Source organism: Triturus cristatus, chromosome 3_1, assembly GCF_964204655.1.
Source record: "Triturus cristatus chromosome 3_1, aTriCri1.1, whole genome shotgun sequence".
Taxonomy (NCBI): Eukaryota; Metazoa; Chordata; class Amphibia; order Caudata; family Salamandridae; genus Triturus; species Triturus cristatus.
In genome coordinates, this window is record NC_140583.1 from 766188297 (window position 1) to 766260385 (window position 72089).

A 72089-nucleotide genomic window follows, 5' to 3' on the forward strand; every position below is an offset into this window, starting at 1 on the left:
AACTACTCCAGTGGTAAGTGAGGTATTGATCAGGCTTATTATGTGTGGGGCTATGATGGGAGTGACTAGCTTCAGTACGTTCACAGGTGCTGGATCAGCAGGAGAACCGCTTTTAAGCGTGGTCCATAGGGAGTTAAAAATTTCCTGAGTTAGCAAAGGGAGGTCTTTCAGAATAGGATCTGTTTGAGGATCCAGGTGAGTATGAGGGAGGGAGTCTTCCTCTGTCTTAATAGGAAGAGATTCCACAATAAGCTGAACTTTATTGCTAAGGTATTCGGCTAGTTTGTCACATTGTTCGCCTGAAATATCGGGGGCTGCTCTGGGGGTAGGAGCTTTAAGAAGATTCTTTATAATCTTAAAGGTTTCTCTAGAAGAGTTGGGTGCTGTTAAGATTTTATTTTCGTAGTATAAGGCTTGGGCTTTCCTTAGTTCTCTTTTATAGGTACAAATAGCTAGTCTGTATTCCTGTTTCTTTAATGGTAGGAAGTCTTTCCTCCATTGTCTTTCTTTAACTTTACATTGCTGTTTAAGGACACGTAGTTCTGGTGTGAACCATGGTGTGTCTCGTGTCCCTGCTGGCTTCTTTATCCTAGTTTTAGGAAGGACCGTGTTAAGAGAGTTCTCTATCCAACAGATAAAGTCCTCATTAGCCTGAGGAGGACATAGGGACATGGTAGGCTTTTCCCTTTCTAATTCCTGAGACCATTTGTCCATGGAAAGCTTGTTCCAGCGGCGTCCATATGTTCAGGCTGATTGTGTCTTGGGCCTGACTGTCTGAGGAGACCAAAAAATTTTATAAGGAAGTGGTCTGTCCAAGGTAGCGGGGTCACTTCATTTGCCTTCAGATCAGGTAGGTTAGAGAACACTTGATCAATCAAGTGTCCTCCTATGTGTGTCGGATTATTGATTATGGGGAATAGTTTAAGGGAGGAAAGGTCGTTTGTGAGCTCAGCGGCATTGGAGGCCTGAGGCGCATCGAAACGGAGGTTAAGGTCTCCTAAAATAGTAAAATTGCTTGAGGCACTCGCTAATTTTATAGTAGCCTCAAGCAAGGAGCTGTTGAATGCTCCTATTGGTCCTGGGGGTCGGTAGATTAAAATGCCAGTAAATGCAAGAAGTGGTGAAAAATCTATCGAGAAGAAGACGTTCTCACAGTCTTTAATCGAATTGTCCAATAGGCGACAGACATACTGGGTTTTATGGGCAATAGCTATTCCACCTCCTCGGCCATTGGGCCGGTCGACTCTTTGTAACATGTAGCCCGGGGGAAGAGTTTGCGTAACGTCAGGCTCTGAGTTAGGTGAGAGCCATGTTTCTGTAAGACACAACACATCGGGTCTAAATCTCCAAGGAGTATCCCTATCTCAGCAGTATGTTTGGGAAGGGATCTACAATTAAGAAGAAATATTTTAAACTCAGTTCTTTCCTGGAGGTTGACTGGCCCATATGGGGTGATGTTTTGGCTACATAAAGGGCATTTGTTGGGGATATTCTCCTGTGGGCAAACATACTCACTGTTGATTCCAGAGTGTGAGTTTAGTTTGTGAAGGTCTGTACTGGTATATGTGCGACGGGCTGATATAAACGGTACAGGGGTTCTGGCCCCTGCGCGCCAGCGGCGCGTCCGCTGCCCGCGTCCGCTGCGCGGTCGCATCAGCGAGTGTTTTTAAAGGATGCCCCCGCCCGGGTTCAGCCACTAGACTGCTGACCCGGCGCTTTGAAATGCGGAAGTGAGTAATCCGCCTCCTAGAGCACTGAACACGGCTCTATTCACTTAAACACTTTCGCACAGAGAATTCACATCAGTTTAAGAGAACACAATTTCTTAAAACACAGTGAGGTTAAAAAGATAAAATTTCTAAATTTCTAATGCGTGCAAATTGTCAAGGTTTAACGTTTGTTTTGCGCACTGACCTGCAGCCACACTCCTATGATATGATGTTCATGCCGTGGGTCCTGGCCAGAGGGGCCATGTATTTGTTGACGACCCTTGGGGAACCCCGCAGATGATGTTCTTTTGGCCCGAGGTGTAGGGTGGGAGGCGGATGCTCTGGGTTCTTCAGGTGAGGAAAGATGCGATACATTAGAGGGCATCTTCTTGGATTCCCATCTGGTGGAGTCTTTTTAAGAGGGTGTAGTGGGACACGGTGTCAAAGGCTGCTGAGAGTTCGAGGAGGATTAGGGCTGCAGTTTCTACCTGGTCTAGAAGAGACTTGATGCCGTCAGTGGCTGCGAGTAGGGTGGTTTCTGTGCTGTGATTTGAGTGAAACCCTGATTAGTTGCAGAGCTTCTGTGAGAGGGTGCCTTTGTTCCCAGATGCTAGGGGGTGGGAGAACTCTTTGATTAAGCTGAAGAGTTCCTTGATGTGGTTGGAGCTAGCTTCGAGGCCGGTGGTCAGGGAGGCCTTTTCCGCTTTCTCCAGGAGATGATAGTATTTGTTAAGAACCTGTATGAAGTTGGCTCAGTCGTTAGGCTTCTTGCTTGTGCGCCAGATCCTTTCCAGTCATTTGCTAATGCATTTGGTAGACTTAAGTTCTGGGGTGAACTAGCTGGTGTGTTTGGTGGGTCTGTCAGGTCTGCCAGGTTTGAGGGGGGGGCGACTTTGTTGGTGCATTTGTTGATACATGAGTTGAAGTTTTTGACAGCTACCTCTAGAGTGGAGGAGGCGTCAGTAGCAGAGGCAATAAGGGTGTTGATCCAAAGATTTTTGGTTACAATGTTATAGCTCATGTGGGAGGTGCAGATCTGATTGGAGGGGGTGTTGAGGGTGGATGTGATGGAGAAGTGGACGATCCAGGGGTCGGACCATGTGATTTCGGAGGCATGTTTGTACCTGATTCTGTTGCTGGCTGTGAAGATGGTGTCCAGTGTGTACCCGGCAATGTGTGTGAGGTCGTTGACTCGTTGTGTGAGGCCTTGGTTGTTCATGCTCTCGATTAGGTTGGCAGTGTGGGCGTCATTGATGTGGAAGTTTAGATCCCCGAGAAAGATGAAGTTCTTCAAGTTGATATCCAGAGGGACAGTGAAGTCAGAGATGGCCTCGCAGAAGGTGGGCCATGGTTCTGCTGGTCTGTAAGCCAGAATGGCTCTAATGGTGGGCTTGCCATCTGTGTTGAGCTGCAAATGCAGGTGTTCCTTGATAGGGGGTGATGTCATCTGTAAAGGCTGAGCAGTGGAGGAATTCATTGTGGATGATGGCTATTCCACCCCCATGTTTGTTGCTGCGGTCCCGGATTATGATTTTGTATACGTTTGGTGTGGCGGTGGCAATGTCCAGTGCTGATGCGGGGTTGAGTCAGGTCTCAGTCCGTAAGATCGCGCATAGGTGATGCCACTCAGATCTCTTTGGCGTGTTTGTGGAGCGAGCAGGAGTAGATCAGGAGGCATTGGATTTCTCCTGGTTCAGTGGTAGTAGGTGGGGACCCGTGCTCTGACGTTGCAGGAGAAGTGGCAAAGTTGCCAAGAAAATGGTCCTGCCCTTGACCGTGGGGGTGTGTGGCTGCAGAGGTAGCTGTGGGCCTGGGGTTCAGAACAGTTATCTAGATGCAGGTATAGCTTTGGGTAGATGGAGATCCAAGGGTCCTGATGCTTGGCACGGTCCAGGTGTGGACAGAAGCGCATCGGTTGCCCTTTGGCGCATCGCTTCCGTGCTTTGACCTGCGTAAGTAGGTTCCTGGGAGGGGCAGCCCACTGGGTGGGGTCACGTGAAGGCAGGAAGCGAGAGGGAGAACGAGTGGAGAGAGGGTGGGAGAAAAGCGGTTTTGTGGTGAAAAAGAGCCACGGTTAAGGTTCGAAACAAGTTACTGTTAGACTGGCAAAAGTTAAGGTTAATGTTGGAAAAAAGGATGCAAAGGTTAGGTTAAAATTAGGTTCGTAAAAGGATGCAAAGGGTAAAGTGTAAGTTGAAAAAAGGAGGCAAAAATTAAGGTTAATGTTGGAAAAAAGGAGACACAATCAGTGCACGTCTCCAGTCGGGAAAAGTAAAGTGAAACTGGCGTTAGCGTTCTTACTGTTTCTTTATTACATTGCAGCTCGTAGTGACGGTTAGGAGAACTAGAATTGGATATATTTTCATGTGGAGCTGTTATTGATTTAAATTATTCTTTTCCTAGACAAAAGCAGACTTGTACCCAATTAATTATCATAAACAAAAATGGTTTTATGTTTTTTTATTTCCTTCATTTGAAAAATAACAGGCTGTATAAGGTTTATTTTGCTTTATGATTTTTTTGGTACAAAGCATTTGAGAAAAGTTTTTTTTGCTTTCTTCTTAAAAAGTAAAAACAAAATATAAAAAATGACATCTGCTCGGACACAGCATTTCCCCTCCCCTTAATGCCCTCACAGATTATCTCACACAATAAATAAGGCTGATTTTCTTTTTATTTTATTCTCATATTGCAGTGCCGTTTCTTTTTTTAAAAAAAGGCATTATGGCTCAACATTGCATGAAAACATTAATAATAACATATAAAAACGGATTACACAATAAAAAGTTCCCAAATCCCCCCATCTTCTTCACAATAGCAAATATTTATACAATTCAAGTAGTCGTTTCCCCCTCCCCCATTGTTATGAAGATATAGTGGCGTAAGCAGAAACAGCTGTGTAACAGAACGACAGGGCTCCAGATGTGGAATGAAAAGTGTTTATAGAGCAAATATTAGGGGGTGTCAGGTTTCCCCCTTTGCATTTCTAACCAGGTCTGTCTCCCCTCCTCATCAGTCACTCGGAGGGCCCCCTCTCGCCTTTTCCTTCAGAAAAGAACTTCCACTTTTAAGGTAATACTGCCATCGAGTATAACTGCATTCTTTAATGTTTGCTGTTTCCATGATCGCAGATGGTGTGTGCATTGCGCCCTGCGTGCCTGGCTAACAAATGACTCGCAGTGCCTAGAAGCACGGACTCTTCCCACAATGACACGTTGTACACGGTGCTGAAATATCAATAGTCTTTCGTAGATGTTCTGTGCGGCTTTGCTGTTGGCAAAGCCATGATGTGAAAGAGACAGTTCTTTAGGAGAATGGGTTCCTCTTCGCTAGGATATTTGCTTCTGAATTAGAGCTGGGATGAAACCTGTGCATTGAGAATTGAAATTATGTCCCCAGATTGTTGGCTGGTGGGAATTCATGAAAGTAGTGGTTGGTGGTAGTTAGTGGTGGTGGTATGTCAAAATATCGAGTTTTCCACAGCGACTTACAAAAGTGTTGAATCTAGAACCTCAGCTACCACTATATCGTAAAGGCTAACCGATAGATAGATAGATAGATAGATAGATAGATAGATAGATAGATAGATAGATAGATAGATAGATAGATAGATAGATAGATAGATAGATAGATAGATAGATAGATAGATAGATAGATAGATAGATAGATAGATAGATAGATAGATAGATAGATTATTCTCAACTGCACACCTATGTACCATAACAAGATATATGTGGAGTTAAGAATAGTAAATGTATACTTAATATATACTTATCTTGATGATCTAGTGAAAGTCCATAGTCTGGAATCAATATTTTTGTATTTCAGTATAGAAAACTCGATAATGTGGCAGAACACCCTTGGACAGAGTTTTTTCAGTGTCATAAGCCCACCTCTATCTCACACATTCACTCTTAGCAGGATACATAGATGGCAAGAAAGGGTAAATTAACCGGTGGGAAGCAATATATAATACTGTTCCCATACATGACGTCTCTTTTAGCTAAACAATAATACCTAAAATGTCACAATTCGACCAATGCCTGTGGATTTGCTGCCTCTGCCATCTCCTCCCGGTGTACATGTATGACACTGGACACTGGGGCTTATGTGGGGTATTGTGGCTGGGTCAACCATCTTGTTTCTGTTCACCCCATTTGCCAACATCTTAGATCCTAGGTGTCCTTAAATGTGTTGGTAAAAGTAATATCCTTTTAATATTCCTTCACTCATGAGAAACTGATGTACTCTAATGGACAAGCTCCCTGAAAGAGAGAAGGAAGTGTTCTAATCTACATCTCAGAGTGGCATGTTATGCTCAGAAAAGAGCCAGGTTGAAGAACTCAACAGCTCCTCAGTGAACCCCAGTTCCCCTTCCCTGAATACTCCTATCTATGTGGCCAGTTCATAATGAATGGACTACAGGATTAACCACTTCTGGATTGTGTGTTCGTTGGAACATTGAGCAACCAAACAGGGTTATATGGGGATATCAGTCAAAATCCAGTAACAGCCTTATGGCTGCTGGAAAGCTTCAGTCTTTGACCTGCCTGGCACAAGCCTTTGTGTTCCCGATTCCTGGAAAGGCCAGATCTTTGCCATACTGGACACCATGATGAATCTGCGGTTGTGGGGTCCAAGTCACGGGCACCCCCAGAATGATTTGGAAAAACAGGTACTGCGTCTCAAAGGAGCAGACAGTAATGGAACACAAGTGACTCAACATTACAAGCTTCTTCGCATGCACTTAATAACTGCATTGTCTTACTTGTGACACTTGAACTTGATTTTCAAGCCCAATATCCAAGTCACCATCAGTATACTGCTCACTACCTCAGAGTGGAGGACATCATAGAAGAGCCTTGTAAGCAGAAGTTCCACTTGCGAAGCCTGTCAGCCCTTAAATGAAACTGAACTGTGAACCCTGGTTCCACAATACTCAACCTGTTGCAGGAAGATGATTATGTTAAAAGCATCTTCCGTCCTCAAACCCACAATCCACAGCTGAGTGTCAGACACTAGAAGATATCATAAAAATAGCACCCCAAGTCCCATTCCTAGAATGCAGAACCTATCCTCACACATCCGCTGACATCATAACATGGCATCTTCAAACCCAGTCCCCCAGTGAGGCGTCTGCCTTCGCTTAACAGGTGCCATCATAAAGCAGTACCTTCTATTTCCTGGCCCATTTCCTTTCCCCTGTGTGCTGACTGCCATTACAGTTCACTCCATTTTTTTCAGCTAGGAGGATTTAACTCTGCATTTCATAAGTTCTCACCTAAATACAACACGTCACAAAGGGAAGGAAGGAAGGTGAACTGTGTGATTTATTTTAAATAAAACTGTTGAAAGGTTCTTAGTTTGTCAGATAGGTAGGTAGGTGAGCAACCAAACCACACAGGTATACTGCTAGTGTATGTACGACACAAATTATTGCTTATCTTTCAAAATGTAGCCAGATTCTTTAAGAAGTAGTCACTACCATTGAGATACAGGGAGTATATGTGTATTTCTGTGGGGTCGGGGGACCTTGCTCCACAACTATCTTGTGAGGCCCGCCACGATTGAAAAAACAACATTTATTCAAACTTTTCCTAAAACGAAAAGTTGGCATTTTCAAGTTAGAAATCATCCCATGCTCCCAGGTCTCTTGATCTTGAGACTGGTCTCCCTCCACAATGCTTTAGCACCATAGCACATTATACAATTCAAACAATCCTTCTTTTGTTGCTACACAAAATTTGTTCCATAAAAATAGTGCTTTTTGCCCAAAAAAAACAAACATCCCTCAAAATAAACACATTCGATGACAAGTGTGCAATGCAGACCGTGAAGCGAGAATGCTTCCGGGTGCTCTCCTTCCCCCTCTCTCTCTCCTCGATCTCCTTTTGCTAATTAAAAGGTGCAAATTTATTTGGATTTCTCTCATTAGGTACAAGAAAATAAAAACTTTTTAAAACCTTTATGGAATTCCTTGAAGTTAAGGAAAAAGGTGCAGATTTTAAAAGAACAACAAAACAATTGCAACGGTTAAAACATGAACCATAAAAACAAAAGCTCCCCTTTTTACATTCCCCATCTACCCACTCACTCATCCCTCCCTCTGGCAAAGCCTCAAGGTGAAGACTGTAATGCAATGCTGGTGACAAAAGCTGTCTGCCTTGCCTCGGCCTTCAGGGTTCCTTTGTGTTTTGGGAGGGGTTAATTGTTGTGTGCACTTGGTCGGCACCACTAAGGCTCCCACGCCGTGCAGTGCTATAATTGCACACTGGTCCCAGGACAGGGAGAACACAGATCCACATGTACAAAATAGTGCAGCTTGAAGAAAAAAAAAGTGTGTGCGGGGAGTACAAGGAGACTGAAAGATCCAACAACACCACCAAAAAGTGAAATGAAAGGACACAATGCCACAGAAATATTGCCGCAAATAAACAGGAAATGTTGAGTTCTTTGTTCCTTACACAAGTTTCTCGGTGGGCTTGTAAAGTCTCCTCTCACTTGTCCGTGAGGATGTAAATGAGGAGCATGGTGTCAGACCCCTCCTTACTCTGTCGCTGTGATAAAAGGAGCAGGAGTGAGCGCAGTCTCCTCTTCTCTTGGTAGTCCCCAGGAGATAAAATAGAAAGGAAGTTAAACGTCCTGTAGTCAGGCAGCTGGTTCATTTCCGCCTGTCCGATGTCTCTGACAGAGCCCGTACGAGCAAGGTATGCTGGGTACGCGTGGCTGTCAGGGGATTGGAAAGCCTGACTTCTTTGGAATTCTCCAGGGCCTCAGCTTGCCACCTGTAGTGCCGGGCACGCAAGATGGCGGGCACGCCCCTCCGCAGGCGCTGCGTTGTCTTTCTCTGCCACACGTCATACTTGGAATACTTGGCATGGGATGGCTTCCGGAAGATGTCCTGTCGAGAGAAGTAAGTGTCAGAGTTGAACTTTTAAATGGAGAGGAGAAGATACAGAACCTGAACTACATGTAGACATAGACGTAGGACTAGTATCTAATAAAGCACTTGCGAGAATAATGTGAGAAAACTAAGCGCCCACTACCGTTCGTTCTCACCAACGTTGCATACACTGATTCTGTCTGAAAATGTCTCGAAATATAAAGGAGCTTAAACCATTCTCCATTTCAAGACCTGATTAAAGTATCTTTGGGGCATCAAGTGTATAGGTGAATGAATGGCACTTTAGTCATACCATCCTTTCTCCATGGTATGTCTGATGCCAAATGCTGGATCATTCTACCCTGAACACAAGAACTGAGAAATTACCGTTTTGCATAACCAATTTTCCAACACTGCCAAAGAAAGGAAGCGAAGTCCTGCAACATGTATGGAGAATTATTGGAGAGCCTGTGAGTGCCACCTTGTTGTATGCACAATGCATCGACATCCTGTTTTTTGCTAAAATCACACTACCTTGTACCAAGAGAATTCTAAAAAGACGTCTGGACAAGTAAGGACTGTTTGTGCGGATAAAAATATACCAGTACACGGTTTGCACTTGGTGAATTTTATATTATCTGACTCTTTTGATTCATGGAGTCAGTACAAGAGAGACAGCCAACATGTGTTTCGCCCCATAAACATGGCTATCCGGCCTGGGTCTTCCTCATGGCGTGAAAAAAGTATTAGTGCAGGACTGGGCGGTCCTGAATTTCAATCTTGTGGTCAAGCTCAAATTTCACGAGCTAGATTCCCAGTTTCGGTCAATCTGTTCAGTCGGCAACAGCTAGTAGCTAATATAAAATTCACCAAGTGCAAACTGTGTATGGGTATATTTTTATCCGCACAAACAACAATCCTTACTTGTCCAGACGTCTTTTCAGAATTCTCTTGCTTATAGGGGGATAGGGGTCTCCCCCTTTGTCATGGACAAGTGCACCCAGTATATTGTGCTCAACTATAACGGTGAGTAAGGGATTGGGACCATTCACCCCTACATATACAAAAAACTTGTACCAAGAGAACACTGATCTGTTCCTTTGGCATTTTTTACTGTGATTGTGGCATAGATTAAACTAAAGTACATTTTTGATAACTAGTAACAGAGCTTGCATCGTTCCTGTGGTCTCAAAGCATTGCGTACAGAATGAAAAACGTATGCCTGGCAAAGAATCCCTACTGCTCTCACTGGCACACTCATCGCTTAACCCCATGCTCCTGTCTCGTGTGGATATTGTGTAATAGTGATCTTCCTTGCCCCTCCAAAGTCAGCTGCATTCTTACAAGCGATTGCAACTATTCCACCTGACACCTGTATGAGTCGGTTGTTGGGTTGCCTTCAGTAACATACCTTGCTTAGTGGTGGCAGGGATGTGAATGACGTAGAAGAGATATCGCGCTCGTTCTTGGCAGGCTTGGCACAGTAGGTTTCCAAAAGTGCAAGGTCGCAACTACGAAAGCAACACTCCTCCACGATACCACGGCTGAACCTGCGATGCAGCCTCCCTGTGGGCCGACCTACACGCGTGAAGAAGAAAAAGTAGGAGATGTTTGTGATCAAGAGTGATTGATTATTTTTAGAAATAAAATTATGGCAACACACCCACAATGGACTGCTACTGAAATGCCCTCTGAGACATGAAAACAAACATAAGCTGTGCCTTTGTCTAGAACAAGAGCTCTTACAAAATACCTTGATGAGAGATCTGAACATCAATGGCTAGTCTGCTCACATTTAAATGTTTAGTCAGAAATCTTTAAACGTGTTACTTGTTATACCGAGCACTAACTACATACAGCACAGCTGGTCTGTGAGATGACACTTTAGGTACATAAATGGATGTTCAAAGGCTAAGAAATAAAAAAAAAGAGCAGCAGAATGTGAGTAAGGGGTGGTAAGAATAGTGTGGAAAAAAGGATGAAGGAATTCATATCTTGCCTCTAATAACCTTGTTGACAGAAGCGCCCCTTGCCCCATGCATTTTGTGGCATCATACTCACCTATTGCGGGTAACCGCATTGGCTGCCAAGAACACTTTGCCCACTAGTTAGAGAAAAGCAAGAAGAAGGGAAGACAGTAGTCTTGGTACAACTGGAAAGTAAAGAGAAGGGAGAGCAGAGTGTAAGGAAGGCAGAGCTGGACAAGTGCCAGAAAGCAGGCCGAAAATTGTCACAATCTGACATGCTCGATCTGAGCAGCCCTCTTCCCTTGAATCACACTATTTAGTTCTCATAGGGGCTTGTGCTGACTCAAACATCCAGGCTATCTCGTGGAACAGATTCAACACGAATTTCCTAACAACATTTGCCAAACAGGAACTTGCAGTCAGCAAACTTTGAAGGTTAAAGAAGACGTTTCCTTTCCCTTTCTGCCATGGAGAGGAACGTAGCTAAAGGACAAAATTGATATCACCCATCTTTTGGGGACTTTTTCGAAGGCCAAATGAGGAATGACAATTATGAGAGGTGAACATGGTTGATGGCAAATTTAGATATTTATTTATTGTGACACGGTTGAATGCTGAGAAGACAACAACTCTGTACAAAAGAGGACGAAGATGAATGTCATATCATATTTCAGCTCTTTGAGGGGAGTGGTGGGGGCAAAGGAAACCCTGGTAGGCCTACCTACAGTGGGATGCAGGCGAAGACCAAACGAGAAATCAGGGCAAGGGCACCAAGAGACGGTCAAGAAAGAGTTCTTCCTGCTACTGTCAGGAAAGGATAAGAACTGGGGCCTTAATAGACAAAAGTCTTTTTATATGGGGTGCTTGAGTAAAGGTGGTAATGGTCTGAGTAGAATGGGGTTCAGAAGCTCGGGCTTATCTTTGTTTATCCATTTGCAACCGTTTTTCCCTCAAGGAATGGTTTGCAAGTTTATTGGTAATATTTTAAACAAAACATTGCTATCGGCCCATCAACCTGTTGCCTTTCGAAAGACAGGAGCACACTCTTATTCTCAGCTATCTTCATTCTTCTGTTTGTAATTCATACCTACTTAATTGCGGACAAGTTATTTCCTACTGATTAGGCCAAAATATGACTTTTCAGACAGTGAAGCTGTAACTTGTCATACTACATGGTTATTTTTAGTTTATCCATTACAATCAATTTGGAGCCATGTCAAAAGGGACAATTATATAAGTACCATTATTTGAATTATTTAACCTCCCTCATAAATATCTCTCTAGTGCTGTTATAACATAACCGCAATATGAACTAAATGAGGCCGAATGTGGGAGGTGTAAGCATCAGAATCTGGTGTGCTCAACGGTGCCATATCTGCTTGGATTGGGCGTGTGCTAGTAAGAGAGTTTGTGAGGTGCCATTCTCTGATTGAATGATCTTCTTTTAGTGAATCTGTATCTAGCTCATAGTAACCATAGGCAAACATCTTCTCAGTATAGGTGAACAAAAAGTTAGCACAGTGGATTGAAATCTGCTGCAGAGTGCTGTATCAGGGGCATTTGTGCAGTACACAAATAAAGTAAGCCCAGCCACGTAGTGCTGAATGAAGGCAGGTAAGACAAAGGATGCTATTTCTTTATTTTAAAAGTGGCACCCTCCATGGCGATGTGTGCAAGAAACAATCTATGAGGTGATTCTCGATAATTCGTTTTGCAGTAGATGATAATAGCTTGGTGGACAATTGAAGCCTTTCCCCATTATTTTTTATTAACTTTTGCTACCTGTAGAAACACATAGGTATAAGGATATGTGGATGTGCAAATAGGAGTCAAGGAACTTGCATATGAAGTACTATCTTGACCAATCAAAAAGCTGCCTTATGATGGATGAGTTCAGTGGGCATCCACATGTTGCTTATTTTCCTATCTCCATCTGCCAGAGCCCATTTAAACGACTTTTATCTTGTGCCCGTCAATGTGTGCATTTGTACCCATTCACAAACATGCTTTCCTGCCCAACAGTCAACTCTGAGAAAGTAAACTGCAGAAAATTCCAGGAATCTTGTAGCAAACCAAGTGGAAGGACCAGTCTAAAGAATTCCCCCAGCTCTTCAGTGAGGAATGTGAGAAGGCACAAAGAGCCTTTGTCATGCCTGGCGTGCCAGCTCTGCCACTGTCCCTCGCTCACTCCTCCCCAGTAGGGTGTCTTGTCACTCGCTGCCAGTTTTATTCAGAGAGATACAGGAGAAAATGTGCCCCGTCAGCATTAAGGGATGAAAGGAGAGGAGAAGCTAGCTGCATCAGCTGTGCAGAGGGACACAAGACTGTGCTAAGCGCCAAGAAGCCCTTGTACACAGCATCTCCTAGCGCTGTTATTCAGATACCAAGTTAAAGTGGACCTCGTGCTGTCAAATAGTGTAAAACAAAGATGCCTCCAGTTTTCTTGTAAGGGACAAAACACTTGTGAAACTAAAAGAATATGCAATTAGGGTAAACTGCTAAAGTTGTAGCTGTTCCTCCCCAGCTCACAGGGGCATCCGAAAAGGCTGTTGTTAATGGTCTTCTTCAATAGATCTGCCTGGATTCCAAACAAGACCATTCCTGCAGGAATGAGGGTCCCCTCTCTATTAGGAGAACAGGGTCACTTTGTTGCCACGTTGGGTCAATGGTAAGCATAGTGAAATTAAAACATTTATATCAAAACAATGTTTTTGTAAGTGTGTGCTTATGTCTACAAAACCCTTCCTTTCAATTCTATTTTGATGCAGAATCTCAAAGGAAACTTAATACTTGAGTATAACATTGTTTTAGGGTCTGTGACATACCTTGAAAAACATGCTTTGTTCCCACAGGAACACTGACCATGGTTGGCTATACCTAAGAAAGCAGTCAGGAATATTGTAGCCTTTGCTTTGGGTTCCTTGCTTGGGACTGGATTCGATCTTGGCGGACGGGATTCTCAGTCACAAAGGTGACAGATATTCCGTCTGCCGAAATCTAAATTCCATAGGATAAAATGGTATTTATATTTGGGTAGACAGGATATCGGTCACCGCTGTGACAGAGTAACCCGTCCACCAAGTTCTAATTCAGTCAGCTGGAAGGTACTTTGGGTGACTGACTTACATTGACGTCAATTAGGTCTTGCAATGGTTAGCAGCAGCTGTTCCATTTTGGTACCCCTGCTAATACTCTTGCCACCTCTGGCTTCAGGAATCGAAAATAAACAGGGCTCAGAGACCCCAGCTTCTTTTTTGTAGTTTCCACACCTTATTTCTTATAGCCCTTTGGCAGTAAAATGAAGGGAATGGCAATGATTTAAACCTGCAATGTCATGGGGGAGCCTGATAATGTGTGAAGTCACTTTCACTACCCATGGCATTGTTGCAAGTACACATCAATGCTGACTTAAGCAGTGTCGTACAGTGTGCCCATGCCTAATAAGGCTACAGTGTATGCCTAATTACAGAAAGCACTAACGTGAGAGCTGAGGTGTTCAATAACTCTATGCATGGCGAAAACAACGTTGAGATATCTGCAAATGCAAGCGAAAGAAGTCTGGATTTAAAATCATTGGTTTTGTCAAGCCTATACATAAAAAACACTGGTGTCCCAAGTCGACCTCAACTCCTATTAACTTTGTATTTAATTTGTTCCACCTGTTCTTTAGATCACCGAGTCACCCGTTTGAAAAAGAAATGAAAAGAAAATCGAAAATGGAAGAGGAGCAAAGGGGTGCGTTTTGTAATACTAGAGATTGTAGACATCTTTTAGATGTTCTCGAAATGCGCAATTATTGTTGAATTTGAAGTATGTGCCTACGTGGGCTACCACAGTGGCCTCGTCCTCAAACTGTTGCTCTGCGTTCTCCTCTCTGTGGTTGTGATGGAGGGAGCAAGTATATCTCTCTGGTTTACATCGTTTGCAGGTGTGAATGAACAATGGAATCCCAGGACAGGCAAAAGTCTCCCAAAGTTAAAAAATAAAAGCTTGTTATTCACTAGTTCAGCTAAATTGCAGATTACAATTTTAAGCATGCTACAGGCAAAATGGAGAAGTACCCTAAACCTCCACTCATTCTAGTAAAAGGAAATGTAAGCACGCGGTCACCATGGTGATGTTGGTTTGGTAATATGTACATCTTAATTGAAACACTACCGATTGGTCACTTAACCACCAACTGTGACTTAATATTTTGCATTGCTGAACCTTGCTGATGAGGACATGTAGAGTGAACTCATCTATCTATGTATCTATCTATCTATCTATCTATCTATCTATCTATCTATCTGTCTGTCTGTCTGTCTGTCTGTCTGTCTGTCTGTCTGTCTGTCTGTCACTGCCTTTCCCAGTGACAGAATATGCATACTTTAGTGTTGTCATGCGTTGATGCTTTTGCCAAGCCACACAATTTACTGAGTGTCTGTCTTTAGTTATAATACTGCACAGAGCTTTTAGTGCATTAACTCATTTAAGCATAGAGCACAGGATGCAGCAAAACAAACAAATGGTATCAAGGGTAGGGGGCTACTTACTGAAATAGAAGCCTCGGTCCCCACAGACGAATTGCAGTGTGTCCACAAGTTCTCCCCCGCACAAGGTCTCGGTTACAGGCCCTTGTGCGATTACACAGTCCAATGCATACACCATGAAAGAGAATAATAACAGGAGCAGCTGGCATGTCACAGTCATCTTGGGCACCTGAGGAAAACAATAATATATAGTCACAGCCTGTTGATTACGACTCCCACCGCATGTTTATACATTTTGCTTGCCCAAGCCCCATTGCAGCAGTGCTTGACTTGTACTGGTGATTGCAGGTAGTGGGCACATCAGACTTTGACCCAGTTCAAGAGAGAGAAAGACAAAAAAGGGAAAAGGAAGGATTAAGAGACAGGAAGTGTAGGGTGGGGAAAGAAGGAGGTAAATGGTTGAATCAAAACCAAACAGCCATAGTATTTGAAATCCCCAGCATCTGACTGTCTCGGTTGTGAGCTTCTAATTTCTTTACAAACGCTGCGTCCCAAACCTCTAGCAGCATTTTAGCATGTCACCTCTCCCATTAAACCTGGCCGATCTGAGACAGAGTGAACTTAACTGAAATCGCCCATGGATACTGCTGGTTGCCTGGCAACAGTCGATGCTTACGGTTTCGGACAACACATGGGCACAAAACATTCCACTCATCCAGTTTTCAGCTCCAATGTCTCACTTTCTGGCACATGGATTAGACCTGGGACGAAAGCAGTTGGTCTGATTTGTTAGCATATGGGACACTAGTTAAGCAGGGCTCCGACCCCGCTACTCATATTGTTTGCCTATCTCCTGCAGCAAGGTAGGGGCATGATAACACTTTCAGTTCATTTCACCTCTTTTTTTAATTATAACTGGTGCATATCCAAGGTCAGTCCTTGGCACTCTAGTCTAAACCTTACACTCCATTCACCTAATATACAAATGATGGTGTAGGAAAAAAGAATGTAAACCTTAGCAGAAAAGTGGAGTCTCACAAATTTCCTGTCATTCCTATATTGTCTGGTACTACAATCTTCCACCACATAGGAGATGCTTTATCAGTGCTTCCTAATTCTATGTATAACTTTGGATTTCTTACCTCTAATATATTGTTTTAATGATCTTTTATGGGCAGTAGGTCTGTGCCCCGCCCGCACAATAAACAGTGGCGTAACGAAACTTGAGCGGGCCTCACCTGCAAGGTACGTGGAGGGATCCCCTCCGGACTCAATCAGGACTCAAGCTTTCCTGAGCTTGAGGGCCCCCGCATCGCAGGGGCCTATGTTACACCTCAGATGATAGACCAGCCATCTAAGTCTGCTCTTGCAACTTGGGTCAGGGAGAAACTGATCCTTGTTGGTGTGAACTCTGTAGCACAAGGTGAGAGGAACCAGAGATTTAAGGAGACCTTTAGTGACTATTTCCAGAGGCCTGTGATTAAGTGGCTTCTGCAACACCTCCCTCAAAAGGACAACGCCAAGGTGCCACAAAGAATAAATTGTTATACTAATGAAGAGATTTCAGTATAACAGGGGTGCAAAGGCCAAACTCATATTGATGGGTTGTTATGCTAAAGTCTGTACTCGCCTTGCCATTTCCCTATGTCGGTTAGTCCCAATACCGTGGAGCACTGCAGAACCCGGACTGGCACCCTCCCCCTGTATAAGCTTACGAGTCCCAGTGGAAAGGCATTTTTGGGCTTTGTTTTAGAGACATATGAATGCCATGAGAGGCTCAGGCAAGCAATTATGTAACCTTCTCATTTTTATTTGAAGCTATTCTGCCATTCTGTGTACGGCAACCAGACAAATCAATAATATAGGGGGTAAAAGTTGTCACATCTCGATAACACAAACACCCAGTGCCTGTGTCTCCACAAACCCAGATTTGCATCCCCTGAGAAGCGCCGATGGTTGTAATCTCTGTGACCAGGCCATACTGGTAGTTTGTCCTACAGCTATCCAATTGAAAACGTCCTGGCCTGCAGTAATATCAGTTAATCTGTTCAAAATAGTATAACTTGCACAAGTGCATTATCCCTTGCGCTGCAATTCGTTCAGGTAAGAGGATTTCACCACACCTCGCTGGCTCCCAGATGAATTTTATCTAGGTGTCCTGGAGTTCTTTCTTTCATGGTGGAGAAAGTAAAGTTTCTACACAGTGAACAGGGACCAGTCTAGAAACAAATTCTAGCTGCAATTAGGTTTGATTAGATAAACGTGCAAGAGATGAGTGTGCCTTCATTGTTAAATTATCAAATTCTCTTGCCACTCACTGACCCTCTCACTCACACTACTTTCTTCAGTTGATAGTCTCTATTTGCACAGTGAGTTTTGAGAAAGACTGCAATCTGACCTGATATACTGCATCCACCCTAGTTCTACAACTCATTTGGGGGGCATCAGCCAGTAGTTAAATTGCCAGTTTTCCACACCAGCAGGCCCACCGCAGATGAAGGACCAAAGTCCAGCCATAGAACTACTAAGTCCAAAATGACACATGCTTCTCTACAGGCAGTGGCTAGAACTAAACAACGGTCACATAAAAAAAAAAAAACACAAATCACTAAATTGAGAAGCATTCCCACAGTACAATCTCTAAACACTGCTCAAAACAGGTCATGGGCCTTCACCTGGTGACAGTACCATCAAATCTGAAGTTGACTTTGCACAAGTATAAAGTCACTTATATCACGAATAAAAAGATAAAATGAAGGAAAACAAGCAGTCATATCGAATCCATGTGAGCAGGAGCAATTTTAGCTGCTGAATGATGATACCAGTGTGTGCAAAATAGTGAGGGTAGTCCAACAGTGTGCGACTTCTAATTTGATTGCTAACAGCCAGTATAAAGTAAAAGCCAACCAACCCTAATTCTGCCTAGCAGCCCATAGTGCCAGTGCATTCGTATAAGTTTGACAAAGGCCTATGCAGTGGGCAAAATGACGCATAAAGTGCAACAGTGCTAACAGTTGGTCAGACGAGATGTACAGGAGCTTGGGCAAATATCCAACCTGACAGGATAGGGAACCAGCAAACACAGGTTATTCCTAGCTGCCTGCCGTCCTGTGACGAGGTTACTGGGATTCTTGACAGAGCCTTTCTTAGCCATCTGCTTTGACCTATGCCTAGGTCTAAGTGTTCACGTTAGCAAGGGATTTCAAAATGTCCAAGAATTGTACCAATCAAATATTGAGAATTGCATTTCTTGGATCTAAGGATTCAATTAGTGCTGATGTACAAGACCTTTTCCTTAAATGTGTTAAATTCCTCCTTCAACAAACTTCTTCTCTGATGACCTAGAGCAGTGCAAATGCAGATGACGTGCTGCAGGGTTTCATCTGCCTGATGGCATAATCGGCATTCCGGGTCCCTCCTTTTGGCCTTCTACCCTCCACTCTGGTAAAAAAAAAATCTAGAGTAGGAGTGTCACCAAGTTTCAGAGCCAATAATTTCTGCTTGATCTTCAAGGAGTAAGTGGCCTCCAAAAGGGGGAGCTCTTTCTGGACATCATAGGATTTTATCACTAGCCACCCATGGGACTGCTTAGTCACTATATCTTTATCATCCAACCAACTTTGCAACTTGTTCGTTTATTTACTGCTCTTCTAAAAATTTGATCGGATGTATTTAATTTCCATAGGTCACCCAATTCAAGCTTTTCAATGCTTCTTTCAAGTTATTTTTTTACATTCACCATTCCCCCTTTGAAGATTTATTTCAGACCAGACTAAGTTAGCCAATGAGCCCTCAGCAGCTAACAGCAGTTGGTGGCAGCATTTTAACATTGCCTAGTGAGGGATGGCTTCATCAGCAAAAACTCCAGCTTAATTTGGGTAGGCGATGCTGATCTCAATAGCTGAAAATTTCACAAATTTGTCCATGAGATTGGCCTCTGCATCCATCATTATATGAGAGCGCAGGTATCAATTTAGCCTTCGTTACATCGGCCAGTGGCTGGAGATTGAGCCCACGGTTGGATTTTGCTAGCGTTGTAAAGACAGTTCAGCACTCGCGCTTTTGCTTTTATCGCCTCCCTTTGGGGGGCAAACATAGCCCTAGAGTCTATCTTGACACCAAGATGTACATATGTAGAGGTTTCAGTAATTCTATCTCCTTTGAGATGGCATTTACGTTGATTAAAAATACGGCGATTATGCAAGAGAACTTTTGTTTTTTGCTGTTTATTTCCAGCATATTGTCCTCTGCATTTGATCCTAAGCAATCCAGTAATCTCTACAAGCCAATTGTGGTGTTACTAAGCAATAACAGTCATCCGCACACAAGATGTTTTACAATGGCTGGCCTCAGAGGCTTGGGCCTGCGAGACCTGCCCATCTAATGCCCAGGAGAGATCTGCAATATATAGATTACAAAGAAGGAGCGCTAAAACGCAACCTTGCTTTAGTTCGGACAAGTTGACCCTGCACAAGACCGAATGCACAGTCGTTGTCAGCGGCAGCCAAAGGACACCGCTTTCAGACCTCAGTGGCGTGCCACCATCACATTCAGGAGAGCACAAAGCGTTCCTGAATGCGAGTGCCCTCTTTGATTGTTCTTTTGATTTTTATGGGGAAAGTAGAACAGTCTCTTTTTACCACATAGAATCCAAAAAGTAAATTAATGTAATGTAAGCCAGACATTTATTTGAAAGTGAAGATTTATTTCTGAAAAGAATATGAGCATGAAAGCCTATGAGATCCTTAAAAGTATATAAAAGTATTCATATTTGGTACAAACGTTAACGCAGATAAGAAGCCAGGTTTGAGAAGTTATTTCTATAGACCTTACTTGAAAAGAACGCATTTTCATTGCCTTTTACTTAGTGCTGCAGTTTCAGTTTTATTTTGAACATGGTTCTTCAAATAGCCTGTAACATACTGGAGGCAGAAGAGCCTTTTACAAAACTGCAGTTTTCAACATTCTAGTATTTATAATTTAAATTGTCTTATCAAGTTATTTCATGTTCATTTAATGTAACAGATACAGTAACACTGGAAGCCAGGCAATCAGGCCATTTTTTAATCCATTACAGTATATGAGGAGCATAATTCTTGCCAACAGTAGGGCGCTCCTTTCAATGTTCAATCAGGCCCGTATATTACACAACGTTGAATGTTAATTTTAACATTTTGAAATAGCCTTCATTGTAAAGCGTATTTGATTAAGTGACTCAAGTGAAATATTTTCTTCTAAGAGCCCTGCGCAGTTATTAGTGGTAATCTATTTTATCATAGTAGAGAATCACACTAGCTTGAAGAGGTGAGCAGCTAAACCTGGGAAGTGAGCGGCTGATGGAATATACTTAAAACAAATTAAATTAAAATAAGTGGAAAAAACAAGAGTAATAATCCAAAAGGACAGTTTGGTTAGCTATGGATAGTGCTATCAAATCCCCTCCGGTAAGCCAGCGAAACCCTACTGCAAGCTCAAGTAAGACAGAGCTTTTGAGGCACTCTTTTTTACATAATCCTCATTAGTCGCACAAGCTAACTAGAGTGGTTGCTTCAGTCAATTAGGAATTAACAGGGTTGGCCTGAGGGCAAAACATATATTGACAATCTACACAGAAATCACAGCTTGAGTCCCTGGATGGTGATATGCCGGTCAAAATAAATACATTAATATTAAGGGCAGACAGCAGTTGCTAGGCCCAGTCTGTCCATTTTCCAGGTCCTTTTTTTCATCAAGTCTTTGTGCCATAAGAGACAACCTCAACCATAAGATTTTTATGGAATGTGCCAGGAAAATACAGTTATGACACTCATTACTGGTACAGGGCTAACTTGTTCTGATGAGGAGAATGGGCTAAAGTTCCCAAACTACCACCAACCAGGCTTTCAAAATGAGTCCAAACCAGAGAGACTACCTCTGGTTCTTTCTGCAGACGGTGAAAGTGTCTTTTCCGGGCTCACTAGATTGCAGTATTGGCTATGGCCTCTTGTAGCAGACTGACAGGATGAGGGATTGTAGTAACCCGAAGGCTCATAACTAAACAGGCCTTGACCGAAGGAGCTCGGTTCTTGGCAGCAGGAGAACTTGGACCTCAATAGAGGCATAAACATGATACGTAGTATCAGGAATCCGCTGTAGCAGGGTTCAGCCCTACACAGTAGTCCCTACGCCTAAACTGCAGAAAGGTTAAGGCATACACAGCAGGAAGGCTCATGCCTAGATAGCTAACGTCCCAGCAATCCACACTGCAGGCAGTCACATTTGACTAGACATTGGGGGCTTTTACATCAGGTACAGTGTAAATTCATGCATGCAGTGTGTGAGCTTTTTCAGCTAGCACCCATGGTAAACCCTAGAATCTTTTGCTAAGCTGCACTTTACGAATAATAGTTGGCCATTTGAAACTAGCCACCAACAGCAGGAACAGAGTGAGGGGAAAACAAATAAAGCCACAAGAGCGCAAATAGTGAGGTAAAAGCAGATTTTGACTGTACCACATTACACTACTCGGGAGTCTCGGAGCTCAGCATTATTGAAAGAATTGACGTCCGCTGCCGCGTGCCTTGCAGCACCGCAATCCTACTACAGTGGCCTGATTAAGCACCTCAGCCCAGAGACGTATTAACTTTGCGGTGGCCACACCCGGCCTGCTCTTAAAATGAAATCACATTAAACCATGTGTACGACTAGATGCCCGTCCTCTCTCCAGTCCCCGCCCCCCACTGATCCTCCTCTCCCTTACAAATGCCGACACTGCATTGCAGCCCCTGCTGCTTGGCATCTTGCTGTAGGCAGTGCTAACATACTTTGGCAGCGAGGAAGCCCTTAGAAGGCGGCTGGTTATCTTTTCCACTACTTAGCTATCATAAAGATCTGAAAAAATAGATTTGACTTAAATGTATATGTTGCATTTGTGCTATTTAGTGAGGAGACCCTGGAACAAGGCAGTTCTGGCCTATTATGTATACATTTATATATTACGTATATGGTATTTCTATAGCACGATTCTAGTCAAGTGGCAGCAGAGTGCTTTCCATAGTCAACAAGCATAAAGTCAACGTGTAATAGAAGAGGAAGCTGGGCTGCAGACGGTTAATGCATTGAGATGCAGTGTTCCTTAAAGAAGTGAGTCTTCAACACTAGCCTAAGTTGAAGCAGTACTGGTGCAATTCTGATGGCTACCAGGATGTTATTCCAGCTCCTGGGTGCATAGGTTGAGACGGCCTGCTGCCTTGTATTTCATTTCACTCTTCTCACTCTGTAATCTGATAGTACCTGGCTGTGGGTGTACTGAGAACCACCAGAAATGGTGAGCTTGCCTGTAAAATAAGTCATCTGCAGTAGGAGGGCATCGCATTGAGTAGTAAACACTGCTTTATAGTCAGGGAAAGAGTGTGACCCAATATGACCTTAGTTAGCTGTCGAAAAGTATTTGTGCCCCTCTAGGGGTGCACAGGAAACGTTCCTCCAGCAGGCAAACCAGGGCTGTTGTGCCTTCTGGAGTAGACAAGGAGACCAGGCTATTAACAGTAGCAAGTCAGATGTGTAATTTGACAAATTTACATGCAAGGGTGTAGAAGGGACATGGATTTTAGATCGTTTTTCTCTCTATGGATGAACATTCATGGAACTGCCATTCTTCGTTTTGTATTAGAATGCTGTGTGTTCATACTGGAATGCTAACCTGCAGCAAAGAAAACTCTGCTTTTAGTAACTGCAGCGCCTCTTGTGTCACAGCAGAAAACCAACCCTTGCACAGCCTCGGTGGCGGCTTGTTAGATGCCTCTAATCCCTCCCAATTAACCTTTGACTCGCCGGGCTTTGAGATCACACCCCCTACACATTACAGTGGCGCTGCGGATATTGATTGCTTCATGGCAGGTCTTCCCCAAAGCGCCTTAGCCTCGCGCACAGGGGGCTGGCGAACGTCAATTTATCTGCTGGAGCCCACACAGGTCCCACGGAAGAAAGAGAGAGAAGCCCTCTTTATGAGCGCTTCATTATCACGGGTTCGGAGAGATTGCATCTTTTACAAGCTTCTGTCTGCCCTTTGTAGACAACCACACACCTCGTAATTGAGATGTTAGCATTCCTCTGAGACAGAAAGTGCAGCGGAAAAACCCTGCCCGAGCCGTTTCCACAGGCCCTTCAGATGGTTGTTGCAAACTGCAAGCCACTTAGCCTCGTGTAAGCACCATGATCAGTTTAAGGCGGTGCTAAGAAGCGGCGTTTGGGGCCACGTGCACACTTGCGCGCTACGAAAGCGAGAAAGCCACGCCGGCCATCTGCCAATTACGTCTTCGAGGGAAGAATTACTAGAAAGCAATGGTGAAAATTAGACACCAGGAAGCAGATGCGGGAGCGCTGGTCTCTAGCAGTGCTGTACGATGACGGTAAATAATGTAGAGGATATAAGCAGTTCCTGGTACCAGCCCTCATTGGCAGCAAGTGCCATGGACGGCTGCAGGGTCTCAGTCTGCCCTGCCAAGTTTGTTTCCTAATCTTCTTTATCATGGATTGTCCTATAAGCTTCCTGGACCATCAAGCATCTATCCTCATTCTGTCTATAGCTTCCGAGAGTGCATGATCTGTCAAGTCAGTGTGTGGGTCGTTTTTTTTCTTTTAAGATACTGTTTGATGCCGCAAACAGTTCCTGCTCTATGCTTCCCTTTCCCAGGATCCATTCCATAGGGCCAACAGTCCCTTCCCTATGCTACCCTTTCAGAGGTGCTGCTCCATATACTCCAGCTTACTATCTTCTGCCTAATGGGCCACCAAGCCCTTCTCTTTGGGTCTCTTTCCCAGGCTTCGATCCATGGATACCAGGCTACCTCTATTCTTCCCTTTCCCAAACTTCATTCCATGGGGCGAACAGGTCCTTCTCTTTGCCCCCTGTTCCAGATTGCTCAGACTGCTGTAACACAGCTCTCATTGTGTAGAGACACCTCATTATTCTGTGCCAAACCCTGCAGAGGCTCATTCTTGGAGACATGTTATATACAGCTTGTGCTTTCACAGCCTCTCTACGCCAGGACAGATTTCTGGCCTATTTCTCTAATCCTAGATGTGTGGGGGGCCACAAGTGCTGGCCAAGTCCTGTAAACGAGTTCTGAAAACCAGGGACTAGTCCATAAAACAAACCCTGTATGCAGATAACTATTCTGTGCTTTCATTGCCAGCATAAAAAACACAAAGCTACTTGGCTTCAGCTTGTTCTATGACATATAGGAGCTGAACTATCAGTGTCCCTTTAATTACAGTATGGCGGTCTTCTACGGTTTGTTATCACTCTTCGGGCACCAAGGGGCTGTCCCTGTACCCGTCAGCTCCTATGCATTGCTCCACCTCCTTTTAACACACAAAGGCTTCACCAGCACCTCTTAGGAAAAGAGAAACAGAAAGAGAGAGAGTGTGTGCATGGTTTTCCACAGGATGAAGAGATCACCATCTGTACATTTTTTTTAATGATTTTGTCTACTCTAGATCGTATTGCAGCCTTACTCTCAGACACACGACAGATCTCATGTAGCAGCCTATAGGGTCATCTTCTTTAACCCATTTATATAGGGAGACAAGCCACAGTCTTGCGTTCAAACGACTATGCTCCAGGGCATTTGGGACCCCTTACTTTCCACATGCAGTCATTACCATAGTTCTATCTTCCTATTCCTCACTCTTTTGCTGTCTCATTCTCCTTTTCGTGGCTCTTTGAGAAGTCATTACCAAATCTCTGCAATCATTCTAAGACCGAATCTTCAGAGCTCCTCGGATCGAGGGTTACTGGTAGGCTCATTACCTAGGAGAAGTGCCAAAGCTCAGCAGAAGCTCATTTTGTACGTTCCTAAAACAGATGATATTAGGGTGTTCAACAACCCTGTTAACAAGGAGACCAGTATGGAAAAGGTCTCATGAACTTGCCAACATGGGTCATTTCCCATGTGTTCCTGTCTGCAAATCAAAACATTTCTTTAATATATGGGCACCTCCAAAGGAAATGATACCCAACCGGCTTTAGAACAAAGCCTCCAATGGAAGCAGTATAGATTTGAACACGGCAAGAACATGGTAAGGAATCTGGGCCTTTCATTGCAGAGCATCAGCAACACCAAGCTCGCCCATTGCTTTTAGGAGGCCTGCTGGGTACTGCCAAGCATGCTCTCTGGCACTTTGTGCAGGCCTCGGTTTGATGCTAGCCGTAAAATGGGTGTATTTACAGGTCTCCATAGAGCTGCTGCATTTTTGAGAGAATATCTGAGACAAGGAGGATAAAGGATATAGCTCCATGCCCGTTGGATCACAGACCTGAGTTTGATAGAACTTTTCCCCATAAATCAGCTCCAGCAGTTGCCTGGAAACAAGGCCTTGTGAGTTCTCTCAGTTGTAGAACTCCTTACCTGAGGTGCCTCGTGCACAATAACATGCACTGAGGTCACGTTAAGCAGGACAAAAACAACTTTACAATTCCCCAAACTGCATAAGAACAGAGGTGCTCTCTGGATGTTATTTTAGCAGTGGAATGTGTCTGGCTGCTTCTCTTTTGGAAACATTACTTGCTCTTGTGAAGAAAGAAGCTTCAGTGCCACAGAGGAGAGAGGTGGAGGGCATGGGTCCATGACCACAATAACAGGTCTTGAACCAAGAATATTTTCATTAGTTTACAGATTATGGCAATTAGGAAAAAACACTTTAAGTGTGTCTGTCAGGCCAATTGTGACATCACTGTTGTTGAGCTATAATTTGAGAGCTGCAGGGCTGATGTCGATGACTGGCTGTAGCCTGGCCTGGCCCTGCCTCCCGTGTCAGCTTCCAGCTCTTGTGTTTCTGCTCTCATGAGGTGAGTGTCCCGCACAGAGAACCATTTCGCATGGATGTGATCAGGGAGGGGGCGGGGGAAGGAGGGAGGCCGGGGCGACTGAGGCTGACTTCACTGGAGATCTGTGTTTGATCAAAATTGTTTGCTTGGGGAACTTTAGCCTTTGCACAACCTGCCAGAGGGGTTAATGGAATCAACTTGTTACTTGCAAATGTACACAGATTTTATTTTAACTCTTTCTTCTCTGTTTGGAAAGTATCAAGACTGCCGCAAAAAAGGAACAGCGAAGAGGGTCATAGACTTCTTTTGACAAACTCACCACTGTTTCTGTCAGTTATATCCTGCACTACCTATTGGTGCAACAGGCTGTTCAAAAACACAAATCCTCGACTGCTTTGGGAGGGGGCGAGATTTTACCCATCTCACCCATGGCTCTTTCTACTCCAAATACATGAAGCTTACTACCTACTTTCACCCTGCACAGCGTGTATCATTTGACTGTAGTCAATAAGTCCCAGTAGATCAATAGTCATGCTCTTTCCACAAACCTTCATTGTACTGACAGAGAGCAGTCTATATATTCCGTAGTCATCCTTTGACTCTTAGGGAGTTTAATGACAATTCATCGAGCCATTGCTTAAGAAACTTTACTATCTCCAGTCCCCCAGAACCCCTGCTGCATCACTCAGAAGTCTCCATACCCTGTTGCTTGGAAATCCCTCACCCTCCCCTCATCCTCCTGCCCGTCACTTGGAGAGTTTGGGTGTTCCAAGACCCCATAACAGTGACAGAGTGTCAAACACTGCTTTTTTTTTATCCTGACAGGTTCTGTGCCTAAGCTCGAGGGTTTGGGTTTTCCAGATGGACTCTCCCCAACACGTACAGTGGGTCAAACTCTAAAAAATGCTTAGCATCTATTCTTGAGTGTTTCAATCTTCACCTGTTGTGTCATTAGTAGTTTTAAATTCAAAATAAAGAAGAAAAAACAATCTACTCCATATCCTCCTCCGCGTTACCCCCATATGTGTTCTGTACCAGTATGAAGCCACTTCCCTACCTTATTTCTCCAGAGTCTTGGGCTGACCTGCTCCTTGTGGATGGCTTTTATTCTGCTTTCCCCCTCATCTCCCTCTGACCAGCTGCGGCTGCTGTTCCCACATGGGTACCCCATAGTTTCCCCCGTTCAGGGCAATCTCAGTACATCTATGCCCTAGTGTTCCCTCTGTCCCATGCCATGGGAGGGGGTGGGGTGGTCCCTTTAAAATGTAACAACCTCCCTTGCAGCCAGAGTCCCAGGCATATGGACCTCACAATGGATTTGGCTGACTGCTCATTATCATCAAGGATATGAATTTCAGAAATAAATCACACCCTGGACTTTCACAGCCATGATCTTTGGGGTATTAATGTGTTTTAGTTCAATTTTGTGTAAACTAACATTTGTGGCTTAGCTTCATTTTTTTCCTGGTGTAACACATTTGTCAGAGCTTACTCTACAAGACCCCCTGTATCTCAGGCACACCACAAAGATCTGCTTTAGAGTCGCCAATGGTGTGGCCTTTAAACATTTTTGATCATCTATCACTTCAGAAAGAAGGCACCTTGTGTATCTCCCAACTGTGATGTCAGCCAGAGCAGGCTAGCGAGCGCTACCTGCTCACTGCTCCTCTTAAAGAAGAACTTCAAGCGTACAGCAGTGATAGATCAGGGTCTCTTCCTCTAGAGTCTAGACTACCCGTCTACAGCCACATCAACAACAACCTTTCACAAAGTAGTCTCGGATTACGTGAAAAATGTTGGCACAAAGCATGGCCTCATTAAAGGAATACATTAGCCCACTATGTGTGCATTGTTGGGGGATTGGGGAATCTAAGCAAAGGTTAGAGTATGTTTTTGCGGATGGACGCTTTAGAGGACAGGTTTCAGTAGTGGTGTTTTAGGTCAACATTTTACTTGTGGGTGTGTGTACTAAGAGAAAGTAATGTCACATTAGATAACACAGTTGGGTTGTTGTGATTTAGCTTGTGTTTGAACTTTAGTGCTGGGACATACGTATTTGGGCAGAGATTCTTAAGAAAGGGTTGGTTTAACTCTAAATATGTATTTAGCGAGGGGTGTTTTAGTAGGGGCACTATAAGTCATGAGTGGGGCCAATTAGAGTATATGTGTGAGAGACTGTCCAGTGGATATATTTTTTCTTCCAGTACACTGTGTTTGAATAGAGCTGTCTTATATATTTACGGATTGGATACATTACAAATTGTGTTCTGGTAAGGGTGTTTGAGACCAGCATTGGGTTTATTGCTGTATATACTGCTATATGGTGAAATTGTGATATAGTTCTGGAGTGAGAGCCCTTGCATCAGGTGTGTTTACAGTTACAGAAGGCATGAACTTTTTATTGTTCCCATCTAACAGTCAGTAGTGTTTGTCCTGGTCCACATTTCCACTCCGTCTGTACTTGTATTCGCTTTATGGTGGTCATGGTTCAACAGTCAGAAGGGAACGTCCTCACCCTTGAGCAGTTAAGGTTTTTCCTACTTTTTGCTGTGCTCACATACTGCTGCCATCTTTGTCCGGGGTCACATAGCTCTTCACTCTATATAGTAAATAATAGAAAGTATTCCGAACCACAGTGCAGTTTGTGGTTGTATTGAAAGGACCCAGGGCAGAACCTGGATGTATTCTACATCATAGGCATATTGATTGAAATATTCAAAAGACTGCCCCTATGAAATGACTTTTACTTCAGAATTACAAAATACAGAGTGTAAGACCTGTGTATGTTTCAACGTAGTTTATCATCATGGCGAAGGAGGATGTTTATGTAATTTTTCTAGGACTGTTTACTGTTCAGCTTGCCTGGGTAGTGTAGAAAGATGCTGGGGTGTCCAAGGAGAAACTTGTCAATCAAGCGGTCAGCATATCTTGAGTGGAGTGATTGGATGATCTCCAAATACTTGGTTGGGTGTTAACTGATTTGCCCAAGTACTTAAAGAAAAGGACCCTGAATCAAAAAGCACCTTACAACATAAGTATTTAGATCCTACGTAACAAAGTACCTTGGAGCCAGGTAATAAGTAGATTCCCAGATGCCTCTTTTCTCTCCACTATTTCTGTGCATTGTGTACTAACTTAATATCCATTTTTTTCCAAATCTCATTGCTACAGGGCTGCGGCCCAAGTCGGACATAGGTAGTGATCACCCACTTCTGATTATTCCAAGAACACGAATGTTCGTGAATGCTGACATCAACCCCTCATCTCGTAATTGGAGCCTGGCCAAATGCAAACAAACTCTGGTGATAGAATACGAGGAAAATGTTGCAACTGTGTGCTTCAAACGTAATCATTCCATTGGGATGGTCCTGCTAGAGGGAGTGACAGGTCGGGCTGTGGAGAGAGAGAGATGTACGTATGAAACGGAGGTTCTTGCAACACTCGTTTCTTCCATGGGGGTGTGGGTCAGTGGAGAGATGTTAATAACACAAACTTGAGCGGTGGAGAGATGCCCATGGAGCAGACTGATGCTGTGGGGGCGTTCACTGGGTAAAGCTGTTTGTGGGATATACTATGGATGTGGTTCAGGATGGGCTTTAGAGAGATGCTCAGGTGGCACAGGGCCGTTTAAGACTTGCCCATGGGGTGTTAGGCGTAGGGGAGTTAGGGCAATGCAAGTGGTCGTGGGATATTAACAGGACAAGTTTAGCCTGGAGATATGGTCACAGTAGGAAGAGATGTTCAAGCACCATATGGGCTGTAGAGAGATGTTCAATGGACAGGCTTAAGCTTGTGGAGTAATGCTCATGGGAGAGGTGGAGGCGGTGGAAAGATGTAAATGGGAGAAGCTGAACTTGCTGAGACAAGTACAGAGGTTTAAAAGAGGTGTTCGTGGGAAATGCAAATGGGAGAGACTGGTCTTTTGGGGCAAGTCAGAACTGAGAAACGTTTATGTGACAAGGGCTGAGGAGACCTGCTGCTTGGAGCGGCTGGGCTTAACATGCTCCCATTGAAGTGGCTGTGAAAGAGTTGCATTCAGAAGGCTGGAGAGGTAGTCTAATAGACAGAATGCTCTAGAAAGAGTGGGTGACCTCGGGACGGCAGGCTAAGCTGTTGATATAGGTTCTGTTATCGGTACTGGTTGCTTTCTTATTGTGACCTCTGCAGCGTCTGGTTCTCGCCGCTGCCCTCGGGCCCCATGAGTTTTTTTCAGCCCTAGGCACGCTTTCGGCGCAACCATTCTACACTTGGGCTTCGGCAGAAAAACATTTCCAAGCCAGACACTGTAGCTCATTCACCCAGAACAATTTACTGTAAAGAGAATAAGCTGGGAAACGGCAAACAGTCGTATTCAAAAGAATAGATACAAGAAAAACAAATGTTAAGGCCTGGTGCAGACATCCGACTCCCGCGTTCGTTCACGCTGGGCAGACTTGTTTTTCTGAGGAAAAGTCCATTCCTCCGGGACAGGGGTGTGATGCAGGGTTCTCCAGGCCGCCTCTCATTGGTTCCTTCAATCCCCCTCTCTCCTTTGTGTCAACCCCCGTTCACCTCCCCCATCGCTCGCAGAAGCGACAGGACCAGTGGATTCCATCCCACTTATGCAGAAAGCGGAATCCGGTTGAAAGTGAAACACAATAACAGCGAACTGCATTTTTCAACTTTTTTTCTCTCAATGATAGTCTAATCACGGGCGCATGCCACCATCGAGAAACTAACTCCACGCCAGACAGCGGGTGTCAGGCCCCATAGGGCATCTGTCGTGTCAGGCCGAAGGTGTCAGGGTCCAGAGGGCATCGGTCGAGCCAGGCCGAGGGTGTCAGGCCCCAGAGGGCATCGGTCGAGCCAGGCCGAGGGTGTCAGGCACCAGAGGGCATCGGTCGAGCCAGGCCCCAGATGACATCGGTCGAGCCAGGCCCCAGAGAGCATCGGTCGAGCCAGGCCAAGGGTGCCAGGCCCCAGATGTCGGTCGAGTGAACACTTCTCACCTAATCTCTAGAAAACAACTCGCCTGTGTCTCCACCACCACAACAGGTCGCTCGTTAGTACTTACACAAACACTGTTTAAAGAGCATGCAGTGAGAAAGTTTTACAAGGTAAGCAACTCCACGGCCACTTAGTGAAAGGGGCAATTTTCCATTTCATCACGAATGACTAGGCGGCCTCCAAGCTGCACTGTAAGCTGGCAGTACCCAGCGGAGTCTCCAGAATGCTTGACAACGGACACAGTGCATGGCGTAGGGTGCGCATACTGCAAGGGCACTGCCCGATGGTACTTGTGAAAAAAGAGTGAGAGTTCGTGCCATGCAAAAAAAGTGCTGAGTGACGGGGCCCCACATGCCTTTGGGTTATATTCCTTCACAGACGCCGGCATAGAAGACCTTCGACCGTCTGGCCAGTCCTGCAGCGAGACTGTCCCAGGGTTTGGACTGCACTTTTGCCATCCAAGATCGCGTACCCGCAGGAGGGGCCACAGGAAGACGAAGTGAAACGCTGGCTCTGTCCGAGAGTCGAGACGGGGATGTCCGACAACAATTTTGGGGGTGGGGGCCTGCTTGCTTGCTTTGCCGACCTCGAGAGTACAAAAATTGAGGCTTCCCTCATGCGACTGAATTCGGCAAATTGTAAAGGAAGCCAGCGCCGGGCATTTTAACACTTTGAACTATCTTACCAGCTATGAGGTGACGCGCTGGTCTCAGACCCCCTCAATACATCCTGCGACATCCGTTACGAAAGCGATGAGTTACGCAAACGTGAGGACATCGCCGCCGCTGTCCCACCAGATCTTCCGAGTCATCAGAAAATCAGCCCCACAGCCCCTTCTAGGCTCCTCCCTGCATTGTTTACGAGATGCGACGGGTGCAGGCGGCAGCCCCCTCTCTAAAGAAGCGGAGCTCAGTAAACAAGAGCTCTGCGGAGAACACCGAGAAGCAGGGGGCAGGTAGAGGCAGCGCCGCGAAGGGGCGTCAGTGGCATGTTTCCGTTCCAGTCTTACACCGAGCTGGGCAATATGCCGACTGTCGCCCTGTCATGTTTTGCTGCTTGTTTTTGCCCACATGACTGTGACATTGGTGCTGGGCCTACCTTTAAAGTATCCACACTGCTGCAGATTTGGAGGCAGGGGGTCACTAGGGTCACGCATTTTAGTCATATTGGACAGTGGGATTAGGACATGGGTCGTCAAGCCCTGCAACACACACACTGACAACCCGTATTTCATAAGCAGGACCGCGGGTTCTGCAGAGATAATTCATTGGAGCAGTGAGGTACGGAGTTGGACATAAACAAGCTCTACATTCCAATAGCTGCACCCCCACCCACCCTCCCCCACGCATACCAACCCCTGGAATCTGAAAGTAAGTTTAAGGGTCTATGCCCATCTGGTGTCCATGAAACATAACTAGTCGAGCCCTTCCCCCAACGCTTCTCAACAACAGGAAGTATGGGTGGCCTCAGCGAGACCATTGGAGGAGCGCTGCTAGTCGCACCATCATGCTTCCTGCTCACACACAACGAGACTGCCCCCTCCCCCATCCATCAGTTATGTACACTTTATCGAGCTCATGTGCATATGGGTACGGTGGCAGGTTTTTTTCATGGTGATATAGTGTGACCTTGACCCTAAGGCATTAGAGCGCTTTACAAGTGAGCCAGACTTGTTACTGATTTTTTAGGCACGGGGAGATTAAGTGATTTGCTCAGACTCGCAGGATGTTGAGCCGAGGCTGGGATTCGATGCGACCCCTGAGTTCCAAAGTCAGAATTCCATAATAAAGCGAAATATTATATTTCCGAGTGTGACCTAAAAGCACACAGGGTCAATCAAACGAAGTTCTCGTTTCACTTAAAAAGTAGACTAGCCTGTCAGCAGTTTCTGGAGCAGGCGTTTCTCTGCCGTTATTCCTTTTTTGTGTCTTTTTTTGTTTTTCACTTCCCCCCCCTACTATGATTCTCTCAGGCATATTACTGTATTAGCACTAGCTTGTAGCGCGGGGGCCCCCTAGCCGTGAAATTAGATAACTGCAACCCATTTTCCCTTATTAAGATATAATGTACCTAGAGATAGAATTGCCCGGGCAAGCAGCCTTCTGAGGACACGAAGGCCGGGGATAGCTTTTGAAACCAATTCTGTTTGCATACAGTTAAGTAGCGTGCTCATCCTAATGTATCCTAAACCTTTTCTGTTTGGCAGCCATGGAAATAGATCAGGGGAGGGGTCGTTGGGGCTCACGAAAGGATGCGGTGAGTAGGTTAAGTTGCGAAACATTAATTCAAGCAAAACTTCCACACTTCACCAAATTGCGTCAACCATGGCAAACGCATTCGGTCACTGATCTCCCCGCATTTGTAGCACTCTGAAGAAACGACATCTGAAATTCTGGATAAAAGTTTCAAAATCAAGTTGTTCTTACACGCATGTTGTCCTTTACGTTTACCTGCGGTCTCCCTAAAACCGTTACTGTGCCCAGTGCTGAGTATTTCCCTGTTGTGTTTTATCCCAGTAAATTATCGTTCCCGTTACGAACCCCCCAAACGATTCGGTGAGCGGCGATACCTCTTTAAAACAATCAGCATACTGCCTTTAGGAGCATAAACACCAAATCACATGTAGCGCATTGGCACCTTCAGTCAAGGAGCTACACTGTACACACCTATCCATGTATTCACAATTTGAGCATCGAAGAAGCCAGGCAGCACAAGTCCCACCAGGTGACTCAAGATTGAAGACCGCCCTGCCATCCCACAAGCGAAGTCACTCAACTTCTTTGGGGGTACTGACTCCACAAGGCAGCCACTCATATGTCGACCACATAATGCTCATACCACACAGTAGTCTGTCTCCCAATTGTTCCATTATTACCAGCTAGCAATTTCCACACGCAAGTGTTCTTATAGTACCAATATCTGGACAGCGAAGCGTCGAATCACAAGCTTGCACGTCGGAAACCTCGGGCAATCGGCATATCTCTGCAGCAGGCGCTGAACTCACGGAGCTGTCTGCAAGCAACGCATGCCCCAGAAGGGTAAGCCACCGCGCCTTTAGCCTTTCTTACCACTTTCCCTTTCCCGGATCGTAACCCACATGTCCTGTCCGCCCACAGTGCTGTCCGGCTTCGCTGCTGCCTCCTTACCTTGAGAGCTGTAACCCCAGGCTGCCTGCAGGGCTGTGTGGTGTGCTTTGGTCGGCGGCAGCTGACTTCACGACAGTGCCCTGGTCCCGTAGAGTGCATCTCACCGGTTTTTTTTTTTATTGCAGTTTGAGGTTTTTGAAAGAGAGAGATCTGTCTGCCGGTTTTAGTTTTTCTTTGAAAGTGCTTTTATTCCTCCCCAGTTAGTCTTTGTTGCTGTTCTTTGCTGGTTTGGAGGCTCCCGGGATGACTTTCGTTTTTATGAAAGAAAAGTGAGCCCCAGCAGGCAGCAGCAGCAGCAGAGCTCTCTCATTGGGCTGCTCCAGGCGTGAGGGAGACAGACTGGAGCGGCTGCTCGGTTCCGCTTTTATACTCCCGAACCCTCCCTGGCACCTCCCCTTTCAAAAAAAGGACTGACTTTCCAATAATAAAAAAAGACTTGCGCTACGATGTACAGTGCCTGCATTTCTGGAGCATGTTTTTCTTGGATTTTTCTCCTCTTCTCGGGACGTACATGTATTTTCCGCCTTATCAATATTAAAATAAACAGGCATTGGACCTATCTGGGCAGTGACTCTTTTGCAAACAAAATTGGCTTTTAACTTAGAGCTGGGACTCATGAAAGTAGCCCATTCACCATGCTTGGCAGGAAAGATTAGGTTCACCTTGATTTAGATCTCCGTGGGCATGCCTGTGCTTGGAGAGGCTATGTTATACAATTTTCAGGTTAAATAAATTAATACCGCGCTGTGGCTTTAGAACACGTGACAACAACATAAGCATTGCAACCTTATTTTGTTATCTATGTTTTGTTGTGGTAAGTTATGGTAGCGCATGAGCTACTATGGTATAGTATGGCAGGCTTTTACAGTATTGTATACTGTCCTATGTTATGATGTGGTGATATGCTATATTTTATGTTTATGAGGTATTATGAAAAGATGTGGTGTAGTATGATATTTTAAATTACATACTGGGCTGTTTTATTGTGAGACATTATACGACTGATATGACGTGGCATGAAATTTATGTTATGATGGTATGTAAAAAGTGATATTTTATCTTGTAATATGTAGTATCCAAGGATGCACAATTTTATAATTTGATGGGCTGTGTTGCCAATTTGAGTCCTATGGCTTGTTATAAGGTGCTTTGAGGTGATGTGATTGGGTATTACATTTTCATGGGAAGTTCTATGGTATGCTAAGACTTGATAGTGTATGTTATGTATGAAAAGTTATTTAGCTATAATCATGAGTTTGTTTGACGTGGCATGTTATGATATATTATGAAATGATGTGATACAACATGTCAAGTCAAGTCAAATAAACTTTATTCAGCTACAAATGACCCTAAAAGCACATTTGCACACACTAAGGGGCATATTCTCAAGGACCTATCGCCACGTTAGCGGCACTTTATCGCCTCCAAAGTGGCGATAAATTCATCGCACTATTCACAAGCTGGTGCTAACAGCCCATATCACCACTTTTCCTTTGATAGCAGCCGCAAAAAACATCGCCACAGATGACACCGGCAACTAACACTAATGAGATGCAGAGTAGGCGTTCCCGTGCAAAAAGCCGCAACACCACTTCGCAACATTTGCAACGACCAGCCAGATCGGCGATAAGTTCACAAAACATGCGATAAGGCACGTTACAGCAAGAATTTAACACCTGCTCTTACCTGGTGTAAAGTCGGACGGCAACCTGCACCATGAAGGGGAGCCCAGCCCAGAGCCACACCTGCAGAACGACAGATGCCATGGAGCCACTCATCATGCATCAAATTTGAAGACCTCTTCACCCTCCTTAAAAAACATGTTCACAAACTGTCACACCAATCACTCTTGCCAGTGACCATGTAATTGGGCGACCCGGCCCTGTCCCCCTGTCACCTATGCATGCCATCCACTGCGCGCCCATACCACTGAACCTAGACCTACTAGCGATCCCCGCTCCGTCGACCTCCGAAACTCCCCTTAGGGCCCACCTCACATGTCAACCCAGCCCCGCTATCACGCTTCCAGCACATACCACCAGAAGCATGCCTGCAGGGCTGTGTGGTGTGCTTTGGTCGGCGGCAGCTGACTTCACGACAGTGCCCTGGTCCCGTAGAGTGCATCTCACTGGGTTGTTTTTTTATTGCAGTTTGAGGTTCTTGAAAGAGAGAGATCTGTCTGCCGGTTTTAGTTTTTCTTTGAAAGTGCTTTTATTCCTCCCCAGTTAGTCTTTGTTGCTGTTCTTTGCTGGTTTGGAGGCTCCCGGGATGACTTTCGTTTTTATGAAAGAAAAGTGAGCCCCAGCAGGCAGCAGCAGCAGCAGAGCTCTCTCATTGGGCTGCTCCAGGCGTGAGGGAGACAGACTGGAGCGTCTGCTCGGTTCAGCTTTTATACTCACGAACCCTCCCTGGCACCTCCCCTTTCCAAAAAAGGACTGACTTTCCAATAATAAAAAAAGACTTGCGCTACGATGTACAGTGCCTGCATTTCTGGAGCATGTTTTTCTTGGATTTTTCTCTTCTCGGGACGTACATGTATTTACCGCCTTATCAAAATTAAAATAAACAGGCATTGGACTTATCTCGGCAGTGACTCTTTTGCAAACAAAATTGGCTTTTAACTTAGAGCTGGGACTCATGAAAGTAGCCCATTCACCATGTTTGGCAGGAAAGATTAGGTTCACCTTGATTTAGATCTCCGTGGGCATGCCTGTGCTTGGAGAGGCTATGTTATACAATTTTCAGGTCAAATAAATTAATACCGCGCTGTGGCTTTAGAACACGTGATAACAACATAAGCATTGCAACCTTATTTTGTTATCTATGTTTTGTTGTGGTAAGTTATGGTAGCGCATGAGCTACTATGGTATAGTATGGCAGGCTTTTACAGTATTGTATACTGTCCTATGTTATGATGTGGTGATATGCTATATTTTATGTTTATGAGGTATTATGAAAAGATGTGGTGTAGTATGATATTTTAAATTACATACTGTGCTGTTTTATTTTGAGACATTATACGACTGATATGACGTGGCATGAAATTTATGTTATGATGGTATGTAAAAAGTGATATTTTATCTTGTAATATGTGGTATCCAAGGATGCACAATTTTATAATTTGATGGGCTGTGTTGCCAATTTGAGTCCTATGGCTTGTTATAAGGTGCTTTGACGTGATGTGATTGGGTATTACATTTTCATGGGAAGTTCTATGGTATGCTAAGACTTGATAGTGTATGTTATGTATGAAAAGTTATTTAGCTATAATCATGAGTTTGTTTGACGTGGCATGTTATGATATATTATGAAATGATGTGATACAACATGTCAAGTCAAGTCAAATAAACTTTATTCAGCTACAAATGACCCTAAAATCACATTTGCACACACTAAGGGGCATATTCTCAAGGACCTATCGCCACGTTAGTGGCACTTTATCGCCTCCAAAGTGGTGATAAATTCATCGCACTATTCACAAGCTGGTGCTAACAGCCCATATCACCACTTTTCCTGTGATAGCAGCCGCAAAAAACATCGCCACAGATGACACCGGCAACTAACACTAATGAGATGCAGAGTAGGCGTTCCCGTGCAAAAAGCCGCAACACCACTTCGCAACATTTGCAACGACCAGCCAGATCGGCGATAAGTTCACAAAACATGCGATAAGGCACTTTACAGCAAGAATTTAACACCTGCTCTTACCTGGTGTAAAGTCGGATGACGACCTGCACCATGAAGGGGAGCCCAGCCCAGAGCCACACCTGCAGAACGACAGATGCCATGGAGCCACTCATCATGCATCAAATTTGCAGACCTCTTCACCCTCCTTAAAAAACATGTTCACAACCTGTCTCAGTCCACCCCCCCTCCGCTCCATCTCTTGCCCAATCCGCCAAGTGTACCTGCCTCTCACCAATCACTCTTGCCAGTGACCATACCACTGAACCTAGACCTACTAGCGATCCCCGCTCCGTCGACCTCCGAAACTCCCCTTAGGGCCCACCTCACATGTCAACCCAGCCCCGCTATCACGCTTCCAGCACATACCACCAGAAGCATCCCTAAATCCTTAACCTCCTGCCCTCGTAATCTTCCTGTACTCTGGGCTACTGAAACTCCTACTAGGGCCCACAACACTGGTATGGAAATGCCAAATAGGGCCCAGAACTCTGGTCGATTTAGCCCCACCACTAGGTTGCAATTTCAGTCAGACGAAATCGCTCCCACCCCTTTGGCCCCCTGCCTGCAAGATCTTCCCTCTCATAAGGACGCTGATCGACCTAGCCCCCCTCACTCCATCCGAATAGCTCGCCTGCAACCAGCCCTCGGCCCGCCTGAACCCACCATTAAGCTACCAGCACATACTATCAGAACCGCTCCCTTGCAACTGGCTCCCTGCCTGCCAGAAAATACCTCTCTTAGAGATATTGATATTCTCCACCGCAGATCCTGCGAATTAACACTGAGGATCCACAAATCGATTCTGGACTTAAAGCACCTCCTTCACACCTCCGAACTCTCCTTCTCGCAGAATGCGACCCACTTCCCCCTCACGAAGCCCCTCCTTCACCCACTACCACTATCGCTGAGACACTTGCGCCCACGCAAGCAACCCTGCCACCTCTCTGAGGAGGAAATTCTTGCTCTCCTCCACACCTACAAACCCACCCCGGGCACGATTAATCCCTCAGAACTCACAGAGGATGAAGTGGCTGACCTCCTCAGTAGCTACTACTCTGCCTTGACAACCCCATGCCCCTTAGACCTGAGGGAAGAACACCCTATCTCCACGAGTGCAACCAACCCTAACAGATCTGCTACCGTTCGCATCAGAGGGGTGGTCAATAGCAACCTAGCTAAAGTTCCCACCTCTGCTTCTACCTTCAACACCCACTCCTACCCCTCCCTAGCCTGCCTCCTAATAAACTGCCGGTCAGCTGTAAAGCATGCATCTGATGTCGCTGTCCTCATCCTGAGTCATAAATTGGACCTAGTGATCTTGACTGAATCTTGGCCCAAGGAATCCTCATCGCCCTACCTAGACCTCTTAGTCCCACCCAACTATAACATCGTAAGGATGGACAGGCACTCAAAGAAAAAAGGGGGTGGCATTGCCTGTATATACTGCTCCAACCTCCTTGTTACGGAACTACCGGTGGACCCCACAGACTCCCGAGAATACCTCGCACTCTCCATCTCCAACAACACCTCACAGCTGTGCAAACTTCACATCTTTTACCACCCCCCAGGCAAGAATGACACCTTTACGGACCTCCTCATGGAAATCATCACAGCAAAAGTTTCTCCAAACTCTAATTACATTTTCCTTGGTGACTTTAACTTACATTGGAACGATCCTAAGGACCCTCAGGTCAATGCCATCAGAGACTTCTTGGCCGATCTAGCCCTTATCCAAGCCTGCTCCCTCCCTACCCATTCGGAAGGCGCCACTCTAGACTTGATCGTTGCTAAGGAATCAGCGGTCAAACTTATCTCTATTGACCCTTGTGATTGGTCTAACCACCACGCCATCACCTTCCTCCTGCCTAGCACCCACAAAACATGGACACCTCAACACTTGATTCCCAAACGATGGGATGAGACACTAAGAACCTCGACCACGAGAAACTGGCAGCGCGTTGTGAGTCCGGCCTCCCTCCCCCCCCACGCCCCCCCCCCCCTCAGTGCACCTCGGTCGACAACCTAGCGGATCATTACTCCTCAACCATATCCGACATTCTCGATGACCTGGCACCACTAAAATTAAAAAGAACCCAGATCAAAGGCAGAAATCCCTGGTTCAGCGGATCCCTCAACAAGGAGAGGAGATCCTTTCGACAGACTGAACGAAACTGGAACCAACACCCATCAGCAGCACATCTAAAACTTCTCCGCCAGGCCAGAAATGCCTACAATAAGAAAATCCTCAACACAAAAAAAGAATTCTTCAGAACTGAACTGGAGAACGCCAAAAATCGATCTCGCAAGCTGTTCGACTTGGTCAAACACCAATCCAACAAATTAGCGAAAACCTTCAAAGAAACACCTAAACCCCTAATATCAAGCGAGGAATTTTCTTCCTTCTTCTGCGACAAAATCTCTGCCCTAGGAAATGAACTTAAATCTACAACTCACCACCAAAATCATAATCTGCCAGCTCCACCTCTTCTCTCCGCGTTGTCCTCCCAAACCTCACCCAAAAACCTTGCGACTGGTCCGTCTTTAAAATCTATGACGAACACTCTATCTCGAGAATTCTTGCCTCCTTAAAACCGAACAATCACTTTAATGATCCTCTCCCCTCTAACTGCCTAGCTGCCGCCACTCAGGCTATCATCCCTTCCTGGACCTCAATAATCAACGCCTCCCTCTTATAGGGCTCAATTCCTGAATCGCTCAAGGCTAGCCAAGTTGTCCCCCTCCTAAAAATACCCACGTTGGACCCTGCCTCCGCTGAGAACTTTAGACCCATATCCAACATCCCACTCCTAGCCAAAGTTCTGAAAAATGTGTGCAACAGCAGCTAAGCCTACACATCAACAACTTTCACCTGCTAGATGACTTCCAATCAGGGTTCAGACCTGGACACAGCACTGAAACCACCCTTCTCCACATTGTGGATGACGCCCTTCAATCCCTCGACCTAGGCAAAACCTGTGTCCTAATCCTCCTAGACATTTCCTCCGCCTTTGATACGGATAACCACAAAACTCTCCTAGAACGCCTCAAACTCAGGATGGGGTTGGATGGCACCGTCCTTGAATGGCTTAGATCCTTCCTCCAAAACCGCTCACAGAGAGTCCTCATCAACGGTGATCTATCCGCCCCCTCTCCGGTTTCGGTTGGAGTCCCCCAAGGATCAACCCTCTTTCCTACCCTCTTCAACCTTTACCATGAACCTCTCACCGAGGTGCTACGTGCCGCCGACATCGCCGACGATAAACAGATCTACATATAAATCTCTTCCCCTGAGGACATTTTCTCCCTGAACGAGGCCCTGAAGCTAACAGTCCATTGGCTCACCGTCAACAAGCTTAAACTCAACGCAAATAAAACTGAATTTCTTCTGGTCTCCCCACCCAAACCCAATCCAGACATCCGGGAATGGATCAAGACAATCACAGCACTAAACTGCCCTCCTACCATTGTTGACTCGGCGAAATCCCTTGGAATAACCCTTGACGGCAGCCTGAACATGCATGGCCATATAAACTCGATGGCCAAAATGGCTAGATTCCACCTGAGCTACCTAAGAAACCTAAAACCCTTCCTCGACGTGTCCGACCTTAAAACGGCAACCCAGGCCCTAGTCATTTTCAGACTAGAATATGGATGCTCTACTCTCGCAGGGCTACCCAATAACTCTCTGGCCCCATTGAAAGCCTGCCTCAACACCGCCGCCAGACTCCTAACTGGCTCAAAGAACTTCAACCACATCTCTCCCCACCTCAAAGTTTTGAACTGGCTTCCCCTAGAGGCCAGAATCCAATTTAAACTGGCCTGCATTACTCACAAAGCTCTTTACTCCAATTCCCCTACATTTCTCGCACAAAAACTTGTGGTATCCGTAGGAGCCAAAAACTCCCGATCTGCTAAAGACCTGTTGCTGCAACCAGCACGCTTCCGGAAGAAAAAGACCTACAATCGGGCCTTCTCTGCGGCCGCACCAAGAATTTGGAACTCTGTCCCACCCGCCATCAGAAGGCTTCCGTCCTTGGCGCACTTTAAGAAGGAGACCAAAACCTTCTTAATGGGAAAATACCTCGTCTAATGAATACCTTACAATCTCCTCATTGACATGTTCCACCCTCCACCTCAGCATTATCCACGGCCTGTACGGATGATACTTTTTCTGCACTCCTAGGCATCCCCCCCAAGAGCTGAGACTGCGTGCCTTCTTGTATAATATATCTACCTGCTTTAATTTTTATCCCACATGTAGCTTGAACTTTAGACTGTGTGCTCTTCCTGTATAATGTATCCCCTATCTTTCCCAATTTGATCCCTCCCATCCTTATGCTTTGTATACCACCGCCTTAATCCTGTAAAGCGCTCTGATACCCTCACGGGTCTGGTTTGCGCTCCATAAAACTATTAAAATAAATAAATAAATAAATAAATGCAGCTCGGAGCCCCAAGAGGGCCACAACACCCACCGCAACCACCCCCAGGACCAACCTCCCCCCTGGTACTCCCATCCCCCCAGACAAAGAGATATCTCATCAACTGCACGAAATCCAGAAAAAACAATTCGCCTGATGTCGCACAATCACAACAATCAACAATCATGCGTGGTCAGAAAAATGCGATTCAGTCATTCATCTTTTAATTTCAAAACAAAACAATTTATTTGAATTAAACCAAATACAACTATGTGGAAGAGTCATGGCGTGTCTTCTCTGGACAATCTGTAAGTCACAGCATGCAAGACTAAATTTAAAGATAAGAACGTGTGTCATGCGCTCATCCAAGGACAGAGAGAGAGAGAAAGAGAGAGAGCATGAAGGGGAGAGAGAGAAAGTGAAAGGAAGAGAGGGAGAGAGAGGAGAGAGAGAGAGAGAGAGAGAGAGAGAGAGAGAGAGAGAAGAGCAAGAAAGAGAGAAAGTGAAGGAGAGCGAGTAAGAGAGTGAGAAAGAGAGAGAGAAAGAGAGAGAAAGAGAAGGAGAGCGAGAGAGAAAGAGAAAGAGCGAGAAAGAGAGAGAAAGGGAAGGAGAGAGAGAAAGAGAGAGAGAAAGAGCGAGACAGCGAAAGGGGGAGAGGGAGAGAGTGTGCCGACATTGCGGACCCAAGCCTCACTGCTCACCCTTGCCACCAGTGTGTCTCCAACCACGTGCCGGAACACACTGCAGTCCACCAGGTCCCTCATCTGAAATAGATTACCGAATCATGAATGGCGGAGCCTACATCATTGCAAACGCCATCAGCGCTTGCCCACACCTGCGCTCACAGTCTGCTGCACACCAGGCCTCACTGCTCACCTTCGGCCAACGGCGTGTCTCCAAGAGGTCCCACCACGTGCCAGTGCAAGCTTCAAGCCTGGGTCCCGCAACCATGGCAGCCTCCATATCATGCAGCCCCGCACCGCGTGCCACAAGGTCACACACCTAATTCTGGGTCTTGATTAAACAATGGCAGAGATCACATCAGTGCACAGGGCATCATCGCAGGCTGCACACCCGCCCAGCACTTTCGATGCCAACAACTCTGTGAACTGCGAGGCAACACCACGTGGTGGTAGGCCCGCGTTGCCCTCTGGCTCAGGCCTACACTGCGGTCCAGCAGGGCTCACGCACATCCCTACCAGTCCGGACCGTCAGTACGGCGCATCATCGCAGGCTGCACACCCGCTCAGCACCTACGGTGCCCCTACCTCAGTGCACTGAAAGTCACCATCCCGTGGCGGTAGGCCCGTGCCGGCCGCAGTGCATCCGGTGCCACCAACTCAGTGCAAAGCAAGTCATAGACCCTCTATGACTGAGTCCCGTGATATGCCAGGCGGACGCAGCCATGTCACCTCCGGCAGTGGGGAAGAACTGGGACACGTAGCAATGTCGTCCTCCCTTTAATATGTAAGCCGAGCGGGCTGGGTCAGCGTACGGCAAACCAGCATAGGGGTGTGAATAATTATCCCTGGGCTCTGGTCGTGGTTCATTTCTGGGCTGGACAGGAAAGCAACTGATGCATGTGTCTCTGTCACCGTGTCGGCGCCACACGGCCCACAGTCGACAATGTTGCAATTTAGCATGCACCCGGAGGGCGGCCGCGCACGAAGGGATTTTAAAAAGGAGCGCAAGACCGCTCGGGCTTCTGGATCATACATGCCAACTGTTGTGTGTGTTTCGCCAGTGGTGCACCATAAGCCTAAGGCCTAGACTCATTTCCAGCGCGAAAGCAACATCACATTTCCAGAATGCAGGCAGTTGTCAGACTAACATTAGGGATGAAAGAACCTTTGTCTTAATACATAATGCGAAGGACATCTGCACCCCCTGAGAGAGATACCACAGCAGATGATGTCGACTCCCACACTACGCACAGCGTAAATGAAAGAGCAACGTATCCACACCACAGACACAGAAGGCCTGGCTCGAGGTACTCTTGCATGGAATGCCCTTGACCCTTACCTACACAACTACCCATGCGTCCAAACGTTGCACACTCGTACGACTCATTGCTCTGAGTTGTGGCATGTCATCCACATAATTGCCGCATGTCAGAAGAGTGCCGGTACTACAAGAGCCACCAATGCAATGGTCGGACATCTCGGGCACATGTACAACGCCTTTCACGTGGAACTGTACCGTGACTGAATGCTGCCTGTTAGTGTCTGATGCATTGGTCTGCATGTTGTGGCCCTTGTCCGGCCCGTACTGACACCCACATGCAAAATAAGTCTACGCAACTTCACTAGTGTCCAATTGTGATGAGTGTTGATTAGAATGACAAATCGTGTGCCTCAATGAGCATTGTCCGTACACAGTGAGGGACTGACTGATGCATTTCACTGAGGGGTGAGTCCCTATTGCCAGCTCTACCTCTGTGAGCCAGACATAGTGGTTGGGATAGTTGCTGATAGACCTGTGCTCTTAAGTGTCTTCAGCAATGTGAGCATGGTGTCCAACTTCTTGCCATGTGTATCAATGTGACCCATCACTACAGTCTGTGTCCACCCATTTGAGTGTGAGTAGCTATGCGAAGAGATGTTCTGTTGTCAAATGTGATGGGGGACACTACTTTAGGCCTGCCAACGACTTAGACATTACATACACAGCCCCATTCCTAACATTGAATGGGGCCAAGTCGTGAAAGTGCACAAGTGTTGTTTCTGTGCATTGAGGACACAGCTAGTGCACACATTCCCAGTCATCTCACTGCCTATGTGTGTCACGGTCACACATGCGCATTGCTTTCATTTCCCAGGGTGTCCCTTTTTGTTCAGTCAATGTCCTTACATACATCCATACTATCAGACTTGATCGATTATTGACATGACTCATCTGTGTCATTTTGAATGTTTTATTCACATTCGTTGGGGTAGTCGGAGCTTCAGCAGTACATGGCCATGCAAACACCACATTACATTGTAGACCAGGGTTTGGCCAGCCAGTCATTTAGGGATTGACAAGTACATCAGAAGAGGTGGAGGACAGTCCGCAGTTTGATTGCTGTGTCATTGTTGAGCAAACAGAATATGGCAGTCCATGTCGAGGTCCAAGGTGAGTGTCGCGGAGTGTTTCGGGGGACAGTGGGAGGTGTTGTTACAGGGCATGATGCAGAGGGTAGCAGCAAGATGAGGCAGGGCATATGGCGGAGAAGATTGCTGCTGTCTCCTTGGAATGCCATATGTTCTTGGGTGAGGTGCTGGGAGCCAGCTGTGGTGGTGGGTGCTTCCTGCTGTGTGGTCTGTGCAGGGGGTGGGGTCACCTCGATGCAGCTGGCCTGCACTGCTCCTGGGGGTGGGGTGCGGAGGCTGGCCACGAGCTGTTGGAGGGTGTCGGGGCAAATGTCCAGTGGGTCCTCTTCATCATCACTGAAGAGATGTCTGCTCTGCTCTGCAGGAGGTGTTGATTGTCCCTCTGCAATGTAAAAAGGAGATGCTGGTTGACAGTGTGTTCCATGTATGTTGATGCATTGTATATGTTTGCATACAGACTGCATGACAATGTGCATTGTGACTGTTTGGGAGTAGCTGACTATTTCATGCTGGACATTGGACATTTGTACTACATCAGGGATGTGAGGTTGAAAACGTACATTATCCTCTCACAGTTTCCTGCTCTGCCAGATGTGATTGACCAGTTTCTACGCACATGCAGAACCAGTTCTGCAGTGGAAGTGTTGCACTTCGTACCACATTGTCGTCAATGTTGATGTGCTGTTATTGCTATGTGTACATGCTGCATTGTGGGTGAGTCACCCCTGCAGCTGTGATTCTGCTGCCCCTTACCCCTTTGGGGCGGTGTGCCTTTGACTTCTGTGCTCCTACAGTGTTGAGATGTTGCAGACTTGACTGATTTGGGCTCTTTGGCATGGTTTATCTGCAGATGTGTTGTTGCCGTCAGGGGTTGTGTGCATGTGGATGTGTCAGGGTGTGACCTGCTCCTTTCCGGATGTGTTCCACACTCGGCCACCTCAGTGTCGTGGCGTGCAGCATGTATTAGTAATGGGGCTGCAGCCATGCTATTCGTCATGCAGTGTCACTTGCATTGTCAGTGTGGCTCACAGACACGCAGATTTGCTGGTTTTCACAAGTGTGCATTGGTTGGTTGTGGGATTGGTGGTGTGGGGAGACACCTTTATGCCCATAGTGGACGTGGGCCTACTTGCTGTTTGTATTGTGCTGCAGTGTGCCAAGGGCATCAGGGACATGCTCTAGAGTCATTGTGGGTGTGCAGTGTGCTCTACTTAATTGTGCATGTGAGCCTTTGTGCCCATCTCCCCCCGTCCCCAGTCCCTTTTCGGTACTCATCCTGGTGCTGTTGTGTCAGGTCATGTCGAGCAGTGTCCGGACCCCCAACTCCTGCCACCGTCTCCCCACTGATGACTGTGGACACCGTTTTTTCCATCTCATCCAGCTCCTGGTGTTTCGTTGGACTGCCACCTCCAGTCTGCATTGCTGCCTGATGGTTGTAAGCGAGTTTCTTCTTGGTTTTGCGCTTCGCATCATTCCAGCGCCTCTTGACCTCTCAAATTGTCCTCTTCCTCACTCCGACTGCATTCACATCGTCCAGGATGTCCTGCCATATTGCATTTTTGTTTGCCAATGGTACGTTGGGGGTGACGAACAGTTGTTGGTGTTCTATCTTCTCCGTGATGATGATCCTGTTTTCCTGCTGACTGAACCTCGTCTTCCTCGTCTTCTTCTCCTTGCCCTTCCGTTATCCCGAGGTCCCAGGCGGGTCCTCCCGGGGGCTTGTGGGGTTCTGGTCGTCCTCTGTACTTGCTCCTGCTTCCTCCATGGCGCTACGCAGTTTGTATTACTTTGTTTGTGCTTTTTGGTGTTTTTATAGTGCATTTTCCTGCATGACGCGTGGGAATTGCGGGCCGGTCGCTGATTATCACTGATTTTTATAACGCGATCGGCCACATCGCAACTTTTTGGGGGTTTACTTTTAATATATCAGGAAGCAAAAGAGCAGATACCAGGATGAAATCTATAATCGAACAGCAGCCAATAAAGAATGAAACTGACTCCATCTCACCCGTATGTTCAAGACATTGTAGGTTATTTATAGCAAGTAGGCTCTCTAACCGACACCCTTGGACAGAACGTTCAAAATGAGCAGAAGGAGCCGGGGTGTCCCAAGGTCTCCTACCTTGGGTGCAATTACAGGGACAAAGATGGACCTTAAAAGTCCCCATAATAATGACCTCAAAGTAGGAGCAACTCTCCTCTCCGTAATGCTCCAGAAAGCCCTCAAGTGCGGCAATATGCTTGGTATTGTTTTCCCAGCAAAAATAATTTAAAAAGTTAATTACCACCAAGGTGGGACGCTTGGAGAAAATTAATTCCACTGCTAACCGACTGGGGAAGGAACAGAGCGACAACTTCATCGTGCAGGCTAATTTGAGTGTTATCAGGGTAAGCAGGCCTCACTTTGCACAACCTGCAGTGGAGGGGGAAGCAGCATTATAAAAAGTGGCAAAACCATCCAAAATGAAAGAGTCGGACGTATCCCAAGTTTCTTGTAGTGTGACAATATGACAGGACCTTATTATAGCCAGCCACTGCTCATCATCTTTTTTTTGCCCTTAGACCCGCAATATCCAGGACATTAGTTTAAAGGTCAATGAACCAGGTTGGGTGTGGATAGACTTTGAGGGAGTATTAGTGTCGTCTATAGATGATGTTTCCCCACCCTCAGTTTGAACCAATTGTCAAACAATGCTGTCTAGATCCCTCAATGGGGCAAACCTATTTACAAGGGGAATCGCTGTGTTCTCATTTGAGTGTTGTGGCAACCTTGCTGCTAAAATACCAAAGTTTGTACTCTGGGTCCTTCGATATGGTAACCCTATAGGATAGAAAAAACAAAGCGGGGCAACCTTAATTTTGCAGTTGTAGACTCTTGTCTACAATAACTGTGGATAATGGCTTTTGCATGTATCGAGTGCATTAAATTAACCACAATGCAATCACCTTCCCTGTCTTTTTTTATAGTGGTTCCAACCCATCCCACTCTTCTGGCCATGATGACATGAGGTGAGAAATGGTGACCGTTTAGTAACGAGTTGTCCAGCCAGTGCAACACTTTATGTAGCAGAGCTATCATAGACTCCTTGGTACCCTGCTTAACTGGTGGGATGCCTGTCAGAATGGCAACTAAGGGGGCTGACTCTGGGGGCAAATCTAGCATATCACTTTTCCCTTCTGAGGGAGGCGGGAGGAGTTGGGGCCCTGAGAATCAGGCCGAGAGTTATTACGGGGGTCGAGCTTATGAACATCTAGTGGCCACCCTGAAGCTACGTCCACACCACTCCTCTCCTCCTGAGTATTTTGTGATTTATCCAGGCTCCTATGTGATCATGAACCATCTTGTGGTTGATTTTTATTTGCTTGCCCTGGCTGCGCACTACCTTTGCAGTCCAAGTGCTGACAGCCACTTGCTGAGGGGGCTGAGGGTGCCGCTCCGTCCCGTTGTGTAGGTCCTGCACCCCCAGTCACCTTCACATTCGCTGTTTCCAGATTGTTAAATAGATATCGAGATTTCATCTCAGTGGACTGATGGAGCAAGGGTTCTATCTTTGCCAGTCATGAATTAATGGGTGCCAGGAGTGACTTTATTATATGTTCAAATCTAGGCAACAAATTAGACACAATCTGACTTGAGTCCACCTGGTCTTGAGCGAGTGAATCCACAACCTTCTTGGATATCTGTGCAGTTTTTTCCCTCCTCCTCTCTTCCTTTTAACCGAGAGTTCGGACAGGAGTGTGACTTCATCTTGGTTACTATCAGCTCCATCTGGAAAATCAGTAGTGGTGGTCATGATGGTTATCATCTCCCCTGAGTCTTCTATTTGCAAAGAGTCAACAAGAGGCATTGAGATCTGAGGATGATTAGTTTTCTCCAACGAGAGTCTCCTTTCAGTCAAGGCAATTTCGTTCGACAAGACGTTTGGCACCCTGGCCAAAAAAGAGTCTAGAGTAGTTGCTGTGCTCTTCCTCCTGGTGTGCCCATGGTTTGCTTCCTCTGTCCCATTTTTTAAGCACCAGTGCTTTCAGGAGCTATACAGCATGTTTTCTAAAAATGTCCGGGGATACTTGCTAACTTAAACCCCGTAGGTTGCCAAGTAGATATTAGGGCTTAAAAAACCTTCCCCATGAGCTTGGACAGTCTAAAACACACACCGCTGAGAAAATGACTCAACAGTACCCATAAATGACTATGCACAGTACATTCACAATGATCCCAGTTCACAAGGGTTGGAGGGGTGACCCAGCCCAGCCTCTGACGGGCACAGATGGGTCCGCCCTTGGCCCTTGCTTCGCCTGGGCGCGTCTCGCACTGTGGGAGCACCGAGCTGCTGAAATAGTGCCTCCAGGCGCGTCAGTGATGTAGGCAGTCACAATAAGTCGCAAGGAGGTCTGGGGGACATAGGCTCCTGCCTTTTCCCTGTAGCAATGATGGGCGTTTCACTCTGCGGGACCCCTGAGCTGCTGAAATACCGCCTCCAGGCATGCCAGTGACGCGGGCAGTCACAAGGAGTCACAAGGAGGTCTGGGATTCATAGGCTCCTACCTCTCCCCTGTGACAATGACGGTGCTTGGAGTAGATCGTGGTACCTTGAGGGCTGATGCTCCCCTGGGAATCGGGGGGCAGTCTTCCTTCGCTCAAATGCCTCCCAGCACCAGTCCCAGTGTGTCCCAGTAGGTCCGCTCCCCCAACGCCGCGAGGCTGCAAAGTCCCGGGCACCAAGGGGAAGGCAAGGAGGTGATTCACACAGGCCGTGTATAAAGGCCCATGAGGCAGCCTATCCCCAACTGAAGAGTCTTACACTGGTCTCTGATAGTGGAAGGGCCGCCGCTCCCAAGGCGAAAGGATCCTTAGTTGCTGTGCTGTCCTAGCTGGAGTGACTCCCCAATATGAGGGCCCAGCCGCCGCACCCGCCTCAGAGCCTCCGCATGGCCTCACAGAGGTGAAGCCGCCACCGCTGGCCGAGCCCGTCTCACTTGAGGCCCTGGTCTCCTGACCTCCATAGGCCAATCCGTTCCGGGGGGCAGCAGATCACCACCAGTTCTGTTCGCGGCCAAAAGGCAGGGGCCAATTCCCGCACTCTAGGCCTCTGCACCCCCGGCCTCCCAACCTCGCCATAGGAGCCCGCCCCAAGCTTGTTGCCAGGGCACAGCCCCGGCCGCGGGGATCATCCACCTCTCACTGACTCCTCACACGTCTTGCGTCACTTGCCTTGCGCAGGCTCCTACATACAGGCACGGTGGTAGGGTATATGATGCTGCACCAACTACTAATGTTTTTTTCAATGTAAATCACAAAGAATTAAATAATACTCCATACACTTGCTAATAAACAATGCCCACCTCTCGAAACCAGCCACCATGGTTTCAAATACAGCACAAGAGCATAAGAAATGAGAGAGGCAAATTTGTAAAAGCAAACAATCATAGGGTTCCACAAAGCGATTTCCTTTTTGAGAGCCGTGCTAGACAGGAGTTTCTACTCATTCGTTAGAACCTCCTATTTCCTTTTCACCCAACGCCAAATACCAACTCTGTATCTGGAGGAATTTAAATCTCGAGAACCTTGCGCCCAACTCCTGCTCGCACCACCCCCACGAAATTAACTGACCATCCGGGAAAAGCTGTTTCCACCTTAATATACCCGCCTGTTTTAGAGGTAATGCCAGTAAATTCTTAGTCCAGTGCGGAGACCCTGCTGCATCCCAGATAGGGGCCAGCTGACTAAAGTACGGAATGTTTAGGGCCTTTCTAATTCTGTACCATTTTTCTGCCAAGCCAGTTAAAGCCTTTAACCTGACTTTTTAAAAATATTTCGGATCAACATATTTATACACGAACCCCCTTTCTGCTCCTTTTTCTTTTCTCAAAATGTCTTTATACATCCTGCCTATCTCTGAATTTGTAGGGGTGTCTAGTAACATCCTTTCATTTTTTAATAGAAACGCCCAGGAATAGAGCAACAAATCAGGCAGAGCTAGACCCCCCTTCACCAGCCTTCTCTTAAGTTTTTTCCAGGAAAGCCGCGGCCCTTTAGACGCCCAGATAAAAGAACTGATTTCACTCGTTTTAAAAACCACTCTTTCCTGAAGGTTAAGGGGATTGTTTCAAATAGGAAGGTTAACTTTGGAAGGACAATCATCTTCACTAAGTTTACTCGGCCAAATAATGTTAGTGAAAGATGCATCCAGCCCCGTAAACTAGCACTTATTTCCTTCTTGACCCTTTCAAAATTTGGCTTGGTGAGATCTGAAACATTCTGGGTGATCCTGACTCCAAGATATCTCATTTCCTTTTTGCATTCAAACCCCTCTGTTCCCATATTCCAAGCCATGACTTCCGTTTTATCCTTATTAATATTATAGCCTGAAATGTTTCCAAAATCATTTGTTAAATCCAGAAGACACCTCAAAGATGGAGGTAAATTTGTTGTGAAAATTAAGATGTCATCCACAGAAAGCCCAATTTTCTTTGACCAGCCATTAAATACAAAAGGCAATATACCATTACAACTCCTTATTTTTCTGGCTAACGGCTCAATGTATAGGTCAAACAGAAGTGGGGACGGGACAACCCTGCCTAGTACCCCGCATAATCCGCACTGGCTGTGTCAGTACCCCATTAACTAGAAGTCTAGCTTCTGGAGCAGTATATATATACCTTTCAATATTCTACAGAAATTGGTACCCAAAGTAAGATGTTTGGCCAGTGTCTGCAAATAGACCCAGTTTACATGATCAAACGTTTTGGCAGCATCTAACGCTATGACTGCCATAGGAAGGTTATACGCAGTAGCCTAGTCATATCTATAGAGCCTGTAAGCGAATACGTCGGCTCTTTCAAAGCCCTACCTCTGATGAAGCCCTTCTGATCCTCATGCACCAAGTGCACATCGCCCCATTTAACCTCCCTGCTATAACCTTCGCAAAAATTTTATAGTCAGCGTTTAAAAGAGAGATAGGCCTGTATGAGTCAGCATTCTTTAATGGCTTTCCAGGTATAGGAATTAAAGTTATATTGGCCTCTTTCCACAATTCAGGCAAGACAAAATCTGACAGAAAGATGGCATTGAAGAGCTGCCTCAATATGGGTATTATAGCACCAGCCAAGACTTTATAAACCTCAACGGGTAGGCCATCTGGCCCTGGGGCCTTCCCCCTTTTACCTTCTCTAATAATCTCCTCCAGCTCCTCCACAGAAATCTCCTTATTCTATACCCCCATTGCCTCTTCCGGTAATGGCTCCATATGATCCATCCAACTCAGCACATCTTTCTCAGTAACGACCAAATCTTCCTTATAGACTTTCCGAAAATGGGAAAACATGGCGGCCGGCTAACGGCGGGTCGCAGGTGTCCTGGAGGCTTGCGGCGGAGTTTTGTAGGATTGCAAGCAGTGGTTAAACAGTTAGGTGATGGAAAATCACAAATTTGATTAAGTACTTCAGGGGAACAAAACGTATGGGTTTATTGGTGCGGAGCGGCGGCGGGGGACCCTGTAGCCAAGCGTGAACTGTGAAGCTGGAAGTCGAGACTGTGATCACGGCAGAGCAGCCGTGGGTGAGAGCGGCGCTGGAGCTACGCCGGGGGCGTCGCGCAGCCGCCAGTATTCTCTTCCGGAGTAGGGTATGCAGAGGCAGCAGGAAGAGTGAGGCCAGCAAGGAAAGCGCTGGTAACAGCGTTCTGGAGCAGTCCCTGTGTTTTGAATCAACAGAGGTACAACTTATCTCTTTTTCTCAACCGGCGCAAGAGCAGGAGCAGGGAGTTCTTAACAAAATTCAGAGTGCTGGTAAAAGCAAGAATAAACTCGTAAGGGCAGAGACTGGCTGCAGTACTGCTCAGGTTGTTGGGGGGAGACCCAGTGGAGTCTCAAGATATACCTTGAGAAGTGTAGTGAGAGGGGGCGCGGTGGAGTTCCCCGAGTTAGCGGATTTCCCACCCAATTGTGAAAAGGAGCGAGGGGTGAAAAAGAAGGAGGTGAAGTCTAGGGGCAAACTGTCAACTAAGGACGCTACAGTGCTTGGTAAATCGGCAAGAGGGGGATCTTTGGAGCGCAAGATAAGGATGACCCCGTCTCTCAGGACTTACTTTAAAGTGCTTCCAAAAACCCTGGAATTGAGGAACAACTCTATGATAGCGGCAGTGGAGTCTCAGCAAAACCTGCAAAAGCGAAAGCAAAGTGATCAATTAGAAGGAGGAGGAGCACTGAGGGGGTTGCAAATTTGGGATACTGGTCTGCACTTTTGAGCCCAAATCGTTTTCAAGTGTTATCGGTAGAGATCGGGGATGTAGTGGCATCTACGCTGGGTGAGGTTTTTTCATGTGACCCAGATGGTAGTTTAGATCTCTTAGTTAAGCCACTTCCAGATGAAGGAGGGAAGTCTTTAATATCTGAAGATGCGCATAGTGATTTAGAGCATGGGAGAGATACTATGCTGGGTCAGGAAGACACGGGTGGGGGAGGAGTAAGCCCGGGAGGCGGAGAGTCCTCCATAAGCGTATTGCTCACCACCCTTACTCTAGAGATTTGAGAGAGATTTGAGACTTCAGAACTAAATCAGAAAGACATTAGGTCTGCGTGTGAAGTGTTGGAGAAAAAGATGGATGATTTGAGTGGGAGGACACTGGCACTTGAAGCTGAAGTTAGAGACCTTAAGGAGGAAGTTCAGGTTAACAGGAAAGAGATTGAAGGGCTTAGAGCTAGGGAGAGAGAGCAAGAGGAAAGAGTGGAATGGTTGGAGAATTTTCAAAGGAGGAATAATTTAAAGATTTAAAAAGTTCCCGAGGGTAAGGAAGGCGGAGATATTAAAGGTTTTGTGGTTCAGATGTTGAGACGAGAGCTCCAGCTGGAGGAAACCGAGGAAGAATTCGCTAGGGATATTCAGAGGATACATAGGGATCTTTTTAGGTTAAATACAAATCGAACCAAACCTAGGAGAATTCCAGTAAATTTCCTCAGTTATGCTCTGAAGGAGAAGATTTTAGCCAAGGCTCTGAAGAAGAAAACTTTGGAAGTGGATGGAGTAAGAATGGAAATTAGACCAGATTTGTCGGTGGCAACTTCCAATAGACAATGGGAGCTAGGGAAAAGAATGGAGCCGCTAAGGAAGTTTGGTGCTTCGGTTCAGCTAAAGTTTCCCGCGTTACTTAAAGTGATGTTAAATAATAAGATGCACTCCTTTTGTTTTGTTTGAGGAGGTCGATAAGTTTATTGAGCAGCTTGAGTCGGGGAGTCATTAAATGCTATACCTTGGAGGAAGGAGGATGGGTTTCTCCTTAAGTGCTGTTTCTAACAGTTATACTAATTTTTGCTATGTATTTTGTTTAACCCGCTTAAGGGTGTATAGGTTATTTTTGCATTGCACGCCGAGGGGTCACTCACACAGCTTTTTGCCATGGGAATTTGGTCAGGGTTTTCCTAGGGTGGGGGGATGTAGGTTGCACAGGGTGGGGAGCTTAGGGAAGAAAAACATAAAAATTACCTCAAATGTCTTGTTGTTCACCAAGTTGGTTAGTTTTGTGAGGGTGTTTATGGGATGACTGGGAATGGAACAAACGAGTTAAAAGTTCTGTCGTGGAATGTGAATGGGCTCCAAGGGAAGAGTAGGAGAGATAGGATAATGCAGTATTTGAAAGACTGTCCTGCACAAATTATAATTTTACAAGAGATGGGTTGCGCAGGCAATTTATACGAGGCAGACAGCGGTTATTAAGGGGGTAGCATTACTGGTTAGAGAAGGTACAAACATTTTGATAGAGAGGGATGTCTCAGATATGGCAGGAAGATTGTTGGCAGCGAAACAAAACATTTTTGGGCAGAACTTTAACGTGGTGGGATATTATGGTCCAAACCAAGACGATACAGGTCCGTTAGACGAGTTAGCTAACGAGCTGCTGGGTTTCCCTGATCAGATTATTATGGCAGGAGATTTTAATACAGTGTTGGACCATAAACTAGATAGATCCTTGAATAGCAGAGCAGTAGCAAAACCCAGGATGTCGGATAGGGTGCGATTGTTGATGGCGTAGTGGGGTCTCTGATGTATGGAGATGTAAGGTTGGCTCTCAAAGAGGTTTCACATATTACAATAAGAAATACAAACATAAGTCTCGGATAGATTATTTCTTGGTTGACCGAGCTGTCAAAGACTCCGTTTTGGAGGTTGAGCACATAGGGGTACACTTATCAGATCATTCTGCTATTCTCTAGCATATGAGGGTAGGAGAGGGAATTGTGAGTTCAAGATGGAGGTTAGATCGTACGATCTTATTGGAAACGGAGACGATTGAGACCTTAAAAGAGGAAACTAAGGAATTTTATGAGAGGAATAAGGGATCAGCTAAGATTGGGATCATATTGGATGCACACAAGGCCTATTTAAGGGGCAGGTTAGGTGCCTTAGCAGCAAGGAAAAGGCGACCATACTACACGCCCTGTGTTGGTTCACCTGAAGAACCAGGATTGAATCCCAGCGGCGCAGGGGACACGCCCGAAGTCTTCGGGTTCACCTGTCTTAGAGTACAGAGACACGGGATTCTTCTGTTGACATCAAAGATCAATTTTATTAGCTGCAGCCAGTAACAGAGGTCCTAGAAGTACAACACGGTGTATGTTCTCAGGAGACTGCTCAATATAATAGAGCGGAGCATCGTCTTTTATACCAAAAACCACGTTCCTGGCTAGCATCAATTACTCACAAATTTGACCAATCAGAGGATGATATTTACAGAGGTATCACATAACGACAAACCCACTTTCAGTTATCCAACCCATCGCCAATGACAAGGCAAAAATCCAGCATTCTTGTTCGAACAGGCTGGACGGGCCCATCATAAAAGACCTCAACCCAAATCAATAATTAGGCCATAAGGCCATAAAAGTAAGGAGCAGAAACAGATGAGAAGAAAGATAGAGGGGTGTGTGCATGTGCCATAGAATCAATAATGTCCTGCTCTTTGATCTCTATCTGACCAGCTGCTTAACAAGGTACTGGCTCAACAATTTTAGCCTCGGACAACAGGGTCAGTTGACTCAGGTCAAACTGAAGTCAACACGAGCTCAAACTAAGGTGTATGCGTCCCTAGAGGCTCGCTTGGCCACAGTCATCCTGTAGTCATTAGCCTATGTGAGGGCAACCACAAAATGGCGGTTATGCACAAAATGGAACCCACGGGTGCAGACTAGATCGTCAAATACACAGTGAACCCATCGGTGTAGCATGACGAAAACGCTTACGCATACCGCACTTGTCAGTCGCGGTTTGCTGATACCAAAATCATCACGATACGACAACCTTCATTGAATAGGTTCAGAATTCACGGAACCACAGACCCTCCTTTTGCCCTTACATAAGCAATAACCTAAACTCACGTCAATCTGAGTCCTGGTCTATATTCATCAGATCATTGAGATGTTGCTGTAGCATCATCCTGGTACTTAGTAACTCTCTCTGGACAGGTCTCCTCGAACACGAGGTAGCAAAAAAGGCCACAGATAGCAGGAGCACACTGTATACAAAGACAGAACAGAAAAACGATAGCTAATACCATCCCAATGACCATCAGAATCTTCCATCCCCAGGTGGATAACAATCCCCAGAACCATCCCATTAACGACCAATCTCCTTCGTCCACATGTACGGACTTGGAGAGCTTATGTAGCTTGGTGATGGCTTGGAAAACTGTCGGAGCGTTGTCTGGAATGAAAACACAACAGCTTGATTGGATCAATTTACAGACCCCCTCCTCTATCTGCAAGTATGACATCTAATGCAACTCTGTTCTGAAGAGTCATAAGGCGATCCGACTGGAGCTCAGCAGTCAAGTTACTAAGGGCGCCGGCAATCTCTACTATGGTGGACTCAACTACTCTCGTCAATTGCCGTATGTTCCTGCTGTTAACCATAGGTCCCCAAAACGGCAGAAAACCCTTCGAGAAATCTCCCAATTCTTGTCCTGCGGTATCTTCCTTTCTGAAGACACCTCTAACGACTCTCATCTTGTGGTAATCTGCCGCAGCTGTAAATGTAGGGGGGTAACAAGAACGAGACAAAACATGTGCCCGAGAAATCAGGGGGCAACCATGTATACGCTCTGTCATGGCAAATGAAGTAGGTACCCTTAGCTGCTAGAAACTGTGGGGAAGTCTGGGATGCAAAAACATATGTCTCAATGCAAACACTCTTCCCTAACTGAGCTCTAGGATTCTTGCCATTACCTTACAGACAGTAATGACCCTGATGGGGTACTATCCAAATCGGGGAGGATCTCTTCGCTCGCTGGTTCCAACTCAGACTAGTTCCATATCCAGTAACGTTCCATTCAATATACGCTAGCGTCTCATCTCTCGGGATAGTCTCATAAGAACCTATTCCTCTAATCATGTCGACTATTCCCTTGACCAGAGCACTATTCTTCGGATTATCCTTCACAGAACGTAGGGGGTTGACTTCACGGGCATAAATGAACATTGTTCTGTATGCCCATACAGAACCATTGTAGCTAAATGGCAGGACCAGGTAAGGAATACCTTTATCGGTAGTATGGGGCATAAGGCCACACACCCAACAATTAGTTGTGTTCACTACTAGCTCGTGTTGGTGCAGAAGCTGAACAAAGGAATTATTAGCGAATTCCATTCTCCTAATGGACTCATGTTTGGGCAGGGGGTGAAAAGAATGCGAAGAAACAGTAGGAGGAGGCATGGGTTGTACAGTGGGCATGAATGTCACTTGAATAGAGAATGTCACATATCCAATTAAAAACATAATTAAACTAAACAGTATAAACAGACTTAATATTAAAAAACGTTTTCTACTCATTATTATACACATTTCGTTCTTGAAGCTCATTCTTTTAGTAGGTCTCTCCATCCCAAAAAACTCCATCCTCTAACCGTGCTGCTCGCGGCGGATGGGTGTTCCGTGCTAAGGAATGCGCCTGTCGGTCCAGGGAACACCCTTAGACGAACCAGAACCGTCGACCTAACGTCTTCGGCTTGCACTCCAAGGATTTGGCACCGCGACCCTACAGCTGAACCCGGATGGTGGTTCGAAAAACAAAAATCAAAATAGTTTCTCGGAGGGGAGCTAACCTTAAAAAAAATAACAAAGAAGGAACTTAATTTGTTATTTGTCCCGCGACTCTTGGTCGCAAATTATAACGCTCTTTGCCAGGCAATGTCTGTTCTCGGAAAAGTAGCTCAGGTTTAACAGTGTTCAAACGGTTCGATGGAGGCACAGCTTCTTGAAGAAGATTATCGCTTTCTGGCTCAGTGTTTGTTCCAATCAAACGGGCATCGCTGAAAGGCAGAAAACGAGGCACGGTCTCAGTCTCAGAATCAGGAAGTCCTTTTTGGACCCACCGGTCGTACGGCAGAGGCAAAGGGGCCCTCTTACAATGTACGCCGTGAATCCAGTTATTTTTACCGTGCACTCGTACCGCAGAACGGGTAGACAATAACACTAGGTACGGTCCTGTCCAGCGGGGCTGCTCGTTCTTGCTTCGCTGAAAATTCTTCACGAGCACTCACGCGCCAGGTTCAATGGTGTGCCCTGGATCTTCAGAAACCTGTGGCAAAGTATCATGAACCTGTTGATGCAGAACACGCAATTTAGCCGTCAATTCGTACAGGTAGTCAAGCAATACAGGGTGTTCTATCTCACTAAATTTTGTCGGCCGCGGCACTCCCCAAATATTTGCCGGGCTACCAAACACAACCTCATAAGGACTCAGACCCATTCGTGAATGCAGTCATTCTTGTGGACAGAAGGGCTAACGGCAGAGCATCAGGCCATTGTAGACCATAGCTTGCTTGAATTTTGGCCAATTTCAATTTTAACGTGCCATTGTAGCACTCAACTAGACCAGCTGACTGGGGATGATTGGCAGCGTGAAACTTCTGCCGGATTCCTAACCCATCACACACTCTCTTCATCACTTGATCCACAAATTCACTCCCATTGTCACTCCAGACCATTCTCGGCAACCCATACCTAGGGAAAAATTCCTTAATAAGGGCTTTAGCTGTGGACAAGGCAGTATTGTCCTTCAAAGGGTAGGCTTCCACCCATATAGAAAAAGAGCAAACAACCACTAAGACATACTTCAGGTTGTTGCACCTCTCCATGTGGATGAAATCTAGCTGCAAAGCCTCAAACGGATACGTGGGAGGAGCAAAATGACCAGCTGGAGTTGGAGTTCCCTTACCAGGATTGTACATCAAACAAACCATACAGTTCTTGACCAAATTCTCTGCACACTTAGGAATTCCAGCATTTTGCCATACTGGGGCCAACAACTTACAAATTCCTTTCACGCTGATATGGGCCATTCCATGTGCCATCGTAACCACTGGAAGTACATACGCATCAGGCAACAACCATCGCTGATGCTCTGACAACTCAACCCAACAACCATTCGAGTCCAATTTACCCTTGCTTTCTCTACATTCATTCAACTCTTTCTCTGTAGCTTCAGCTTGGATGGATTTCACACTCTCAATCGTATCTTCACACATACTTCTATCTGGAATCCATCTCGCCGGACCCGCAACGTACATTCGACTCATCACATCTCTCGCAGTCTCTTTCGCTACTTCATCTGCAAACGCATTACCACGACCAACATCATCCGTGACTTTCTTATGCGCACTGCATTTCACGATCGCAACTTGCAACGGCAGAGTAAGAGATTCAAGAAGTTCATTCACCAATTGACCATGTTGGATCTTGGTCCCATGCGAAGTCAGAAACCCACGTTCTCTCCACAATCGTCCAAAGCTAAGGGCAACACTGAACGCATACTGGCTGTCAGTGTACACAGTCACTCTTTTCCCTTTCGACAACACACACGCTCTTGTCAATGCAATCAACTCTGCCGCTTGTGCTGAATTATGTGGGATACGAGCAGCTTCAACAATCGTATGCAAAGTCGTAACCGCATATGCCGCAGTCGTATCACCATTCGGAAGCTTAAAACACGAACCATCAACCCATAAAGTACCATCACATTCCGCAAGAGGGGTGTCCCTAAGGTCTATCCTCCCTTTCGTTTCTTCCTCAGTCCTAAGAAAACAATCATGCTGTTCGGTATCATCTGTCTCAGTTGAGGTCGGCAACAACGTGGCTGGATTTAACGTGTTGCATCTCTTTATATGAACATGACTTGCTAACAAGGTCAATTCGTAGCCTGACAACCAAGCACTAGTTAAGTGCTGTGTCTTGGTACGGTTCAACAAGGTATCCACTGCATGTGGAACCATCACGATCAGTGTATTGTCCATCACCAAACCAGCAGACTGTCGTATTGAAACGGCCGCTGCCGCTGTAGCTCTCAAGCAACTCGGCAACGCTCTAGCTACCGGATCCAAAGTCGACGAAAAATAAGCACATGGACGTTGCTTATCGCCAAACTGTTGAGTCAAAACTGACAATGCACATCCCTCTCTCTCGTGGACATACAATGTGAAGGGTTTACCGTAATCGGGAGTACCTAACACAGGTGCCGAACACAGCGCATCACGCAATTCTGAAAAACTCTTCTGACATTCGTCAGTCCAAGGAATAGGATTCGGAGTATCCTTAACAGTAAGAGCTATCAAAGGTTTTGCAAGCAACGAAAAATTAGCAATCCACTGTCTACAGTACGATGTAATACCTAGAAACGCACACACTTCTCTCTGTGTCGTAGGCACACTCATTTTTGCAATTGCTTGAATTCTCTCTGGGGTCAATCTTCTTCCCTCTTTCGATAAGAGGTGCCCTAAGTAGGTAACTTCTTGTCGGCAATACTGCTACTTTGAAAGAGAAACCTTATGATGGAAATCAGACAAGTGATGTAACAACGACAGAGTAGCCTCTCTACAAGTCTCTTCATTGTCAGCAGCAACTAATAGATCATCAACATACTGAATAAGGGCAGCACCATCAGGTAAAATCAACAAATCAAGTTGCGTCTTCAAGGCTTGACTATAGATCGATGGACTCACAATAGCCGTGAGGAGCGCGTTTAAACCGAAAACTTCGGCCTCCTAAAGAGAAGCCAAAAATATCTCTACTCTCCACGGCAATTGGGATGCTGAAGAAAGCATTCTTCAAATCAATCACCGAAAACCACGTGGCTGTAGCCGGAATCAAAGTCAGTAAAGCGGTGATATCAGGCACAACAGGGAATTGTGGAACAACGATCTTATTCACCTCGCGAAGATCGATCACAAACCTATATACAGGAGGTTGTGAAGAATCGGTTCTTTTCAGAACAGGCAACACCGGACTATTGCACACATTACCTCTCGTTTCCTCAATCACACCTTTCTCAATCAGATCAGAGATGATCGCCAAGAGTGCTATTTCACCATCACTTGAGATACGATACTGTGGAATGCCTGGCAATCTAGCATTCACCTTCAATGTCACAACATATGGCGGAATCTCCAAAAGACCCACATCATTAGGACCAGTAGCCCAAAGAGAATCAGGAAGAGAAGACAATTCAGCTGGAAGTTCGTCTTTAGCCAAATACATCGGAGAGATCACTCTCTTTCCCAATGTAAGCTGTACTCCTGAAGGAGAACAATAAAGCGTCGCATACAATCTCTTCAACAAGTCCAATCCCAACAAGTTCTCACCACAACCTGTCGTCAGAATGAGGGGTGCTTCGAATTCACAAGGTCCGACAGAAAGAGACAAAGGACTAGAAATCGGATTTTTAACCGGGGCGCCAGAAAACCCTACTGAAACATTCGTTGAGCCAGACAAAGGTGCGCCAGGGAGTTTAGAGTGCATGATAGAACTCTTCACAGCACCAGTATCCAACAGAAAAGGCTCTGACACACCTGATGCAATCTCTTCAACATAAGGTCCACTCTGATCTACTGGAACTGAAACGACTCCCTCTCTTTGTCTGTGGCTGTCCTAGCAATCGTTACCTTCCATATTCTCACCTTCAACGTAATAATCATCCGCATAGTATTGAGCCGTCCTACCAGACGCACCATTCTGTTGATCAAAACGATTCATCGAATTCTGCGGAGGCAAGGAATGCGCAATCTGAGACATACCACGTCCTCGACCTCGCGGAGCTTGTTGAACACCTCGACCTCTCATACCAGAAACACCATTCGTGCGCTGTAATAAAGTCGGGCAACTACTCTTGAAGTGACCCTCTTCTTTGCAATACGCACACTGATTAGGACCTACAGAAAAACGCTGTTGAGAAGACTCGAACCTTTGCAAGTTTCTCTGATATTGTTGGGGTTGTTGATAATCACTCTGGGTGTTGCGAGGCGGGTATGCTTGCTGTAAAAGAACCTTAGTCTTCAGTTCTTTAGTCTTTTTATCCGCTTTCTCTATCTCATCCTTATTTCTATTCTCATAGTACTGGGCAGTAGCCAATATCTGTGCTGATGAAGAAACAGCCCAGGCACTTTCAGAATCCTTCAACCTATTGCACAACTCGGGAAGCAAATTATGCACAAACTTGTCAACGAACAACCTTTGACCACCTTCTGTACTCATGTCTTGACCACTGTGGTCTGCAAATGTCTCTTCAAATCGAGTGAAAAAGTCGGACACAGTTTCGTCTTTCTTCTGCTTGCATGCAGACAACTTGTCCCATTTGACACGCATAGCAGGCATCAAAGTCTTCATATAATCAATAATTCTACCAGGGAGATCAGCAATCACATTCTCGGGTTTAGCACCACCTATTTGTCTTTCATCTGCAGTTCTAAGGTTATTCCATGTATCACCTAATTCCTGCGCATGATCCGTATGACGAATCTTACTCCATATAGGCTGTGGAACAACATTCCCAAATAACATATCTATATCAGCCAGATTCATAATACATGAACCCGCAGTTTGAGATAGCTCCTTATAAAACCCCGCAGGATTTTTACGTGGATCAGGCAGAGTCTGCTTTAGAGCTAGGACTTCGGCACGCTTCCATGGAACATGTACCCAAACGCGCTGGAAATGTGCCAGAACAGGTGGATTAGCATTCGCATCACCAGGTCTCCAAACGGGAGGAACCACACGCATCGGCTATTGACGTGCCTTTCTCCTAACTGAAGAATCAGGCTCAAACAATGACCTAGAAGGAAACTCACTCCTAAACGACAACAATGTCGCGACTGCTCTTTCAACATCAAGACCCACTATAGTTCCTTTCGCAAACTCGGACCGCACATGGAACAACTCATGCGGAGTTTGCCCTACCTCGCTATCTTCCCACTGTTCACGAAGGAAAGAACACATCACATCAAATACGTATCTCTGTTTCGGTGCTTCCCATTGATGGAAAACATCCATAACACCCTCAAGATCATAGTGCGAAGGAAAGGTAACCCATTTACGCGCCAAGTGATCTAACACTGTCCGTTCATCAGGACCAGGCAATTGACTACGCAATTGCTTACGCTCTACAACAGGAGACATACCCAATGAACCCATTAGAGGAGAAAAAAGACTAGCAACCGCATCAGTCATCTTCCGTCGAGCAGAAGGAGAAGGTGACAAAAGAACAGGAGACAAAGCAGAATGAGAAGGAACCGAAGTCGGAACAGTGACAGAGGGAACAGACAACACAGGTATAGGAGTAGCAGACGAAGGAGGTAGCAAAGACGGCGGCCCTTGAGAAGGCTGCGCCGAGGCAGTAGTAGCCAGTCGAGGGAGAGCTGGCTGTTGAGGAACCACTGGAGGTAAAACAACCGGAGGTTGCGCAACTACAAGTGGCGGAGGTGCGGTAGCACTCTGAGCATAAGGGGGTGGTGAACTTAATAGATGCGACATTAAAGGATCTTTCGCAAGATCTTTCTTTTCTTCTTGCTGTTGAGGTGGCAAAGCTGGATAACATTTGTCTACCGCTAATTTACGTTGCCTAAACATCTGTTCGCTTTCTTGCTCTTCCTCATTATCCTTAAACTGTATAGCAGCCTGCACCATCGACATACCGCGTGCACGCTTATTTCGTTTCGCTAACTTAATTTCCTTTTGTTTGGCTTCCTTTCGCCAAAGGCGGAAAGAGTCAAACATTGCCGGCCGGGCTTTCTTTTTGAAGAGTCTGACTTCCAAATTATCTAAAATTTCCGTGTCGTAACTACCATATTGGGGCCACTTTAGGACACCATCCTTCCTAGTATACCTAATCCATACATCATTATACGTGATGGGGCCCACGCCGTGTTTTAAATAGAGCTCATAGGTCGGAGTTCCAATCGGAGGCACCGGACACGAGTCCTCCAATCGGGAATCCCTATTACAACCATAACGAAATATCTTTCCAAGTCTGCTAAGACCAGGCATCCTCGCTCACTAGTCTAGCTTCAAACTTCAAGGGAATTTCAAAACGATAGCCTCGTGAATACACGAGTCCCTCGGCTTTGGGGCCTGCAGGTACCAAATCAAAGCGATCCCGAAGGATACCAGAACAAACTAAGGACTGGGAGACGCTCCACTCATACTTAACTGAAATATCGATGACGTCGCCAGAAGACCCATCTATCGTCTCGCTTTACAAATCATCAAAGGGCTCCAAGACAGGGCGACAGTCAGGGCAGCAGTCCTCCGTAGCCGTCGGAAAGCGGGGAACTTCGCAGCAAAGACTTTCGGACCACAACGATATACAGGGGTCGATGAAGTGGTAGGTCTCCCTCCAGAATTTTCACACGAAGCTCCTCACGATCTTCAGGCTTGGACCCGTACCGCTGAAGTCGCCCCACGTTGGGCGCCAACTAAAGAACCGGGATTTAATCCCAGCGGCGCAGGGGACACGCCCGAAGTCTTCGGGTTCACCTGTCTTAGAGTACAGAGACACGGGATTCTTCTGTTGACATCAAAGATCAATTTTATTAGCTGCAGCCAGTAACAGAGGTCCTAGAAGTACAACACGGTGTATGTTCTCAGGAGACTGCTCAACATAATAGAGCGGAGCATCGTCTTTTATACCAAAAACCACGTTCCTGGCTAGCTTCAATTACTCACAAATTTGACCAATCAGAGGATGATATTTACAGAGGCATCACATAACGACAAACCCACTTTCAGTTATCCAACCCATCGCCAATGACAAGGCAAAAATCCAGCATTCTTGTTTGAACAGGCCGGACGGGCCCATCATAAAAGACCTCAACCCAAATCAATAATTAGGCCATAAGGCCATAAAAGTAAGGAGCAGAAACAGATGAGAAGAAAGATAGAGGGGTGTGTGCGTGTGCCATAGAATCAATAATGTCCTGCTCTTTGATCTCTATCTGACCAGCTGCTTAACAAGGTACTGGCTCAACAAGTTTAGCCTCGGGCAACAGGGTCAGTTGACTCAGGTCAAACTGAAGTCAATACGAGCTCAAACTAAGGTGTATGCGTCCCTAGAGGCTCGCTTGGCCACAGTCATCCTGTAGTCATTAGCCTATGTGAGGGCAACCACAGAATGGCGGTTATGCACAAAATGGAACCCAAGTGTGCAGACTAGATCATCAAATACACAGTGAACCCATCGGTGTAGCATGACGAAAACGCTTACGCATACCGCACTTGTCAGTCGCGGTTCGCTGATACCAAAATCATCACGATACGACAACCTTCATTGAATGGGTTCAGAATTCACGGAACCACACACCCATACTGTAGAGCCAATGCGTTTTGAACCCCAGGTGACTAGGGGGTTCTCCTCAGGACTGGGACTGGATCGTGAAAACTAGAAACAAAAAAGAGTGTGATGTAAATAAACTGAGCTACCCTGTTGTCAGACTACACTGGTCAGTTGTAGGCATTAGAAAAAGTGTATACCTGATTGTTGACGTGGGTCAGGTCAAAGGTTGAATATTACTGAGATGGTGATCCTGCTACTGTAATGGTGAGGCTGCAACATTAAAGAAATAAATCCAATGAGAATTTTATCTGGCAGAAAACTGCCTGCTTCACTCCGGGCAAGAAGTAACTAGTCATACCTTCACGACTGCATGACTTTATGCTGCTGTTCACTGAGAGTGGTGTGCATTGTCTTAAATGAGGTGTGTAGTGCTCACATCTGTGTCCCAGTACCCGGTTTCTGGTTTCACAGTCCAGCATACCTATCAGGGTTACTGTGTGTTTCACAGGTCTGTGTCTTGGTGTCCATGTCCCAGTGTTTGAGGCCTAGGATCAGTGACTATGGGTCTGGGTCAGTGTGTCTGTATCATTGTCCCAGTTTCCTTGGCCTACTGCCAGGGACAGGATCAGTGTTTAACAAGGTTCATGTCCCATGGTCATTGTTCCAGGGAACGGTCCATGTCCATGGTATGCCATGTTATATGATATAGTTTGTTATGTTTTAATAACCATTGGCAGCTGGTAGAAGATAGCACTACCCCCAACAGAAGACAAGTTGGTATTGACAGAAATGTGAAAAACTGCCTTTCCACTACAAGCTCTGAGTTAAGTCTGATCAGTTTTCGCGGAGCGTGGGCAAGACGGCGACCGGGATGGGCATGCCTTTGTGAGCTCTGTACCAGGCCCATAAAAATCCTACACTTACCCTGCTTCCCAAGCTTTGAATTCAGTGAGGGTCCTCCTAACACTACCTGGAATATACATCGGCATCTGAAGACATCCCGCAACAATGGGGAAGTATCGATGAACTGGGAGCTCGGAGGACTACAGCTCCTTGACTGTAAAAGGCAGGTCCGTGGATCACGCTCTGCGATGGAGTGGTGCTGAAGCGATGGGGGGAGACAGAGCCGAGGGCGTTACTGTGCTGCGCAAAAACTGGGGTGGACACCCTCCAGAGGACCTCTGAGGCTGGAGTGAGGAAGAAGAGCCTGAATCCCCAGGCGCCTCCCCTTGGCTCTGTGAGACAGGTTTGATGACTCCGACGCGGGTGAGGCCCGCTGGAGTGGGGTTGAGATAGCGAGCGGACAGTGGAGGCTGAATCTAAAGGACTGAGCCGATTTCCCGCTGGAACCCTGGCACCCTTCCATCCTGTGTCCTCGCAGTGCCGCGGAGGAGCTGAGTTTGAGCAGACATTGAGGGAGATGACCTCAAGGCGCTGGTGGGGCCTTGTCGCCTGGGCTGTGGACCATGTGGAGGTCGGTGGGGGAAAAGGGGGGTCTCCTCTCTCATACCCTTCCCTCCTTGAATATCCCTGGCCGGAGTGAGGTTGGTGCCTGAACCGGGGACTGGACCTAGGGGGCTCTAAGATATTGAACCTACCGACTGGGCCTGAAGCATGGAGGAGCCAAGGAAGTCCATCCCCTCCCAGTGATTTGGCGACCCTACAGGGGTGCTGTGAGATGGCCAACTGCGCCCCTCGAGGGCCTAGTACCAGGGACCGGTCTGATGCCACAGGTGGGCAACGGATGGACGCGCCCAGTATACCTATCACCCCACGCAAGTGAGAAACTGTCCTGAAACCCGTGGGAAAGGCGGTGAGTGTACAAATTAGACAATCCTGACAGCACTTAAACAGGCGAACTGCTGGGTGTGTGCCTTGCCAAACGGGGCCTACAGCATTTTTCAAGATTGCAGAATATTATTTCTCCCCCCCTCTTAACTGGAACATAGAGGCCTGGGTCTGAGCTCAACACCTCTAATCAGTGGGAGATACGGACTACGAGGTAGTGGATGCCTTTTTCCAAGGCCTAGAGGAGGATCCTGCCTGTGAGTGGCCCGCTGTTATATGGGCCTAGGACATAAACACCACTGGACAGAGCAAAGGAAATCTAATGCTATAACTCACTTATCTCCACTGCCACTCCCCCCTTCTACTACAAATCGAGAAACTTAAAGAGCAAGCCAACTCTAGCTACTCTACTACCCATGGTGAAGGAATAGGACCAACGTCTATGAGCCCTGCAGACCAAAGTGGAACATTTAGGGACAGACTCGAGGATCAGGAAGGACGGTCCCGACGTAATATTGTGTGCATACTGGGCCTTCCCGAGGGCTCACAGGGCCCTAATATGGAACTCTTCTTGGAGGAATGGTTTGTTGGAACAACACCACAGGACATGCAATCAACTTTTTTTTCTGTGGAGAGAGCACGCAGAATCCCGGGAGCACCACCTTGTCGTGGCGCCGCCTATTCAATTATAGGGACAGGGACCATATCCTTAAAGTGATAAGGTCAAAGGGCCCATGGATTGTAGAAAATACACCAGTGCATATTTACCTGATTAAACCCTGGAGGTCCAGAAACACAGGCCCTTCTTCCTGGTAATAAAGAAATCTCTACGGGAACATGGCATAAAATACGCAATGCAATTCCCCGCCACTCTTCGAGTCCAATATGATGGCACTACACATTTCTGGATGACTCCGGAGCAAGCATGGTCTTGGCTCGATCGGATAGGTCCGGCCCCAGAACAGGGGTGACGGGGTGAAACCAGTTCTACTCCTCCATGGCGAACACAACGACAACGCAGAGTGCGCACCAAGAAACAACTGCAGGGCCCCACCAAGGAACAGGTGACGGAGGAGAGGGCCAAGGCAGTGAAGAAGGTGGAACAACATGTGTCGGCCCCCTCCCCCTTTGGCTCAGAGTCCGCTGCACAATACGATGACACTCAAACAATATCTGCCACCCAACTTCCTGGATGAAGAGGGGTGAAACTCCGAAACCTGTCCAAGGATGCTTTTTTCCGGTCCAGGGAGGATCTGGCTTGGCAGTTCGGGCTGGACTGTTCCCATGAGGCACAGGGCAAGACTGATTTGCATATGGCCAGGTCTAAACTGGGGTGGCATGGCGAGCAAAAGAATGATAGATTTAAGCCAGATCTCTTGACTGGGGGTGAATGTTTTGATTTGTTCTGCATTCCGGCCATCAATTGTGTGTCTTTTGCTTTCTCGCCCTAAGTTCGCCGGGCATGCCCAGATGTGGGTCTCGGGCTCACTGTGCCACTGGAATCAAGCTATCCTGGCTGAAGAGGGGTGAAACCCCGAAACCGGTCCTAGGATGCTTGTTTCCGGTCCATGGAGGACCTGGCTTGGGAGTTCGCGCTGGACTGTTCCCATGAGACACGGGGTCAAGAATGATTTGCATATAGCCAGGTCTAAACTGGGGTGGCATCGTGAGCAAAAGAATGATGGATTTAACCCAGATCTCTTGACTGGGTGTGAATGTTTTGATTTGTTCTGCATTCCGTCCATCAATTGTGTGTACCCAGCTTGCCACAGTATTGGGTGATGGCCAAGCGGTCACACCTCAAACGGCTGGCGAATTGATCTGAAAGAGTCTCTAGCAGGTTTGGAGTTGGAGTGGGTGACTGGGCAGACAGGATCTGTCTGGGACATGACAGTGCCACAACACTATACTTTTAGTTTAAACTTTGGAAAGCACTACCTGCAACATGGGCCTATGACAGCCAGTTCTTAGGGCCCGCTCACATCTATAAAGACACTTTATAACTGAGTTAACATTATTTTTTCGTTACTATTGCGTTTCAGTGCTAATCAGCGGTAGCTGGCACAGGTAAATGCGGCAGGGCGGGGTGGGCAGGGGAGGAAGTCAACAGACACAACTGGAATCATAGATCAGCTGATTACAACAAGGGATTCCTGACACCCCAGCAATAGCAGCACAAATGGCAGAGACCAAAATAAACTACAGGAAGGCATTAAATCGCCTGGGTGTCATAGACTATAGGGAGCACATGGCCAGGCGGCATGCGGAAGGAGATAAAGCTGGTAGGGTGCTAGAGTGGTTGCTATGCACATACACACCGAGAAAGATGGCATGGAATGTATAGTCAACACAAAGCTTGAAATAATGCTTTTTATGCGTACTATGCCACCTTATATAGTGCTCCACAAGATAATAATACCTCTGACCTTCCGTCCTTCTTAGAGGACCTTTCCCTTCACCAGGTTTCACCAGCGATGCTAACAGAGCTGGAATCTCCCATCACGATAACTGAAATAGAGGATGCCGTCTAAAAAATGGCGAAAAGTACAATGCCCGAAGCAGATGGCTGGCCTCTGGAGCTCTGGAGTTTTATGCGACCATCCGAACCTGACTTGCACTGCAATTACACCGAGTATACACGGATGCGTATAATACAGGCATGCTGCCCGCCTCACTTCAAGAAGTGATATTGGTAGTGCTTCCTAAATTAGGCAAAGACATGTTGCTCCTTGGATCGTACTGTCCCTTATCCCTGTTAAACGCCGACTATAAGATCCTAGGGAAAGTATTGGCTAACAGACTAATAGAGATGGCACAATTGCTAGTACATTCAGATCAGAATGGCTTCATACCAAATAGAAGTACATTTTAAAATCTGCGTAGGCTGTTTGTGTTGATGGATTGGGAAAAAACAAGGGAGACACAATGCTGGGTAGCATCTCTAGATATAGAAAATGCTTTCGATACCTTGGGCTTGCGCTACCTGCGAGAAGTGCTCTCATGCTACGGGCTAGGGCCTCACTTGTTAAGGCGGATAACCTTATTGTATAGTTCCCAAACTGCAAGAGTACAGAGTGGTTCTGTCATATCAGAATCGTTTAAAATTGAAAGGGGCACCTGCCAAGGATGTCCCCTCTCACCAATCATATTTGCATTGGCAATGGAATCGGTGGCATATGCGTTGCGCCGGCGAGCACTGGACTGAGGAATAAGGGCATACAACAGGTGGCTAATGGTTTCACTGTATGCAGACGATGCATTGAAATACTTATGCAGCAATGCAGCGGACCTGCAGGATCTGATGAAGCTACTTGAGCAATTCGGAAAGGTTTCAGGCCTAAAGGTTAATTGGGACAAATCATTTTTGTTCCTAATGACATACTTAACTACCGCACAGAGGGGGTACTCCCAGTTATGCCACTTCCTTGGTCTTTTAAATATTTGGAGGTCCAGGTATACCATGCATCTGCGGACCTGTTAGACAGGAATCTGGGTAAGACACTGACCAATGCAAGATACTCCCTACCGTTTTGGGCAGACCTACCACTTTCACCAATGGGTTGTATTGCCATCTCTAAAATGTTGTTATTACCAAGACCATTGCAGTTTTTTGTCGTCCCCCTACAAATGCCTCAGAGAATATTTTGGGACTTGAGATCGGTGCTGGTGGCTCTAATATTGGTAAAGAATAGGAAGGAGGTCTCGTTCAACAATGTCAAACAGTTTTTTTGGTTGGTTTTAAGCTAGGTTCAGTAGATTTGTGAAAAAAATAGCTTTGCAGATTCTTATGCGTTTATTATAGATGTTCCTTAGTGATCTCAGATGTGTGAGATGGTCAAGGGACGGCGAGGATCTCCACAATCTTTCCGCTAGTCTCAGGTTTCTTCTCTCAGCGTTTAGACTGCCGTTGTACCAGGATTTGGAGACTTTAGAATGTATTCTTTTTAACATGTCCAGAATGTTTGTCATGGACCCATTGTAGTGTTTAATGAATTTGTGGACGTCAGACATAGCCTCAGTTGGGGGTAATATGTTATTACTGAGGCTTGTCAAGGCATCTAGTTTAATGTTTTGCAATTTTTTTTGCCAATGTTTGGGTATTTTTGGTTGAGTTTTGCTCATAGCAACAGACTCAGAGATGAGGTAGGTGATGTAGTGGTGGTTTGACCAGTCACAATGGACGATAGAATCCAACTGAACGGAATTCGGATTGCCAATGATTAGATCAAGGGTACCTCCTTTGATGTGCGTGGGGCTGTCACATATCTGGGTTAGATCGAATTCACTAAGGAAAGATTTGAGACTATCTACAGAAAGGTCATTCAAGTCATTCCAGTAGAGGTTGAAATCTCCAAGGAATATCTGAGTACCGTGATGATCTGCGTTGGCTGAGATAATTACCTTCATCCTACTATTTAACCCCTCATTTAGCCAAGATGTACCCATGCTCTACAGATATTTGCCCACGCTGTGATACATATTCACGCAAATGCCCGAGAATAGTTGCATGCTGGATAGACATACCTATAATATTGACAGAA

At 46.1% G+C, this 72089-nt stretch overlaps 1 protein-coding gene across 3 annotated transcripts; it reads right to left on the reverse strand.

Annotated features, from left to right (window-relative positions):
* Window positions 1-4154: 4154 nt before the first annotated feature.
* IGF2 (insulin like growth factor 2) lies at window positions 4155-34309 on the reverse strand. 3 transcript variants are annotated; one of them, XM_085644941.1, is made up of 4 exons: window positions 33974-34309; window positions 15095-15260; window positions 10004-10170; window positions 4155-8610 (listed from the first exon to the last, which is right to left on the reverse strand). In XM_085644941.1, exons 1-4 carry the CDS (start codon window positions 34070-34072, stop codon window positions 8371-8373), a joined length of 672 nt encoding a protein of 223 aa, XP_085501067.1. In that variant the 5' UTR covers window positions 34073-34309; the 3' UTR covers window positions 4155-8370. The 3 variants fall into 3 exon arrangements, with proteins under 3 accessions (XP_085501067.1, XP_085501068.1, XP_085501066.1); XM_085644942.1 differs by lacking the exon at window positions 33974-34309 and adding an exon at window positions 31513-31642; XM_085644940.1 differs by having other exon boundaries at window positions 7022-8610; window positions 33896-34220.
* Between the last annotated feature and the right edge of the window lie 37780 nt (window positions 34310-72089).

Coding starts and splice junctions, on each gene's coding strand:
- IGF2 (XM_085644940.1), bottom strand. CDS start 34,072: ATGCACTCTACGGGACCAGGGCACTGTCGTGAAGTCAGCTGCCGCCGA. Junction 10,171..15,094: donor GGACCGAGGCTTCTATTTCA/GTAAGTAGCCCC, acceptor TCACGCGTGTAG/GTCGGCCCACAGGGAGGCTG. Junction 8,611..10,003: donor CCCTGCCACCACTAAGCAAG/GTATGTTACTGA, acceptor TTCTCTCGACAG/GACATCTTCCGGAAGCCATC.